The sequence below is a fragment of the Zootoca vivipara genome, chromosome 3 (assembly GCF_965207765.1).
Source record: "Zootoca vivipara chromosome 3, rZooViv2.hap1.1, whole genome shotgun sequence".
In the NCBI taxonomy this organism is placed as follows: Eukaryota; Metazoa; Chordata; class Lepidosauria; order Squamata; family Lacertidae; genus Zootoca; species Zootoca vivipara.
In genome coordinates this window covers 110,647,306-110,719,394 of record NC_142586.1, presented here as the reverse complement: position 1 = coordinate 110,719,394, position 72,089 = coordinate 110,647,306, and positions in this window count along the sequence as shown.

Sequence of the window (72,089 nt, the reverse complement as noted above, 5' to 3'; positions counted from 1 at the left end):
CATTCACCACCTTCTCGGGCTGTATGAGGGAGAAACAACTCTCAGCACCCTTAACAAACGGCAGCTCCCAGAATTCCCTGGGGGGAAGCTGTGACTATTTAAATAGGCATTGTAATGCTTTACATGTGCAGGGCAAGTATGGCCCTAGGAAGATGCTGCAGGATGTGAGCTTGAGCTATATTGAGATGTGAGCTTGAGCTATATCGAGATGTGCTCGGGAGATCATCATTCTCAGGTAAAAGGTAAAAGTCCAGTCAATGGGGTTGCAGTGCTCATCTCGCTTTTAGGACAAGGGAACCGGCGTTTGTCCACAGACAACTTTTCATGTGGCCAGCAGGACTAAACCACTTTTGCCGCAACGGAACAGTGTGACAGAAACCAGAGCACAGGGAAACACTGTTTACCTTCCCGCCACAGTGGGCACTTATTTATCTACTCGCAGTGGCGTGCTTTCGAACTGCTAGGTTGGCAGGAGCTGGGACAGAGCAACGGGAGCTCACCGCGCTGCGGGGATTCAAACTGCCAACCTTCTGATCGGCAAGCCCAATAATCATTCTCAACTACCTCCCTTTAGCAGTGGGAAGGCCATGTTGTTGTTGTTGTTTAGTCGTTTAGTCATGTCCGACTCCTGTCTTGCACTGCCTCCCGTAGTTTGGTCAAACTCATGTTCGTAGCTTCGAGAACACTGTCCAACCATCTTGTCCTCTGTCGTCCCCTTCTCCTAGTGCCCTCAATCTTTCCCAACATCAGGGTCTTTTCCAATGATTCTTCTCTTCTCATGAGGTGGCCAAAGTATTGGAGCCTCAGCTTCACGATCTGTCCTTCCAGGGAGCACTCAGGGCTGATTTCCTTAAGAATGGATAGGTTTGATCTTCTTGCAGTCTATGGGACTCTCAAGAGTCTCCTCCAGCACCATAATTCAAAAGCATCCATTCTTCGGCGATCAGCCTTCTTGATGGTCCAGCTCTCACTTCCATACATCACTACTGGGAAAACCATAGCTTTAACTATACGGACCTTTGTCGGCAAGGTGATGTCTCTGCTTTTTAAGATGCTGTCTAGGTTTGTCATTGCTTTTCTCATGGAAGGCCATGAGTTAAGCCCAACCCTGTCACTAACACCAGGCCACTCTTGCACCTTCTCTCCTCATAAGTGAAGTCCTCATGGCCACTTCACAGATCAAGCCCTCTTCACAGGGAGCTCTGAGAATCATAGCTTTGAGAGAGGAATGGGGTCTCCTGACAACACCTAAGAACGCTAGGATTATTTGGGGGAAGCCCTGACTCTTTAAAGTAGTATCACATTCCTTTACATCTGTGGTGTGAATGTGTCTTGTTTGAAAAATAAAGGAAGCACTACAGCCAATAGTGTGTGCATGTTTGTCTTTGTGCATCTTGAAGGCAAACAAAGATAATATCTCTTTCTGTGATATTGCCCTTTTGAACCTTAGGTAAAGGTAAAGGGACCCCTGACCATTAGGTCCAGTCGTGACCGACTCTGGGGTTGCGCGCTCATCTCGCGTCATTGGCCGAGGGAGCCGGCGTACAGCTTCCAGGTCATGTGGCCAGCATGACAAAGCCGCTTCTGGAGAACCAGAGCAGCGCACAGAAACGCCGTTTACCTTCCCGCTGTAGCGGTACCTATTTATCTACTTGCACTTTGAAGTGCTTTTGAACTGCTAGGTTGGCAGGAGCTGGGACCAAACAACGGGAGCTCACCCCGCCGCGGGGATTCAAACCGCCGACCTTCTGATCGACAAGCCCTAGGCTCAGTGGTTTAACCCACAGCGCCACCCGTGTCCCTTTTGAACCTTAGGTACGCTTAAAAAATGAACAAACAAAAAATCATGAGTCATTGATCATATGACTGATTCATAGGATCCTCCAACTCCCTTGAATGCTATTTTATAAAAAATAAATGGGGAGCTACCGGTAGGCACATGGAGGTGCTTACAGGAAGATCCCAGTTTGCCCAAAGCACCAAGCTGATATTTCTGAGTAGAAAGAGGTTTACATCCTTGCAATGCTATTTAAATGTCTCTAAGGGCATACAGATGACGAGATGGTCTAAGGACGAGATGGTTGGACAGTGTTCTCAAAGCTACCAACATGAGTCTGACCAAACTGCGGGAGGCAGTGCAAGACAGGAGTGCCTAGCGTGCTCTGGTCCATGGGGTCACGAAGAGCCAGACACCACTAAACAACAACAACAACAACAACAACAACAACAACAAGGGCATACAAGACTCTGTGACCTTCCGATAGCTGGCTCCAGATCCCGCAGAGATCTTCCACGCCACGCCCGTCGTATCACACACAAATGAGAAGCAGCCCCAGTGACTGTTAAGGATAAACAGGGACGTTGCTTTGTATGTATGTGGTTGGGGCCTGGGCTGTGTGGTGTGTGTTTTTTTTTTTCATTTAGTGATCAAATGCCTCTGCATCCCTTGAACTGTCAGAACATGAAATGCGGAAGCAGCTCAAAGGGATAGGACAGACCTCTTTGCGCCAAGAACGGCGGGCGCCCCTGGGTGACGCCTGTCAGGAGCGAGTTGAAGGCAGATCCGTCTGTAACCTTGTGAAAGTCTAGCGAGGGGGAGTGACGGTGTTGCTAGTGTAGGTTCCTGGAGAAAAGGGAAAGTGCTGTTCCAGAGACAGACGGAGATGATGTTTTTGCTCCCTCTGGGTCAGGTGGCTCTTCAGAAGAATCCTGCCCTTTGAAAGATTTGAGCCTTTGCAGGCAGACAAACACCTTGCACAATGTAGCAATCTCTCTCTCCATGTGCATATAAATCCCTGCCTCTCACCTTCTGCCTTCCAGCTCCACTGCTCGCCACTGCCTGAAGGTCGCCTTCTCCTTCCAATGACTCCACCCCTGCTCGCTTGCTGGCGTGGCTGCCTAGAACCCAGAACGTCTCCATGAGGCCACCTCTCTTGCTCCACATCCCCTCTCAAAACACATTGTTTCTGAGAATCCTTTGGCACAACCCAAAGTGGAGCTTTCTCCCTCAGGAGGTGGTGGACTCTCCTTCCTTGGAGGTTTTTAAGCAGAGGTTGGATGTCATGGATGCTTTAGCTGAGATTCCTGCATTGCAGGGGGGGTGGACTGGATGACCCGCGGTGACCCTTCCAGCTCTACGATTCTATGATTTTAACCCTTGTCTTCCCATCACCTGCTGCAACCGGTAGCCTCAGATTTAGGGCACTGTGAGAAGTCCCACGCACAGGGTGCCAAGTTGAAGGGGTACCCCAAGACCTACCTATGAAGGAGACATCTTCATGGTCAAAGTTGGTGCAAATCCAGTCGGCCTGGGGCCAATTCACATGCCCATGGGTGCCTCGGGGCTGCAGGGACCCCTAAGTGAGCTTGATCTGCACACTTCTTCTGACCTTGCCTGCCACTAGTATGTGGACCCCAGAAGCTTCTTCACAAGGGAAGGTGGCCCTCAGGCTGACAAGATTTCCCCTGCCTTAGGAGGTCTTTCAAGAGACTGTGTGAAATATTGCAGCTTGTAAAACAGTGGATGGGATGCCCCCCCCCAAAAAAAATACCTCAGGCTTTTGTATACATTATTTACACAGTGAGTCCTGTCTGATTGGATGATTCTGCTTCCCTCCTGGAGCCTGATTGGTCTTTTCCTGCAGTCCAATCAGTTGTTGCATTCTACGATCCTACCAGCCTAATAGGCTGATGAATCATAGAGCTGGAAGAGACCACAAGGGCCATCCAGTCCAACCCCCTGCCAAGCAGGAAACAGGCTTCTTCCTGGAGCCTGATTGGTCTTCTCCTGCAAGCCAATCAATTCTTGCATTCCACGATCCTACTTGCCTATTGTTCTAGGATCCAAGCTTAGTACATAACACTGTGAGATGTCCTTTGTGTGCAAAGACTGGACCTATCAGGGATCCCTGCATGGCACAGTCCTTTCCTCCACACAATCCTAGCTCAGCGTAACAATAGACCAATGTCTTGCAAGCTGGGCTTGACAAACAACCCCTTCAGGCTTCACCATATGCCTGTGAGTAAGTGCCACTGAACCCTGCAAGGCTTCCTCCAGAGTAGACACATTATAGGATCTTCCAGTTCACGAGCCAAAGCCCAATTCATGGAGCTCAATTTATTCATTCCTTTTGCATGTCAAAGGGAAACGTAATGCCGCTTCGCAGCATCGACAACAAAGCATTAGAAGGAGCAGAACTTCCTGAGGTCTTCCTTAAAAGAAATATGACTTCCTGTGACCACATACCACTTTTTATTTAAGGTTCTTTCTTCCTGCCTGTTTTGGCTTCTGAGAATTTCTAATTTCATCCTTCGCCGTCAAATGAGACACTTACCCTTTGAGTGAGAGAGCCAGGAAAAGAGGGAGGGCATGATGGGGAAAGGGGCCAGATTGATGCATTTCTGCTGAAGATAGAGGCATGACTGTGTTTTGGAGGTGTGATGGTGAGGCAAGTCAGCAGGTTTTCTGCTCATACTTTCTGACCAACCAGTGCAGGCCTGTTATAGGCACCATCCTGTGCTTTCCTACACATGCCAATCATCAAACATCTGAAAAAGGTCACTGAGAATGCAATTGCAGAGTCTAATGGTGCAGCTGTACAGCACATTGTGCTCAGATCCTATTTCAGCCTGATCGGCCTTATCCTGTAGAATAGAATAGAATAGATCTTTATTGCCATTGTCCCCTTGCGGGAACCAGCCTTCCCTAGCTTGGGAAGTCCACATGTTTTGGACCGCAACTCCCATCAGGTGCTGCCACTGCGATGCTGCCTAGGACTGATGGGAGCTGTTGTCCAAGATGCCTAGATAGCACCAGGTTGGGGAAGGCGATACCTGCATAGTTCAGTCGCTTAGAGTATGATGATGCTGATGATCCCAAGGCTGCAAGTTTGATCCCTGCATGGGGCAGCTGCATATCCCTGCACCGCAGGGGGTTGGACTAGATGATCCTTAGGTCTGCCTAGCTCAGTATTGTCAACTCTGACCGGCAGCAGTTCTCCAAAGTTTCCAGCAGGAGCTTGCTTCAGCCCCTCCTGAAGGCACCAGAATTTGAACCTAGATCCTTCTGGAGGCCAAGCGATGCTCCACCGCTGAGCTACAGGTCCGACAGGCGAGCATTGTTGTCCTTTACAGGCCGCGCCATTTTCAAAAAGGACTCGAGGCACTAGAAATGCAATCAGAAGCGGTATTGCAGCGACATTGGCAGGCTGAAGAAACCACCTACTGTCTAGTGTTTTGTTCCTGGAGACGGCAGTGGCTTCCCTGAATATAACAGCCGAGCCGGTGAGAACTGCATGCCTAAAATGGAAATGGAGGAGACCTTCGGAGAGGAAGGACGGCGTTGAACTCTGCGAGCGAGTGGCCTCTTCCTTTGAGCCCGATGAAATATGCTCGTATAAAAAGCCGGGCATAAACAAATTTCCGCGTTTAACAATCTCCAGGCCCTTTTAAGCTTTCCCACGGAACTGACCCCTATAACTGTAAGCGGGCGATATGGGTGAATAATACAAACGGCTGGAGAAAAAGGACAGGCTGACCCAGCCATGACCTTCCTGCAGCCAGGTGCAATGGGGGTGGGGGTTTAACTTCAGTCTAGTGCATTCCACCTCAGCGTTGATTTTCACTTCGAGGGCTAATAAAGAGTGGGGGGGGGAGGAAGAGGGAGGGGGAAGGTTTAGGGATGAGATTCTTTGGGGATGCCTGATCGGATTCCAAAAGATAAAGGAACTGCTGTGACTCAGTTATTGAGGAATAACCGATATGGGGGCAGGGTGGGGAGGAATGTGCTTTCTGACCTGAGAGGGTCAGGGAAGAGTGGAAGGGAAGTGGGGGGGTTGCCCACAAGAGGTTCCAAGTTCAGTGCCACCCCCCCAGTATCACCAAGGAAGGCTGGGAGAGAGACCCCTATGTAGACTCAGTGTAGACGATACTGAGCGTGGTGGATCAAACAGTGTGGCTCAGTATCTCCCCAGCTCAGTGGCAGAACATCTGCTCTGAGTGCAGAAGGTCCCAAGTTTAATTCCTGGCATCACCAAGCAGGTCTGGGAGAGACCCCTGCCTGAATCCGCGGGACAGCAACTGGGAGTTAGTGTGGACAATGCTGAGAGACATAGAATCATAGAGTTGGAAGAGACCACAAGGGCCATCCAGTCCAACCCCGTGCCAAGCAGGAAACGCCATCGAAGCATTCTTGACATATGCCTGTCAAGCCTCTGCTTAAAGACCTCCAAAGAAGGAGACTCCACCACACTCCTTGGTAGCAAATTCCACTGCCCAACAGCTCTTACCGTCAGGAAGTTCTTCCTAATGTTTAGGTGGAATCTTCTTTCTTGTAGTTTGAATCCATTCCTCCGTGCCCGCTTCTCTGGAGCAGCAGAAAACAACCTTTCTCCCTCCTCTATATGACATCCTTTTATATATTTGAACATGGCTATCATATCACCCCTTAACCTTCTCGTCTCCAGGCTAAACATACCCAGCTGGACCATCTGACTCGGTATAAGGTGGCTTCTTGTGTTCCTACAGTGAAGGACCTATCTTGGAAGCTGGGAAGGAAAGGAGGCTCAGCGTTGGAAAATGAGGGGGCCAGTTCAGATGTTCAGCCTGAGCAATTTGTATCATAACAGAAGAACACAAAGGAAGAAAGAGTCATAGAATTGGAGACTTGGAACGGAGCATGAGGTCACAGATAAATAACCCCTGACAGATGGCCATCCAACCTCTGCTTAGAAACCTCCAAGGGAAGAGAGTTCACCATCATCCGAGGGAGTCCGCTCCACTGTCAAACAGCTCCTACTGTCAGAAAGCTCTTCCTAATGTGTAGACAAAATCACCAATCTGAATCCATTGGTTGAGGTTCTGTCCTCTGGAACAGGAGAAAACAAGCTTGCTCCATCTTCCATGTGACAGCCCTTCAGATATTTGAATTGAGTCGCTTTTATTAACAAATTGAGAAAAGGGATACCAAATCACCATAAATTTGTCAGTTTTGGTTCCCCCCCCCCAATGCCTCTCCTGATTTCTGGATCAACTTTTCACCCAAGACTAGTTAACACCTAGCTTTGATCGACTTGCTCCACGGCTGGATGGAGGACAGGGAGAATGTGTGTATACCACCTTGATCTACTTGGAGGAAACACGGGATATAAGATGGAGGGAGGGAGAAAGGGAGGGAGGGGATTTGGTGCTGGGGGTAAAGGTAAAGGGTAAAGGGCCCTCTGACCATCAGGTCCAGTCGTGTCCGACTCTGGGGTTGCGGCTCTCATCTCGCTCTATAGACCGAGGGAGCCAGTGTTTGTCCGCAGACAGCTTTTGGGTCATGTGGCCAGCATGACAAAGCTGCTTCTGGCGAACCAGAGCAGCGCACGGAAACGCCGTTTACCTTCCCGCCGGAGCGGTCCCTATTTATCTACTTGCACTTTGATGTGCTTTCGAACTGCTAGGCGGGCAGGAGCTGGGACCGAGCAATGGGAGCTCACCCCGTCGCGGGGATTCGAACCGCTGACCTTCTGATCAGCAAGCCCTAGACTCTGTGGTTTAACCCACAGCGCCACCTGGGTCCCTGGTGCTGGGGGTATGGAGGGGGAATTTAGGTTCTTCTCCATCTCCCATTAAAAAAACCAAGGCAAGCGTGAAGACCAACTGGAAATTTCTGTTTCTGAGCCAGGAAACTTAACTTTCAGAGGCATTGCTAAATATATCCTCTTTGTAAATAGATTAAGACGAGCTTGTCTCTAGCTGAATGCTAAATGCATGCAAACCCCTTCCCCAACTAACTACTAATTTATCTCTATGATTAATAACCCCAGAGTGGATATGGATGGATTGAGGGGGGGCGGCAGGCTCTGAAGCTGAGAGGCAGCCATTGGCATCAAATTTCTGACTGGGTTCAGGGCTGAGGAAAAATGCAAACCAGCAGAGTTCTTCTGACTCACACTGCACTTGACCTTCTCCAAGCCCCTAGTAATGGCGGCGGCGGGGGCTTTTTTGGAACAGTAGAGGCTGGGCCCTACCAGCCTCTGTCAGTCCTCAGCAAACCCCCACCTGCCTACCCTCTTTTTTCAAAAGTCTGCCTGTCGTTGGCTCTCTGGTGCCACCTACTGTTGGACTCCCTGCCTTCTGCCCTGTCAGGTCCAATAGGCACCAGTCACCGCTGCTTTGAAACTGTGTGGATAACTGAGGTAAAAGTGGCCATGTGTGTCAAAATCGAGCCCGGCATCAGCAGGTGGCAACACTGACCTAGGGCCCCTGCTGCTGATACCACTATCCCGGGGCCGCCCTTCGTGCTGCAAAAATGGAGGAATTCTTCTCACAGGGTGCAGATAAACCATGGAATCTGCTCCCGCCAGAAGTAGCGATGGCCACCAACTTGGATGGCTTTGAAAGAGGATTAGGCCAAGTCATGGAGGATAAAGCTATCCGTGGCTACTAGTCTTAGTGGCTATATTCTATCGCCATATGACCCATGTGAGACTGTGGACCTGGTCTAAAGGCTTTTTGGAACACAGCACCCAAAGATGTGTGTTTTGGGGCACTTTGCAAGATTCCCCCCCCCAAAAAAAACCCACTTTATTCAAGGTGAGATCTTGGCCCAAAATCTCTTCCCAAACGGTCACTGTGCTCTCGCAAGGGAAAAAAAAAGGATGCCACATTTTATTTTATTTTTCTGGGGCAGTTGATGGGTATGCTAGTGCCACTGTAGGAGGCAGTGTGTACTGGAATACAAGTTGCTGTCAAGCACTGGGCAGACACCACAACATTACCCACAATGCCCTGCGGCAATAGCACGCGGCTATGAAGCACTACAATGGCCTCTCTCTTTGGAACATTTGAGTGGTTCTGCCTCGTCCTGCACCCACCAGCACTTCATATTGGCCTACTCACAAGAAGTCCACACAACCTTCCCCTATGCATTGAAATAACACGTGAGGTGTGTGCTGCAAGGCCATGTTGCCTAGCCCTGATGGTATACAACAGCAGAAGCGTTCCTGCCCCCACAATTACCCTTCCTCTTCCTCAGAACATGGGCAAAGTTCTTCCATGTGATGGAGGGCATTGAATGGACTGCCGGCAACATACATTTCATGTGTGACGATGCCACTTCAAAAGAGTCACAGCTTCCCCCAAAGAATTTTGAGAGCTGTGGTTTGTTAGTTTGCTAGGATACCTCTATTCCCCTCACAGAGCTCCAGTTCTCAGTGTGCAACTAAACATGTCTCTCCCTCATCGGTCTCTAGACCAGGCATAGGCAAACTCAGCCCTCCAGATGTTTTTGGACTACAACGCCCAGGATCCCTAGCTAGCAGGACCAGTGGTCAGGGATGATGGGAATTGTAGTCCCAAAACTGGTTTGACTGTAATGGTTAATCCCTCTTCCTAGGGAACTCTTACAATTGTAGCTCCAGCAAGGGAACAGCGGCCACCTAGCAACCCTGCAGCCACCTGAACAAACTACAGCTCCCAGAATTCTTTGGGGGAAGCTGTGAAGTGTTTAAAGTGGTATCTCTTTAAATGCATGGTGTGAATGTGGCCTTAGTCTTTCCTTATGTACCATGTGCGCAGTACACATAGAACTCTTTCCCACATGCCTTGAACACACAGGTGGCAGGGGAGCATTTCCGCTTTCCAGATCTAGCTGCCATGGCCCCATAGCCCCCCACATTCTTTCAACATGAGGGGGGTGTGTGCGAACTTGCAACACACTTGGAATGCGTCGATTCTCCGTCACTATTCTTGTTCTTCGGTCCCTGCCATGGAGTGCAGCATCCGAACCTAACCATTTGCACGAGGTGATGGAGAAATACGGCTGAAAGTGTCGAAAGCCCCTCCTTTGCAAAACTTTGCGGTTTCCATCCTGCAAATGAAGCTGCTTCCGTTAATTAGTTGGCCCTCCTAGGCATCCTGAGCAGATGATATATTTGTAATTGGGGGTGGGGGTCGGGGGGTGGGCAGAGAGAGGGATGTGGGCTGAAAAGAAATGGGTGTGTGTGTGTGTGAGTGTGGGCAGACGGGAGATGCTCTGAGCCATTTCAACCAGGGCACCGTTCTGTCTCTTATTCATACTCATTGTCCATCATTGTTGCACCAGACACGTTCAATTCATAGGCGCCCCCCTTCTCCTTTCTACCATGTCATGCTGTGGTCTTGCTCTGTTTGTTGTTAAGAAAGAGCTGCTCAGGGGAAGAAATGTTTCCCAGACGGGAGGTCAGCAGGTCAGTCTGGACCTCTGGACATTTGTGCTTCTTAGCGGCGCAGACATGTCATGTGAAAAACAGTGTGATCCTTTTGAACAGACCCGGGGGGGGGGGTTGTTTGTGGTTATGCCACAAAGCACAACTTAGATCACAAGATTAGCTGTCAGGTCATCTGCTTTTTAAATCCATTATGAAAAACACCCGGAAAACCGATGGTCGGCTTGAAGTCTTTGCGTCGGCGAAAACGGCCAAGAAATTATCTGGGGAGCGTGTTCCCAGTTTTATATAGATGTGCAAGTGTGAGCCCGTGGCATGTATCCAAAAAAACATGTTTTTACCCTAGTACATTTCTGTTACTCAGACTAAATCTGTCAGCAAAACTTCCAGTCCAGATTAGAACGCTCTAAACTCAGCTGTTCGGTGTGTGTGTGTGTGGGGGGGGAATTCATCTTGCAAAAGTTTGCCATGGACTAGAAAAGAGGAGTTAAAAAGTGAAAAGGAGGGGAGAGGCATGGATTGGGGGAAGGGAGATGGAAGTGACCCTCCCCCCACCAACCCCGACCCCCCTCTGCAGATTACAAAACCAGAGTTTTGTATGTAAACACTGCTGCTGACTAAATCAATTGTCCAGGAGAACAGTTCACATTTGCTACATGAATTCAGTTCTTTTCCCTGAGATTAAGAATAACGATAGAAATTACCGCTAGGGAAGGGGAGGGGGAATCATTTAAGCAGCATTGTTGTTGTTTTTAAAAAAGAGAAATGTATGAAAGAACCTTTTAGCATCAGATTGCCAAACAAATCCTTAGCATCACGCAGGAAACTGTCTCTTTTTCAAAGTCGCTGGTTTTCGTTGGGGGGGGGGGGAGAGAAGGCTGTGTTTTGTTGTTATTACATTGCATTTACCCCCCCTGTCAAATTTTGCATAGATTTATGCACGATAATCATGTTTGCATAGCCTATAATTCGAGTGGAAGTATAAAATGCAAACTGCTTAAAGAGAAAAGTGAAGTGTGTGCAAGAGAAGAGGAGAGAGAAGAAAAAAAAACGCAGGAAAATGAACAAAGGTTGTTTGGCTGTTCATATTCATAAGCAAAAACTTAGATCATTCTCTCCACCACCACCCCCCAAAACCGCTACTGCCCTACTGCCTTTTTTTAAAGCAAAACCCTCACCATATTTGAAGCTATGTTATTTGCAAATAATAATCATAAAAGGACACGGACAGTCAAATATGGCAAAAAACATCAGAAATGTACTAAGGGGGAAATTTCATTCGAAATATTTCATTTTCTTTCAGGATACATTACACTCATGGAGTTTATATTTTATCCCCTTCCCACATCATTCCCCCCCCCATTCAACATATTTTACATTGTAACCAGCCTTGAGCCTGATGAACATAAAAGAAGAAAAATCCCCATCAACCCATCAATAAAAATTCAGCCTTTCCATCCAACCTTGTCACCGTTAAGGTAAGACACACATATGCGAGCAGAGAAAGGTGAAAACACCCAAAATATTTTGTTGCCTGTCAAAAGGTATTACTGATTCCGAGCTGGTGAATTTCCTTTCTCTCACCCCCCCCCTCCCCGGCCCCCTTTTACCTTGAAATGTATTTCCGTAACAACAGGCAAATGAATTCATAAAAAAGGCAAGAGTATTATTTGGCACTATTTCATTCTGCGGAAGGTACCCCTGTAGCGTGTGAGCTGAATTTTATTGATTTGATCAGAAGGATGATTAAGGATCTGCTCTTTCCGAAATATAGCCACTTCATTTAGCAGCAAACATCTCTAGGCGGGGGCGCCCGGTTTGGCATTCTCTGCATATGCTCCCCAACATGGCTCGGATTGTGCAAACCATGGACGAACATGTCACTATTGTACTTTGAGGGAAATTTGCATAAAACAATTACCCCCATGGACAGTGGCTTCAGAGTCGTCTAGACAACATCCCTTAGATGGTATCACTGACCCCAGACACACTAGGCTAGCTTTAAATTAGCAATGAGCAAGACTGGAGGGCTGTATTATGGTAGTTATAAACCATAAGAAGGTATTTAAATAGATAGATAAGACACATGCAAATCTGCCCATTGCCATGACAACCATCTTGATATAGGTTTTCCATATGTAGCAAGAAGGCCAGAGCAAAAGGCACCGAGGGGGAAGGAAAAAAAAATAGCATAGAACCTGTAAAGATAATGAACCCTGACAGTGTATTAGGCTAGCTCTTGGTCACTTATTAACTCTTAATAGAATACAAACTTCTATAGTAGTACATTGCTCATTGGGTCAGAGAGCAATTACTTCTAAACCTCTGCCGGTACGGATCTCGGCTATATGGTTGCACCTAATGTACCAATTCTTCACAAATTGATCCGGCTGATTAAAAAACACTTTGCAATTAGATGCAAATTGCTTAGCTGCTCAAAAGCGCTTGGCGGGAGAGGATGGCAAAATGTGTCATTTTCCAGGACGCGTCTATATTTCCTCAAATTTATTTTTGAAATTATTTCCCAGCGCGGCGACGGTTAGGATTGCTCCCAGCAGCCAAACACTGCACATCTCTGAAATTTCTCCAAATGGTTTGCCTCTGCACACAGGGCAACCATGATCAAACTGAGGGGGAACGGTGTACATTTTGAAAAATTCAGATTTTATTTTTTTTAACGCTCCATGATAAATCACTTGTTTTGCAGGGGGTCGCTGGTGGGGGTGGAGAGGTTTGGATGCCACTTTTTTGGGGGGGGGACCAACATGAAACAAAAAAAAACCCCACCCCTTTCTTTGATCATCTTGGTTTGAGTCCTGCAATGGTCCCATTAATGGTCCCTTTAAAGCCCTAAACGACCTCGGTCCAGTATACCTGAAGGAGCGTCTCCTCCCCCATCATTCTACCCGGACACTGAGGTCCAGCACCGAGGGCCTTCTGGCGGTTCCCTCGCTACGAGAAGCCAAGTTACAGGGAACCAGGCAGAGGGCCTTCTCGGTAGTGGCACCCACCCTGTGGAATGCCCTCCCACCAGAGGTCAAAGAGAACAACAACTACCAGACCTTTAGAAGGCATATCAAGGCAGCCCTGTTTGGGGAAGCTTTTAATGTTTGATGGATTTCTGTATTTTAATATTTTGTTGGAAGCCGCCCAGAGTGGCTGGGGGAACCCGGCCAGATGGGCGGGTTATAAATAAATAAATTATTATTATTATTATTATTATTATTATTATTATTATTATTATTATTATTATGTTTCAGCTGTTCCCAAAGTCTCCACTTGGGAGCTGGGGTTGTTTCCTTTGCTAGATATTTCTCAGGTTGAAACTAGACAGTGGGACGAAAGGCTGGGATGTAAGGAGTAAAGTTTCTGGAAAGGCCCCAGGCATTGGGTAGGGGTGACTAGAGCCCTCACCTCTGCTGAGATGCCTCTGCGTCAAAGGAGGCAATGTAGGACTCCAACTCCCATCAGCCCCAACCGGCATGCCCAGCGCTCAGGGCTGATGGGAGTTTTAGTCAGTGGAGGATCATCCATGTCATGGACTGGTTGGATGCAAAGGAATGGTGGGAGGAACCAGTTGGGGAACAACCAAAGGAAGGAGGCTCAGAGCCTGGGGTGTGGTGGTGGGATGATGATTAATGCAGGCCCATCTTAACCACATCGAGCGCCGTGGCGCAAAGGTCCCTCCGCCGCCGCCCCACCGACTCACTGCGGACACAGAGGAGGGACATGACATGGACGGGCCGGGCGCTGAGAGTGGGCCGGGCTCAGGGGCGCCGCAGCGGGTGGGCCGGGCTGCCTGGTTGTCCTCTGGGGCACCAGTGTCACCGCCTCCTGCGTGGAGGCCTCTGTTGGGGTGGTGGTGCCACAAAGCGCCTGGCCTCTTGTCCTCCTCATGCCCCCGACCCGCCAGGCTGAGGCCAGGACTCGAACCTGTGGCGGGCGAGCAGGCGGGAGGCAAGGAGCAGGGCGAGCGGGAGGGCGGCCAGGCTGTCTGGCGGGTGCAGCGTGGCACCCCCTGACGGCCCGGCGCCCTGGCGCATTGCGCCACCCAGCCTTGCCTTAGGGCCGGCCCCGGATTAATGGTCAGAGGGGAAAGAGAGAGAAGAACGGGAAGAAGAGGTATTGGAAGCTGAAGAGGTAACAGGATTTGATGAGCTGGGGGGGGGGTGGAGGTCCTGTGCAGAAAGAAGTCCAGAATCAGAGGCAGAAGGTGAAGCCAGGAAGGAGGGAGGCTAAGATGCAGAGAGGAGTCTGGCTGGCTGGTGAAGACTCATGGGCATTTCTCCTACCTGCTGGGACAACAAGCTCCCCTCATTCTTGGTCTCTCAGAACCAGAAGAGGCATAAAAAGGGTAGAGGAAAGGTTGTTCTGCACGCAGGCACAGTCTCTGGTTGCTTGGAGAATGCCCTGGAGAGGAGGAAAATTAGATGGCTGTGAGGAGTCAGGGACCATGCTTCCCAGAGGCATCTGGTTGGCCTCCGTGAGATCAGGATGCTGGACTAGATGGGCCAGGGGCCTGATCCGGCAGGCTATTCTTGTGTCATTAACCTCTATATTTGCTATGTCATTTCATCTTTGCAGGCTTGTGAAATCTGCTTTGGGTTTGGGGGAAAAGCTTTTTTTTTTTTTAAAGAACTCTGAGGTCCACCAACTGGACCCTGGTCCAAAATAGTGGCTTAAGAGGTTTTTATTATAAGTGGACGGGACACACCTGAGCTGATGCTCAGCCTGGGGATTTGTTTTCAGTACCAGAACTGAGCTCATGGCCCTTTCACACAAAGATCTACTTCCGGTTACCCTCCCCGCAACATTTGACTCTGTTTTTTATGTGTTTAAATTCAGCTCTGTTGCCCCATTGGCTTCTGCTGAGGACTTGCCGTATTTACAGACCCTGGCAACTGCTATGCTAATGTGTGCAAAGTTTTGGGATTTAGCCTAAAGAAGGGTCCCATTATTGGAGTTGGAATTGTAGGAGTTAGAGAGAGTCTGTGGCAAGACTTTAAAATCCCTCTGTCTTTATATACTTGAGGGCTTTCTCAAACGTCACCTCTGCACTGCTTTTGCTACACAATCATTTTCTGCTTCAGAAACGTGGCCGCTTGGATCAATAGCTGCACTAAGCTATCTAGCGACGTGGTCCTCGCAAGACAGTTAAATCGCACGAGATGCGTGTGGCTACCTTCTGATCTAAGCGTTCCAAAACCATTTTGCCAGTCCGACAGCTGGGCAAAAAGTTAACCTGATGAAACAGCCCTTGACCAAACGTTCAAATTCTTACCAAGATAATAGCAGCTCCCTATATAATCAACATTAAGGCAATGCCTTTATGAGGCCAAAATAAGGTTACAAAATAGTATGCAGTGTGCAGACTTCTGGGTTCTCCAAAGCTCTTCATCAGGGTAAACTGTAAACAAAATGAGTAGATGGGTGCTTTACCTGGACTGTGAGAGTTGGCACCTGTCATTCAAATGAGGCTGTATTAGAAATTTTGCAGGATTCAGGCTGCAACTAGCTGAGCTGGACTCAGTGCAACTTACTTCCAAACAAACATGCTCAGGATTGGATGAGAGGCACAGTAATAAATGCTCGTGGTTTCCCCCCTTAATGCTTAATTTAATATAATATTTAATTGTTGAAATTTTTAAAATGTTCTTTTTAAAGTAGCTGTTTTTGTTATTGGAAGTTGCTTTAAGGAATCTGATTGATGAATAAATATGCAACTAAGTACATATAAGCGGACTAAGAAGCGGACACGGAGCAATGGATTCAAACTACAAGAAAGAAGATTCCACCTAAACATTAGAAAGAACTTCCTGACAGTAAGAGCTGTTCGGCAGTGGAATTTGCTACCAAGGAGTGTGGTGGAGTCTCCTTCTTTGGAGGTCTTTAAGCAGAGGCTTGACAGGCATATGTCAAGAATGCTTTGATGGTGTTTCCTTCTTGGCAGGGGGTTGGACTGGATGGCCCTTGTGGTCTCTTCCAACTCTATGATTCTATGATTCTATGATATACTTTCAATGCTTTACCCACTTTCCTCAGAGTAAGCATGACTGAACTCAAAGGGACTTGCCTCTGAGTAAAGCTATGTCTAGGACTGTGTAATCAATAGGAATATTGAATTTGTCAGTTGCCTCATTTCCCCAATCTTAAATTCAGTTCTCCATATTTCCAGATCAGTGTCGATTTTTAAAGCAATCCTCACGAAAAAATTCACCAGAATTTTAATGCGAATTACAGTTTTAAAACTGCAATTTCCCTTGATAGAATGAAATTTGCACATTATTTTCACTAACACATGCACACATTACCTAGCACATGCATTCCTGTACACAGGTACTCAACTGGATAACTGAGTTGCAAAAATTCAGCATAGTGCAAATTTCGACCGACTGTGTCTCGGTGCTTATCGTGTGTCAGGAAATGTGAATTGTGTAGATTCGTGTCGAAATGCAGACTGAACTAAAAGTCTCCCCACTCCCTGGTCTGCAAATTAAAAAAACCCAGCACTTTGAGCCTCTTTTGGATTATTATTATTTGTTTGACTTTCTCACGCTGAGTTCCTTAAAGGGTCAAAACTGCCAAGGAAAAAATGTGCCTTGCAAAAAAGCTGCATACATACATACATACATACATACATACATACATACATACATATTGGGGGGAGAAAATAGGAACAAGGAAAATGATGCCCATAAATTCTTTGGCTGCAATCCTATACCCAGTTCATAGCTGCCAAGTTTTCCCTTTTCTCGCGAGGAAGCCTATTCAGCATAAGGGAAAATCCCTTTAAAAAAGGGATAACTTGGCAGCTATGACCCAGTTAGATGTGCAAAAGGAAAGGCAAACAAGATTTTGAAGTGTACAGGATGGCAGCCCTTTTATCTATAAGCAACACCGACTTATCACAGCTCTTTATTGTATGGCTACCCTTGATCGCAACCTTTATGTCTTTATTGCTTACATACCAGTCCCTTGTTTATATGCCTGATACCAGCCGGTGCCCTTGAACTTGGCCCCTCCGAGCCCTGAGCCCCTTCCTTGGCTCACTCATTCACTCCGGTCACGTCTTCAATCAGCAAATCTGAGACAGGGGCTGGCTGATAGCCGAGCCTTGAGCAGGGCAATTAACACAGGACTAACGTGTCGCTCCTGGCATGGCTAAGAGAATAGCCGTCTGGAGATGACAGTCCTAAGTTTGGCTGTGACATCCAGGCCAGCCCGAGATCAGAGCAAGCAGCTGAGGGGAGGAGGGAGGTGGGAGAAGCCGGGATGTAAAAAAAAAGGCCAGCTCGAGTCTCTTTGAAGACTTGTTTATTTCTATGGGGAGGGTTGCAGCTGGGAGGACAGATGAATAGAGACCCCTCCTGCCCCCCCCCGGGCTCCTTCGAACAGTCTCTGCTGGGAGCTGGGTTGAGGCAGGTGGGAAGGAAGGAAGCTCCCAGGATCTTGGGACCAGACTGCTGCCACCTAAAACCCATGAATTGCAAATAACAATCAAAACCAGAACTTTATTTTGTTTCACTTATTTGGGGATTGCCAACTTGGGAAGGTGGCCCATCTAGGAGGAAGAAAACTCTGTTCCTAAACCTCTGCTGCCTTGTGGGATATCTTTGGGAGAAGAAAAGACTAAGGAGCAGACCCTACACAAATCCTAAGTGGAGTCCCTAGGGCGGTTGGATGGCATTTTGTACGCCTCCTTCTGGCAACTCCTGCAGCCAAGCTGGTGCCAAATGTATTGCTCTGCTTTCCTTTGGACCACATCAGCGAGGCCGAGAGGCAGGGCCGGCTCACCCATTGAATCTAGTGGCACGGGGTGCCAGGGCGCCTGGGTGCTGAGGGGGCGCTGAGCAAGTGGGGGAGCTGCGCGGCGGCCTCCCTTTTCCCTCCGCCAGCCGCGCCGCTCAGGGGAGAGCAGGGAGGTAAGCGAGCAGAGCAGGGGCACTCTGCAGCGCCCACCTTCTGGCGCTTGTTGGTGAAGGGGAGCACCAGCCACGGCATGGCCCGCGTGGCTTCTTGCCAGCACTGCTGATGCTGATCGGCCGACACGAAGACGATCTCCAGGCGCTGCCGCCACTGCTGCTGCTCCGGTGCCGCTCCAGCTCCGGCTTTGCCTCAGGACGGCTGGAAGCACGCGTAGAAGGTGGCCAGGCTAGCGGCCTGCTGTGCGGCTGGCCCAGCTCCGGCTCTGGCTCTGGCTGCGCTGCTGCTGGCGCCACAGTAGAGTCCCACGAGCGAGATGCCCCGTGCCAGCAGCGAGGCCACGGGCACCGCCGAGCCGTCGGGCGCCGCTAGCACCTTGCCCAGCAGCTCGGCCAGCGGCACCGTAGCGGCAGTGCAAGGCGACTAAGACACCCCCGGCGAGCCTCAGGCAGCTCCCTTGCGCTCTGTGCAAGGCCGGGACTGGAAAGGACTGGGACTGGAGAGGTAAGAGCCCAAAGGAAGCTGGAAGGACTGGGGGGGGTCAACTCTGAAAAATGGGGGGGCAGCGCTGGAGGGATCTTCGCACCAGGGCACTGGGTATGCTTAAGACGCCCCTGCCGAGAGGGGAGTCTTGTTGTCTGGGCAGCCCAGGACCTCCATATGCACTGCCCAGATTTGCAGCCCCAGGAGGTCATTTGGGTGTTGTTAACACAGTGGTTTGACTTCACCCCTGGAGGTGCACTCCATTGTTCCTTGAGACAGACAGATGCCGACAACAACAGTCAAAAGGTCATAGCAAGACCCTAAATAAAGGGAGGGTGGCCGGGTGATCCGTTGCACGAGTCACTAAGAGGAAGCTCGACGCAACGTGCAGTGGTATAAATAGGTCCCCTGGCTGCAAATTCTATCAACCCCATTGGCCAGAATTACCCCAGCAACCGAGGGACCCGATCGGTTTGTTGTGGCTATCCAATCGCTCCCACCCACACAAATGGTGAGGTCAGTCTTAGTGGAGTGGGTATTATTTGGGACCTGTAACTGTGCCAGTTTGGCTGGTTAAAGTGGTTGAGAGGGCATATATGGGGTAACAACAACAACAACAACAACAACAACAACAACAACAACAACTGATTATTTGTACCCCACACATCTGGCTGGGTTTCCCCAGCCACTCTGGGCAGCTTCCAACAAAGATTTAAAATACATAAAAATGTCACACATTAAAATATTCCCTGAGCAGGGAACAACAACAACAACAACAACAACAACAACAACAACAACATATCCAGTTTTTTTTAATGTTTAGGGGTACTCTAATTTTGACTCAAGAAAAACATCATTTTATAGTTCAAATCAGGAAACATACCACACATCCACATTCCACAATGCTTCACACATTAAATGCTTGCTTCCGTCTAAGACTCAGGACACACTGTGACCGGAAATGAAGCCATCGGGGCTAGCAATGGAACTGGCGATTTACCACAATAGAGAAGAAACTTAAAACTTTCAATTTTGTAGTTGTATCTCCCGTTAGATTCACAAAATGTTTAGGAGTATGCATCCCCCTGTGTCCCCCCAGAAAAAAAGCACTGATAATAATGATGAAGATGATGATGATGATGAAGAAAGTGGTCAGAGTGGCATTCAGTTCAAAAAAGGAGTATAGGAAGCTACCTTATACAGAGTCAGACTATCGGTCTATCTAAAGCAGGGTTGTCTATAGCAACTGGCAGCATGTCTTTAGGATTTTTGGAGGGTACATTGCTAGCCCTACCCAAGATGTTATTGAGGATTGAACTTGGGGCCTTCTGAATGCAAAAGGCATGCTCTAACACTGACCTGTGGCTCTTCCCCAAAAACATATCCCTCCCTCAGTTATCTGGACAAAGATTTCTTTTAACCGAGCCTAAAAGGACCTCCAGCGAAGGAGAGTCCTCAGAAGGTGGCATCCTCTCCTTCATTGGAGGTTTCTAAACAGAGGCTGGATGGACACCTGTCAGGGATTCTGTGATCCCTGCATCAGAAGCAGGGCTAGACAGAGGTTTGATGAGGCCCTAAGCTACTGAAGGTCATGGGGCCCTTTATATGTCCAGCCGTCCTTTGTCAGTGAAATATACTCAGAGTCCTGCAGTGATTTCATGCTCTTTATTGTAGCTTGTAAAACAGTGATCGAATCCCGCCCCCCAAGCCCCTCCCCTCAGGCTTATATATACATTATTTACACAATGAGTCCCATCTGATTGGCTGATTCTGCTTCCCTCCTGGAACCTGATTGGTCTTCTCCTGCAGATCAATTAGTTGTTGCATTCTACAATCCTACCATCCTAATAGGCTGATTAACTTCCTCCTGGAGCCTGATTGGTCTTCTGCTGCAAGCCAATCAGTCGTTGCATTCTAGGATCCTACCTGCCTATTGTTCTAGGATCCAAGCTTAGTACATAACAGTCAACAACAAATTGTCACTGTTTTTTGTGTTGAATATATGCTATATGGTATATATATGGTATATGGTGCCATATATATGCTATATATGGTATATGGTACCATATAGTGGTTCCTTGACTTACGAATTACTCAACATCCGTAGGTTTCGACTTATGAACAGGACAAATGGCCGCATGCTTACGAATTTTTCTACATCTGAATGGAAACTGTTGGTGGCTTTAAATGCGTTTTTTCGACTTACAAATTTTTCCATGCAGTTTTTTCGACTTACAAATTTTTCCCATTTTTTTTTCCCCTATGGGAAACCACGTTTCGACTTCTGAACTTTTCGACCTACGAATGTGCATTCAGAATGTGCATTCAGAACAGATTAAGTTCACAAGTCGAGGGACCACTGTATATGGTACCATATATATGTTATATGGTAATTTATCGACCTAATTGGAGCCTACACAACACAAAACACTTGCTGTATGTAGGTTTTATTTTATTTGTTTTTTACCTTATATTTTGGAAATATACATCCAGTTTTTTTCTTTAATTTTTTGGGGGGGCCCTAAGAAAGTGGGGCCCTAAGCTATTGCTTGATTATCTTATACGTAAATCTGGCACTGATTGGAAGAGCGTTGGACTAGATGGCCCATGGGGTCCCTTCCAACTCTACAGTTCTAGGATTCTACGAAAACACCTTGCTGCAGTTTTTCAGAGGCTCCTGGCCCTGCTGAATCATTTTGAAGCTGCATGTCCAAGGAAAAAGAATGAGGAAGAGGAGAATTAAGAAAGATGGTCAAAGACCACCAAATCAACATATAGGATTTTTCTTTACCTTCTTGAAGCTGCTAAGAATTAGAAGGTAAGGACACATAGTGAACACACACAGAGAGAGACACAGAGACAGAGACAGAGACAGAGACAGAGACAGAGACAGAGACAGAGACAGAGACAGACAGACAGACAGACAGACAGACAGACAGACAGACACACACACACACACACACACACACACACACACACACAGAGGGGAGTAAAAGACCTTTATGGCTTAGCACATGGTAATCAGTTCCAACTAAATTTCTAAGCGATAAAAAAAATCACGAAACTGGAAATTTAAATTTAATGAGAGAGGATGAAGCAAGGCTGGCTAATGAAAGGGTCTGTATCTAGCAGAGATAAAGTTGAACCCATTCCTAAGTTATGGCTGCTCGGTGTGTACAATTCTCCAGCCTTCTAACTTTCCCTTAATTGTGGTAAGATGCTCGTTGCTTCTCGGTTTTCTCGACCTGCCACCCGTCTGACGAAATTAGCCCTCGGGAAGGACTGAACAGGGTGGGAGACAAAAGGAAAGGAGGAGGAAGGCAGGAGCAGGGAGTGGGAGAGAGATGTAAGGGAAGGGACCTGGGGACATCGAGAGAATGTGTGTACATACATGTGGCATTCATGTATGTGTGCATGCATGTAGGAGAAGTCTGTAATGAAGAAGAAGAAGAATTTGGATTTGATATCCCGCTTTATCACTACCCGAAGGAGTTTCAAAGCGGCTAAAATTCTCCTTTTCCTTCCTCCCCCACAACAAACCCTCTGTGAGGTGAGTGGGGCTGAGAGACTTCAAAGAAGTGTGACTAGCCCAAGGTCACCCAGCAGCTGCATGTGGAGGAGCAGAGACGCGAACCCGGTTCCCCAGATTACAAGTCTACCGCTCTTAACCACTACACCACACTGGCTCCCATGAGGCTCCGATACCAGTTACTGAGGACAGTACAAACAAAGGGTTAGAACAGGGGTCAGAAAACTTTTTCAGCGGGGGGCCAGTCCACTGCCCCTCAGACCTTGTGGGGGGCCAGGCTATATTTTTGGGGGGCGCGGGAATGAACGAATTCCTATGCCCCACAAATAACCCAGAGATACATTTTAAATAAAAGCACACATTCTACTCATGTAAAAGCACGCTGATTCCCGGATCGCCCGCGGGTCGGATTTAGAGGGCGATTGCCCGGATCCGGCCCCCGGGCCTTAGTTTGCCTACTCATGGGTTAGAATAACGCCTTAGTTGCGATGAGTTAGAAAAAATAAATATCAATTCCACTAGGGGATTTTAAATGTGTGTTCAGGTGTAGGATGGTGGTGTTGCCAAGATCTCATTGCCAACCCTAGCTAAGTTCCAGGATCTCTTGCCCCTCTTGAGTCACAGAAGGTAACTTTCTGCAGAGGGGAGCCTATTGTAGCAGTGGAGGCCCCCTATGTTTTTTCCCTGGGATTTTAGGTATGCACTGAGCAAGCTTCGCTACTGCCGAAAGCCACCTCCCACGTTACAGAAAGGGGTGGATGGGAGGAGCAAGTGCAACCATCTCAATTTGCATATGCTGCCCCGCCCACTTTTGCTTCTGGCCCCACCCACTACTGACATGTGGGTCCCTGGAAGGAAATTTCTGACAAACCTTCCTCACGTCTCTTCTAAACACAGTAACAGCAGCAGCAGAAGTAGCAACCATTTTATTTTATAAATAAGTTTATTATCTATACTCTGCCCATCTGGTTTCCCCGGCCACACTGGGTAGCTTCCAACACATAATAAAACATCAAACTTCCTTCCTGAAACGTCAAACATCCCAATACAGGGCTACCTTCAGATATCTTCTAAAAGTTGTGTATTTCTTCACCTGCTTGACTTTTGATGGGAGGGCATTCCACATTCAAACATATGTGCCAGGCTGGTTTCAGGGTCTCCAGGACCAAGAGTGAAATCCCAGGCTGAGAGGCCAGGATGAAGGAAGCAGCTGATTCATCATTTGGCTGGAAAATGTGTTGGGCACCCTCAGAGTGCTTCAGAAGTTGCATGGCCCTATGAGAGTCATCTAATCCGACCCCCTGCGATGCAGGAATCTCAACTAAAGCATCCGTGACAGATGGCCACCCAACCTCATGGGGACTTTTTATTTTTATTTTATTTTTTTGCAAACTGATATTGAAACGTGGAGAACTGAACTTAAGACTGGAACAGGGGGTCCCCAAACTAAGGCCCGGGGGCCGGATGCGTCCCAATCACCTTCTAAATCCAGCCCGTGGATGGTCCGGGAATCAGCAATTTTTTACATGAGTAGAATGTGTGTTTTTATTTAAAATGCATCTCTGGGTTATTTATGGGGACTGCCTGCTGTTTTTACATGAGTAGAATGTGTCCTTTTATTTAAAATGCATCTCTGGGTTATTTGTGGGGCATAGGAATTCATTCATATTTTTTCTCAAAATATAGTCCGGCCCCCCACAAGGTCTGAGGGACAGTGGACCGGCCCTCTGCTGAAAAAGTTTGCTGAAAATGAGAAACACAAAGCAAAATTGATAGATCCATAGACCTTGCAGAAAGATGGCAGTTGTGGCCCACTGCACATGGAAGTTACATTTGGCTCAGCTTAATTCTCTTTCTCTGTGGATGGAACCACAGCGCGTGCTCCACCTACTTTTGCTTCTAGCTCTGCACTCTGCTGGCCTGTGGCCCCTGGAAGGCTCCCTACGACGAAATGTGGCCCCTGGGATTAAAAATAAAGCTTCCCCACACTGATGTAGATGATTCTGATCTGGATGGACCATAGAATCATGGAACTGTTGAGCTGGAAGGGACCCCAATGGTCATCTAGTTCAACCCCCTGAGATGCCGGAATCTCAACCAATGCATTCATGACATCCAATCTCTACTTAAAAACCTCCAGGCAAGGAGCAGCCTGACTCCTTATTGCTCCACTCTTTGGGATAAGGCACAAGGCTCTTTTTGCTTGCACCATGAAAAATAGTTGGAGGAGGTAACAGGAGGCCAGACTGTCAGTTTGCCGGCTGCACCAGTTCCCCTGGCAAAGCACCGGGGCTCGGCTTCCGCCTGTGCGATAGCCAGGCAGCTCCGAGCGGATACTTTATTGCCGTCTGGAAGTGTTTATTTTCTGGACATAAATTCAATGGACAGAGTCAAGGCATGTGTAGATATAAAGCATACCATCATTTGAGCTAAGCTGACAAGGACAATTTACTGTACCGCGCATTCGTTTTGGGCCGGTCAGGAGATGCCGGGGCTATTAACATGCTGAAAATTCCCGCTGTTCCCTCCGTATTGTCCCTTCCCTGAACTTTGGGAATGGCATGTATTAACCCCTCGAGAGCCTTTGAGGCACAGCACACAGCTGGGGAAGAGACACTTGCTCAGAGCCTGGTAGGCATATGCACTATGTCCACAGATTATTGACGGTTCCCGGGTTGCCAGCCTGGGGAAAAAAAGGAAGGGAAAAAGGCATGGCCCCTGAGCATGCTGCCGTGGAGAGGCCCAGCGGAGGGGTTGTGGCATTTCCCCGGAGGAGATTTCGAGTCCAGCATGTACATCGACTCAACTTGTTTCTGTAACCAAGTTCGTCTGTCGTCCTGACCTTGTTTTCCCTCGGAAAAAAAGAAAGAAGAGGCAAAGGTTAGCCTTTTTTCTTAAAAAACCAAAACCTAAAACCAGACAGCACAGGGTGTCTCTGTATTCTTCCATTTTAGATGCCAAGTGGGAGTTGACACAACATTATTTTTTTAAAATCCTGCAAGTAGAAATGGAGAATGTCAGGGAGCTGTACTAACTTTCTGTGTGCAAGGCTCTCTCTCTCTCTCTCTCTCTCTCTCTCTCTCTCTCTCTCTCTCTCTCTCTCTCTCTCCTTTTTTTACAGAGCAAAATTGAATTGTGTGCCCCACACCTGTAGCCTGGAGTGATACAGTCCAGAAAAAGGGCAGTGAGGGCAGAAGTGATAGGGACCACATAGCCAACATGTGTGATGGCAACTAACCTCTTTTCTGTGCCATAATTTTCCTGCCGAAAATGCATGAATATTCTGTCTGTCCCCACAGAGCTTCCTGCTCCAGGAATCTCCAGAGTCAGCCCTCTGGCCCATCTATCTCCTGACTGCCTGCTCTGACTGGCAGAGGCTCTGTAGGCTTCCAGGCCAGATATTTCCCCAGTCCTGCTTCTACTGGCTGCATGGACTGGCAGTGACTCTTGTGTTGTAGGAGGTTGGGCTAGATGACCCTTGAGGTCCCTCCCAATGCTACAATTCTACAAATTCCTCTAAGCAAACACAGGGAGTCCTAACTTTATCGGAAGCGCTGGCTGTTTCAGAGGCCTCAGTTGCCATCCTCTGTTTTCTCTTGGAAATGGCAGGCAGCCAACTCTTTTGAGTCACTATTTACCAATCGCTAAATATAGAGTCTAGATTTCGACGGACAAAACAGATTGGTCTTGTTGCAGAACCATGAATAAGCACTAGCCCAGGCACTGGCCTAATGGTTTATTCTCCCGGAGTATTGCTTAGTGTAAACTGCCCTCTATCTCAGGGAGGGAAATTCGAGATAGTGGAGATATAAACACACAGACACACATTTCCTTTAAGCTGAAAACATACTGGGGGAAAGCTTTTCATTTTGTTGATAAGACAAAGGAAGCGATAAGAAGGAGAGAGCACTATTGCTTCTTGTTTTTCTTCTTCTTCTTTTTTGGCGGGGTGGGGAACAGGGAGCTTCTTCTTTGGCGATCACTCGTAGCCGAGTAAGATTGTCTTCCATAAACACAATTTTAACAATGGGTCCGTAAGTGACTTTGGAGGCCAATTCTGGATCCACACATCCTTCCACAGTGGGGACATTGGTTTCGAGGCGGGAGTTGATCATGGTGTGGATTTGCCAAGCATGCCTTCCTCTTAGTACCGGTACATTTCTCCCTTGCATCCTGAGATCGAGTTTCTTCAAAGCCCATGACACCTTTGGTAAAGGCTGTTCTCCAACTGGAGCGCTCGCAGGCCAGTGTTTCCCAGTTGTCAGTGTTTATACTACATTTTTTTTAAGATTTGCCTTGAGGCAGTCTTTAAACCTCTTTTGTTGACCACCAGCATTACACTTTCCATATTTAAGTTCGGAATAGAGTAGCTGCTTTGGAAGACGATCATCAGGCATCCGCACAACATGACCAGTCCAGTGAAGTTGATGTTGAAGAATCATTGCTTCAACACTGGTGATATTTGCTTCTTCCTGTACACTGATATTAGTTCACCCGTCTTCCCAAGTGATGTGTAAAATTTTTCAGAGACACCGTTGATGGAATCTTTCGAGGAGTTGGAGATGGCATTTATAAGTGGTCCATGTTTCACAAGCATATAGTAAGGTTGGTAGTACAATAGCTTTGTAAACAAGCACTTTCGTTTCCCTGTGAATGTCCCGATCCTCAAACACTCTGCACTTCAATCGGGAGCAAAGAGAACGCCACTGCCTAACTCAGACCAATAACCCCAAATTTCTCAACTTAGATCTGAAATGGCACACACAGTTTGTGGTGTGCTCTAGTGGAGGTGACTTGATTCTCCTGTGAAGCTCTGCCTCATGCAGGAGGGGGTCTCCCACATGAGGATCCAGCAGGGTAGCAGGGTGTGTGGATCTTATAAAGCAGGCATGTCCAACTCCCAAGAGACTGTGATCTACTCCCAGTATAAAAACAAACTGGCAGTGATCTACCCATTGTCACTGGAGGGAGGAGGAGTGTGCATGGGGTGGGTGGATTGCGCAGAATTGTTGAGCATTTTTTTAGGAGGGAAGTGCCCATAGGTGTTGAGTTTTTGAGGGGAGGATTGCACAGAGTTTTAAAGTTTTTTTCCCATATAACTTTTTTGTATATAAGCATTTTATTAGATTTTCCAATTAAAGCACATATAAAACAATAAACAAAACAAACAAACATTGAAAGACAATACAACACATACAACAATTCTTTCCAAATTTCTCCTTCTCAATGCTCTGCCGAGCTTGACTTCCCTCCCTCCCCTCATTTGGTTTTCTATTCAGTTCTTATCTCGCAGTTCCTTTATTCCATCCATTTAAAGTCAATTCGTAGGATTTATTTCAGTCCTGCAAGTGTCTTTAAACTTCTACAATTCTTTTCCATATGGTCCACAAATTTACTCCAGTCTTTTTGGAACCTTGTTTCCCCCTGGTTCCGGATCCTGCTAGTCAGTCTCGCTAATTCCGCATAGTCTATCATTTTTGTCTGCCACTCTTCAATCGTCGGTAAATCTTGAGTTTTCCATTTTTGGGCTAATAAAGTCCTAGCCGCGGTTGTCGCATACAAAAATATTGTATAGTCCTCCTTTGCAATCTCTTGTCCAATAATTCCTAATAAAAATGCCTCTGGTTTTTTGGGAAAAGTATACTTAAGAATCTTTTTCAGTTCATTATATGTCATTTCCCAAAATCGTTTAACTTTTTCGCATTTCCACCACATATGATAAAAATCTCCTTCCTTCTCATTACATTTCCAGCACATTTTGTTAATTTCCCATATAACTTTTTGAACACAATAAGGATCCCGTGATCTACCGGTAGATCACAATCTACGGGTCGGACATCCCTGTTATAAAGCATTAAAAAAAATGCAGCAACAGTAGGTGGTGCCAGAGCGAGCGAATGACAGGTTGAGACAACTACATAAGAACATCAGAAGGAGCCTGCTGGACAGCGTTTAATTAAATATGTTCCAGTGAGCAACCTGCCGCTGAATTCTGCACTAGCCTTCAGAGGCAGCCCTACGTATAATACATTGCAGTAATCTAATGTAGAAGTTACGAGAGCATACGGTAGACAACAGACTATCCGTCCAGACAGGGGTGCAGCTGGGCCACCAGCCAAAGCTGATGGAAGGCACTCATTGTCACTGAGGCCACCTGAGCCTCAGGTGACAGCAAAGGATCCAGAATTTCTCCCAAGCGACATACCTGCTCCTTCGGAAGAAGTGTAGCCCCATCAAGAGCAGGCCACCTCACAGCACTCTGGTCTAGGAAACTGCCCAGTAACAGTGCCTCAGACTTATCTGGATTGAGCTTCAGTTTGTTGGCTCTCATCCAGTCCATTACCAAGGCAAGGCAAGGCTATTCTGAGTTCTTGTCTTGTGCTTTGGTGATCTTTGGCCCCAACCACTTTGGCCTCTGCCCACCATCAGAAGGCAGCTTCCCACCCACCTTGAAAGAGGGTCAGGATAAAATCCAGTACTTAAACTGAGAGTGCTTCTCCACCCCTGAATTTGGGCCAGTGGTTCAAAATTATCTTGCAGCTTCAGCTGATAGCAAATTCTTGTGCAGGTAATAGCAAAAACTTCAAACCATAGCTCACCTCAAGCAACTTCTTCTTCTTCTTCTTCTTCTTCTTCTTCTTCTTCTTCTTCTTCTTCTTCTTCTTCTTCTTCTTCTTCTTCTTCTTCTTCTTCTCCTCCTCCTCCTCCTCCTCCTCCTCCTCCTCCTCCTCCTCCTCCACAGTATGTTGGCTGACCTTTGACATCAAAGCATTAACCATGAGACCACCCAACCTCCTGCACTGTATAATGACTGCCCTGTACTGAAGTTGTTGCTCTTTATGGCATCTGTTTATTTTATATCAAACCTCATGCCAAAAGCATGCCATGATCCATAAAACCAAGCCATTCAAGAAGTCCAGACCAGCACCCACAATTACAAGCAATATCTGGTCATATTTCACATGAATTGGAAGTCCATCTTTAGTCTTCCATCACTCATGAGACATACTACACAGTGCAGGGCAATCTATTATCTCTGCTTGCATTGCACTGGGTATATGGGTGTATCTGTCCATCTCAATCTTTAACAGTCCAGTTCCTGGATATTAGACAAAGCTGAAGCGCATTTCAGACTCAGACCACACCTGTCCCATACTTTTAATGTACTCTTATAACACTTGAAGAGGTCCTGGCTTCCCCCAAAGAATCCTGGGAACTGTAGTTTACTAAGGATGCCAAAATTTGTTAGAAACCCCCTTTCCCCACCACAGAGCTAAAATTCCAAGAGTTTACTGGGAAGAGTGATGATTGCAGGATCCAGGTTGGGTCATATTTGAAGAGGCCATTTATTCTCTTTTTCTGATGTTTCCCTAACTGTTAGTTTCCACATTATATTTGAGCTTTCACGTGACATAAAAGCTACATCTGGATATATTGCAGAATATAAGTTTAGCACTCATTTATGTCATTTGCTTCCTGAAAGAAAGTCCATTTGCCAATAACACAGAAACGAGCCTGAAATGTGCACTAAATTCCACAAAATTTCTGGAAGTGGCCTTTGCATTGTATGAAAGCTCGAGTATGGTGCAGAAATTAACAGTTGGGGAGCATCGGGGAAATGGAAATATATTGCCATGTGAATCCATCTTATGAATCTGGCCCTCCCCCCCCAAAAGAAAGTGTGAATAACTTCAGATGCAACTGGAGAATACTCCCTTCTTCACACCCAATATTCAAGAGGGTTTTTACCAAAAAAAAAGGGGGGGGGAGACGGTTTGATGTCCATATCAGTTAGCTTCTCTTGGAGTGTTCAGAAAGAATAATAGTGTTTGATAGTTTTACCTTGCACTGCCCAGCTACATTAAGATAACAGTAAACCACATTCTTATGGCTGTCATAACATTTAGCTCTGTAGGGGTTGCTGTGTGAGTAATCGATGGAGATATGCAAGGTGCAAAAGAATGGAAGGAGGGAGAGAAAGGAAGGGGGAGAGAAAGGGGGGGGGGACCCAGCTGCCTTTGTGCCTCCGATTCGTGGTGATCAACTGTTAACAACCAGGCACAATTGCTGTTTAGGGTACTGAGCCAGCCGCTTGGTACCGCTTGCTACAGAGGACCGGAGGTGACCCTTGCCAGCTCTGGCCAGTCCATGAGAAATGCCATCCTCCTGCTTGGTTTCCCTTCACCCTCTCGTCCTCCTCCTCCTCTGCCCCCCCCCCCACTCTCGCCAATCCTCCCTCCTACCCCCTTTCCCAGCCTGTCATCAATCTTACTAAAATGACAGCAGACAGATGTTAGCCTTTGCAAAGATCAAATGAAATCTATGGCTTTAGGGCTGTTCACCGAGGAGCAGCCGTGCTTGTACCAGAAGCTGGGCACCGGCAGTCACCCTCCCCTCCTCCGCATCAGCCGGCCTAGAATCAATTTGGCAGCCATTGCCGTCTTCTCTCTGAAGGCAGCGGGGAACCCTGAAAATAGATTCTTACAAACTTTGCATGCTTTTCGCCTCTCTGAAAGGACAGCTTCTGGATGGGACAGGTTTTGTGTTTTTGTTTTTTTAAAAAAAATCTCATTCAGAACTTTGAAGGGGGATCCCGTCTGCCTTTCCCCTGGTCCTCTCTAGGAGGGCTAATTTGTTTTTTGTTTTTTGCTCTTTGGACCTGTGGATGCTTCTAGCAAGAGGGGAGTGGAGGGAGGGAGAAATGACTCCGTAGCATAAATATTCTGCATGTGTCCTTGTCTCATGCAATTTCTTTACATAGATATCTCAGCATATTTATCCCCAGTAGAAATGTTTAACTAATCTGGTAAATGTCAAACCATATGGTACATGTTGTAAGGATTTTGTCAGTCCTTTTTGCTCGCTCCCCACTCTTTTAACCCTTTTCTGAAATCTGCCGGCGCTTTCTTCTCCTGCAGAGCAGGTAAATGCTGCCGAGGGAAATGTGGGTGTGGCCCCACAATGGATGCCATGCGTTCGAACCTGTCCTGATGGCATTATCATTTCTTTCCAATGGATTCTGGGTATTGTAGTCCTGGGAGGGCCCCCTCGCCCATTATGATTCAGCTTTGTGGCTAGGAAAACATGCAATTCAGCCCATCCAAGTTGTGATCGGAAAACTTTTTTCTTTCTAACTTGTTGTCTTGCGAGTGTGTCAGGCATCCCAGACGCAGATTAAACAGAAGCCATGGACTCAAAGTCTTACAGCTTTTGTTGAAGGAATCCCTGCAGAATGTCAAAGGACCATAGCTTGGGAAAGGATAATCGGTCCGTTTCAGTTTCTCTCAGTTTCCTCATTTTTCCCCAACCTTAATTTCTGTATACTATGCCTCGGCATCAATTTGTGAATATTTCTTTTGGAAATGTGCACAAAACATGCATTATTTTTGTGCAGATTTCTGCTAACAAATGCATTTTTTGCATGCAATTTGGCCTCATATTTGCATTTCTGCCAGCGATTTCCCCTAACACAATGCCTGGTGACTGAGATCTTTGGATGAGTCCCGCTTGGCTCAAATGCATGGTTCATCACTACCAGAAGGCATCCCTTCAATACTGTGAGCCCAATTCTGTGAAACTCCCTCCTGATTGCATTTAGAAAGGGCTCCTCATTACTACTATGAGAAGAGAAGACTCCCTGGAAAAGACCCTGATGTTGGGAAAGATGGAGGCCACTAGGAGAAGGGGACGACAGAGGACGAGGTGGTTGGACAGTGTTCTCGAAGCTACAAACATGAGTTCGACCAAACTGCGGGAGGCAGTGCAAGACAGGAGTGCCTAGCGTGCTCTGGTCCATGGGGTCACGAAGAGTCGGACACGACTAAACGACTAAGCAACAACAACCTCATTACTAAACTGAAGGCGCTTTGCAAAGACTTCCTTATTTCAGCAGGCATTTTAAGGTAGTTTCTCACTCTGGTGAATTTTAATTGTTAGGATTGCTCGCTCGCTCGCTCTTTAACCTTATATGCACACCTCTTCGAAATTCTGAATATTAAGTGGTATATGCATACTGGAAATAAATAAATAAATGTCCCATTGATTGATTGATTGATTGATTGCTAAAAGTGTGCCCAGTACTCTATGTGAGGTCTGACCAAAGCAGAATAGACGCTGTGCTTCTGCTGATGCAATTTAGGATTGCATTAGCACTTTTAGCTGCTGCATCACTTGGCTGGCTCGTGTTTAGATTGTGTCTATTAAAACCTCCAGATCTTTTCCCCATGTCCTGCTGTCAAGCCAGGTGCCATGTCTCACCCTGTATTTGTGCATTTGATTATTCCTGCCTTTAGGAAGGACTTTGCATTTATCGTAAAGTTGACGTTTCTTTTTGTTCCTTTTGACACAGTTTTCCGTCCTCTGTCTTGGATCCTCTTTCTGTTGGGTGACACATGCAGCTGTGATGAATATCCCCTCTGCTACTGCGTCCATGTATAAAAATATTAAATAACGCCAGGCTCAAGACAGAACACTGTGGTACCTCATTTGTCACTTCTTCCCAGGTTAACAAGGAACGGCTGACACAGCCACAATAGCAGAAGGCTGGGATGGATTTTATGCAGTAGATCTTGATTATTGGCACCAAAAAGTGGGGCAAATAGCCCCAATGCAGAAGCCGACTCTGAATGTACAAATGCTGTGGGCCAGAGGGGATCCTTTCATTGGAAATATGGTAGAATTTCACTGATAACAGGAAGGGATATGGTCACACTCCAGTAAGAATGGGTGAAATCTGACAATTTCAGTTTCTTCCCGTTTCGCTTTCTAACCAGTCTTAATTTCAGTTCTCCAAATCACAACAACAGTTTGCATTGTTATAAGTTGGTGGGTAGGCTGTATGCCTGAACCCCCTTCTACGGTAATTCCTTGGTCCAGCACAGGTTCAATTCCTGGAACAGCCAAGCTAGCTTCCTGGTGAGGTAATGGCCCTCTAAGTATGGACCGTTAAGGTAACAAAGGAAGTGGCTCTGTGCCAGATCGCAAATGGGTGAGGGGGGGGGGAGACAAAGGCCAGAGTTGAGAGATGTGTTATGTGAGCTAGAAGCTGGGAGCATAGCAGCAGGCTGGGAAGCCAGAGAGAGAGAGCCGTTCCTGATTTCTGCTGTTCCTCATTCCAAAGAAAGCAAACTGTAAGCGCTTGCAACTCCTGGAATATTGCACTGCTCAGAGATTGGGGTGGTGTACAGTTTTATTTATTTATTTTTTTAAAAAGGAGTCGATAACAAAATTCATCACTAAATTTCTCCCCTTCCTCACTCCCAACCACATATTTAATTACCATCTCACTGGAACAAGATGGTTTGAGCATATTACACCAATCCTGGCCTGATGCATTGGCTACCAATTACAGTGGTACCTCACATGACGAATGCCTCGCACAACGAAAAAAGCGTCTTGCGATGTTTTTGGCGCTTCACAAGACGAAGTTTTCTATGGCCACGCTTCGCAAGACGAAGTTTTTTGGCAGTTTTTTTTGGCTGCGGCAAACCGCGGTTCGCAAGACGAAATTATCGCAAGACGAAGCGACTCGCGGAACGAATTACTTTCATCTTGCGAGGCACCACTGTAGTTTATGGGCCCACTTCAAACTTTCGACCTATGAAATCTTAAATGGCTCAGGACTGCAATACCTCAAGGACCAGCCCTCCCCATATGAACTGACCTGGACCCAGAGATCATCACCTGGGGCCCTTCATATGCCACCTCAGTGAGAGGTCCAGATGGTGGCAACATGAGGAGGGCCTTTTCTGCACTGGCTCCCCACCTGTGGAATGTGTTCAAGTGATGAACACGTTTGCAGGTTTATACAAACACCTCGCAAAACGCTTCCCAAAGCATAGCTCTGCAATGTTGACCTCGGCTTGTCACTACGGCACATTTATTTAATTCATCTTGAAAATTTTCTGACTTGCCTTGTTTCCTGAAGGAAGCCAAGGCGGCCTGCAGATCAGCGAAGAGAAGTAAATAGCCATGCCCAGATTAAACCAAACCAAATATTTTTCACCAAGTGAAAATGTTCACCCTAAATTGTGGTGCTCCTTCCGTCTGGCAACTTAATGACACAGTTTTCAGCAGATCCTGAAGATGGCCTTCTTAACACTGGCCTTGGCTATATATATATATATATATATATATATATATATATATATATATAATTGTAATTTTTCCCAACTCTATTTTAATCCCACGCTGGGACCTTAGGGTGATTGATTGAATTTATATACTGCCCTATACCCAGAGGTCTCAGGGAGGATCACAGAATAAAAGCAAAATATAAAATCACAAAATAAAAACAACAACATAATAACCCCCCCCCCCAAATCCACATTTTAAAAGGGCATAGGATATCAATCAAATCAACCAAAGGCCTGGTTTAAAAGGAACGTTTTTGCCTGGAGCCTAAAGGTGTATAATGAAGGCGCCAGACGAATTTCCTTGGGGAGAGCATTCTACAGATGGGGAGCCACTGCAGAGAAGGCCCTGTTCTTGTGTTGCCACCCTCCAGACCCGTGGACCTTGGAGCCTTAGGGTGATGTGCGTGCAAAACACCAAAACATTAAAAAATAAAATAAAATAAAATAAGTGCTGCCCATTTAGGAGTACTCTATGAAAGAACATCTCATTCCTGTTTCCCCAGTTTTAATTCAGCTTTGCAGCACTTAGAACGTTGGGCATGCAGCAATGGACCCATGGACAATTGTGAAACAACAAGACACTGATAAAATACCCTTTGTGATTATGCAGATAAAAATAGAGATGCCCTTGCATACTTGTAAGACCATGAGTTGCATGCAAGGGAGAGGGTCAGTTCTCTGCCCTCTCAAAAAAAGGATTCTCATCCACCTCTTTTATCCATTTACTCTCCCATAAGTCACCCCACTTTGGCTCCCTCTGCAGACTATGGCAACCTTCACGCCATGCATTTAAAGCACTAGGATGGCTTTCCCCAAGGGATTCTGGGAGCTGTAGTTTGTTCAGGATGCTGGGAGCTGTTTGGAGACCCTTATTTCCTTCCCAGAGATACAGTTCTCAGAGCAGTTTAAGACTCAATCCCTCTTCACAGGCAATGCCTGGAATTGTAGCCCTGTGAGGGGAACAGGGCTCTGCTAACAACCTTCAGCACACTTAATGAACTCCATTTCCCAGGATTCTTTGGGGGAAACCATGGAAAGCCATGGCAGTGGAAGTAAGGATGAGTAAACATGGCACCTTCCAGTAACATCATTCACAAGAAGGTGGTGCATTAAGTCTTACATATACTTTGTGAATCTGTGTCTAATCTTACCCCTTTCTAGAAATTAATTTATCGGTGTATGTTTCTCTTTTCGTGAATCTACCGAAGAATAAAAATCAAATCAGGATTAAGTGATTTTCTAAGGACGCTGGAGGGCATGGGTGCTGTGTTCGAAAGCTGTGGACAAACGCCGGCTCCCTTAGTCTGAAGCAAAATGAGTGCCGTACCCCATAGTCGCCTTTGACTGGACTTAACTGTCCAGGGGTCATTTTAGTGGTGGCGGCGCTCCCCCTTCTTCTGATACGAAATGCTCTATGGGGGGGGCAGACAAAAAATGGGGGGCAGACCGAGGAGAGTAAGTTGGGGGGACTGATAAATCTTCCTTTTTTCATCTGGGGAATGTCGAAGGGTATGTGGTTGTGATTCGCTTTGGAACCAACCTTCTATCTATATCTCTCTGCCTGATAAACACTAAATAGTTGAACTAGCACATGCTACCTTCTTGATCCTTGTCAAGATCAATTCTGAGGTAAATTCCCTCCCGTCATAACCCTAAGAATATAGCATCGTGCGCACAGCATTTATATTAATCTGGATACATTTTTGCTGCTTAGGTTTCTGTCAGGGAATGCTCTCCTGATTGAAGGCGTTTTGCTGGGCCCCCTAAAACATACCATTAAGGATTTCATCCTTGAGGACGAGGAATTTATTTTTATTGTGAGGAGTGGAAGAAGAAAGAGGGCACATTTATTCCGGTGACACGGATAAATATGATGTGGCTATTTCTACATTAGCAGAATTTAAATTCCACTTTGTTCGAGGCCCCTCAGCGCACGGGCAGCCTGTGTTGTAAGTGTTACCAAGAGATGTTTACTGCTTTGGGATATAATTAACTTTAAAAGAAGAGGCCTCGGCGAAGAAAACAAACTTAACCTGACAACTCCGATATCGTCACATTCTGCCTTTCTGTATCTGAGAGGTGTGTGGCTGCCTTCATTCCTACCAAGCTGTGTGTCCCCATTTAAGGCCTTTCATCTGGTTTTTATAGCATTTTGCTATTTATATGTCTGAAAGTTACAGTAAACGGGGGCTCGTGTTTCTGGAATATGATAGAAGGGTATAATATTATGCCTTCCCCACTGCATTTTGCTAACCGTATTCAAATACTTATGACATTTCCTGAAAATTTCTCTGATGTTGAAGAGGAATCTCCAAGTTGACTTTGGATTTTGTTAGAGGTAACTTAAGCATTTGCTTATCCGTTAAGTCTTTGCTTAGCCTTTTTGTTTTTCTGGCCCTTATGAAAAAGCCATTGATGTTTCCAGTAAGGAAATGACCACCCCTCCAACTTTAATTTTTCTTGAGGCAAAAATGTTAGGGGTGTCTCTACATTTTCACGTAGGTACCGTAACATCAGGACAGGGTTTAAGGGTGGTTTTTATGCCCAGCATGTTTAGAAAAAAAATATATATGTGGAAATTCCTACAGAAGGCATAATTCAAGATGTGTAATTTTTGACCTAGTTGCTCTCCTGGGAGGACAGGTTGCAGCGTTTGCGACTTTCAGTTGATAGAAGAGGCTAAACATCTTCCTGATGTTTAGTCAAAATAATTGTTTTCTTTGGAATAGTAGACTCAGGCTAGATGTGATAATGGGAGATTAAAGATAAAATAATAATAGGTCAATTGCAGCTGTGGCCGAGAGGACTGATTTCCATAGCTGCCAAGTCTCCCATTTTCCCCGGGAAATCCCCGTTTTCCCAGCTGTTCCTAGCTGAAAAAACAGATTTTTTTGTTTTTTCCTGGTTTATTCTGGTGCGGCGGCCATTTTGGAACTGGGCAAAGCAGTATCAAAAGTCACTTCCGAGCATGCTCCGCCCAGTTCCAAAATGGCGGCAGCGCTACTTCCGGTCTGCTATTTCCGGCCCGGTTCCTTATTTCTCTGACAGCAATTTGGCAGGTATGCTGATTTCCCTTCCCCCTCACAATGTTTTCCTGAAGAAACTCCCACGAGGCAATTCTATGTTTTGCCCTTTGGGGTAAAATACCAGCAGGGGGTGGGGGTGGGGAATGGCATTGTGGGAAAGGACTGGTCTCCACAGTGGAAGGGCCATAAATCACTGAGAAACTGCTTGGCATGTAGAAGGTCCCAGGTTAAATTCCTGGCATCTCAGGTAGGGATGGGGACTACCCGCTGCTAGATAGTGTGGCCAATACCAAGCTGGATGGGCCAGTGGTCTGACTCAGTATATGGCTGCTTCCTACATCCCTGGGTCATGCCCCCAAGCGGATTCTCCCCCATGTGCACTTAAAGGTAAAGGTACCCCTAACCGTTAGGTCCATTCACAGACGACTCTGGGGTTGTGGCGCTCATCTCGCTCTATAGGCCGAGAGAGCCAGCGTTTGTCCGCAGACAGCTTCCGGGTCGTGTGGCCAGCATGACTAAGCTGCTTCTGCTGAACCAGAGCAGCATACGGAAACGCCGTTTACCTTCCCGCCGGAGCGGTCCCTATTTATCTACTTGCACTTTGATGTGCTTTCGAACTGCTAGGTGGGCAGGAGCTGGGACCGAGTAACGGGAGCTCACCCCGTCACGGGGATTCGAACCGCTGACCTTCTGATCGGCAAGCCCTAGGCTCTGTGGTTTTGAGCACAGGGCCCCCCCTCGTCCTTCCATGTGCACTTAGCTGCAGTTAAACTTTTTTTGGGTGGGGGAAAACAATGGCAAGGGACTTATGTGAGATATGTCCATGTCTGGTTGTGCCCTCAGAAATTTTCAGCCATCAGAAGCTGTCAAAGCAGATTCCATTGCATGCCAACTGCCAGAATGCAACCGTGTACTCAATTCTGAGGGGAGAAGCACTTTAAACACGGCAAGGTAACTCGAGTCTATGGGATCGGGCGAGGTAAATTCCACCGGCAGCCGGACAGAGAGATGCGAAGCTTTCTCTCGATTCAGAGGGAATTCAGAATCCTGTCAGTCCCCTTTCCCCCTCCGCTCTTTTGCGTCCTGGTTTCCATTTTACAGGGAACGGCGCTCTCTCCTTTGTCTCTCCAACAAAGTGCCCTTTCGTGCATCTGCTATTGATTCTGCTCCTTCCTCTGTGGTCTGCAGTGTCATGTCGGTGAGGCTCCCGACATCCACTGACCTGGAAATCAGGAGAGCCTCCGTCGCTGCAGCAAGACATCGCCGGGCTCCCACGTGGTCGCAGGGGAAGGAAAGTCGCCTTGAGTCACTTGCTCTGTCCAATTTGCTTAACTCTGTGATGTCACTCACGTCAAGTTACGCCGTGCTTTTGCTACACACTCCGCAACGCCCTGTGGGTTTTGTCTTAGTGGCGAAGCCACAAAGGCTAAAAAGGAGAAAATGCATTCAGGATGATTCAGTCCTAACCTGTGCTTCCAGTTGCCTTTGCAAGGCAGCTGAACCAAACAGACCCGATCTTGTTCAGTTCGGTTCAGCAGAGAAGGTGGGGCAGCTGAGCGGCAAAGCATTGCTTGGCATGTAGAAGGTCTCAGGTTCAATCTGCCTGACATCTCCAGGTAGGACTGGGAGACGTCCCTGCCTGGACCCCTGGAGAGACACTGCCGGTCAGTGCAGGCCGTGCTGAGCTAGATAGGCCAAATGCCTGGCCCAATATCAAATAGTTCTCTGTATGCCTATGCTACTATTTCCAACCTCCAGCTCTCAGCTGAGTTTTTGCAGATAATGCTTTCTTTCAGTTTGTACACTGTCATTGGAGAAACTGAGCCCTGCAGAGTTTTTAAAAGGTTGGTTCTTGAAGTTGATAGGGTTAGGAGGGTGCTAGGGCATGTGCTAAGTTAGGCACCCAGGTTCTCCTTTACACATACCCCCCAAATAAAATATTTGAGGGGATGAGCCCCCCCCCCCATGGGCAAAGCTGACTTTCTTTCTTTTCCACATTTGGACTTTATTCCCAAGAAGCCCTATAAACAAACTTGTAAAAAGGCTGCTGGATGGATGGCAAGAGAGCTGGGATTGGATAAAAACCTCCAACAATGTTTCTTACTGCCCCTGACATGAGAGAGAAAGAGAGAGAGAAACTAATGAAACTCATGAAGCTCAACTTTAGCGCCCCTAAACCCAGAGGGGCCACAGAAGAGATTTTTGTCCATATTGCATACAAATTATTCTTAGAAACATGCATCATGCATGCATATAACATTTCCCTAATTTTTAAAAGCTCTCACTGAAGAAATTTGCAACAATTAAGCTCCACCCCCAAATGACACACCTTACTCTTGAATACAAGCTCTCATTACAACTCTAATGTATTGATTTTTGATGCAGAGCTGAATCAAAAAGGCTACTCTAGAATGAGAACAAAAGGTGGTACAGGTCTTCTCAAACGAAAGGGAGAAAGATGCTCAAAGGAAGGGATATTTATGCTCAAATTTTCCTTTGAAGGAGTCTGTTTCCCCCTGTACTTTCTCAATTATCAAATAAAAGCAGCACTACATTCCACAAAACATCCAGCTACATGAAAGGATTTGCTAGATCCTATAGCAAAAAAACATATTTTGCTACTTCTGCAACAATTTTGATTAAACACATTCTATCAGGAAAGCAAAATAATTTTAGCAGCATCTAATGAAACTACAGCAGATGCAAACAATTGCTTTTTTTAAAAGCGTATCTGCAGAGAAGTATCATAGACATGTTGTCAAAACCGAAATGATACACAAGTGTCTTCACAACTGATCATACCAGAAGCATCCGTGTTAAAAAACACATAAACAAAACTTGTTTAACTAATCTATAAGAGTGGCTTGATTAAGTCAGGGCAGTTCAAGCTTTCCTTTTTCTAATATGGGACATAGGTGTAGTGGTTCAAGACAGAGAATGTGGAGTAGCGATGCACAAGTCTGGTATGCAAGCCTGCAAAGATAGAAAGTTGCCCCCTTTTCACATTTTAATATGTTTAATTGTGCTGCATTGGGGGTAAGGAATATCAGCCAGAGAACCTGATCTAGTGTTTCTGGAAGCAGCCCCAATGTTACAGAAACGGGTTCAGAAGTGGAAATATTTGCCACAGTATTATACACATAATTCTGCATAATTAGTCGGGTTTCTTTCATTTTAAAAACTGCAATGTGCAAGTAGCACAGGTTTACAATGCCAGACAAGGCACTGTACCAGGCCTTGATTTCAGCAAGGCCTTTGACAAGGTGCCCCGTGATATTCTTGTAAAGAAGCTGGTAAAATGCGGGCTAGACAATGCTACCATTCAGTGGATTTGTAACTGGCTGACTGACCGAACCCAAAGGGTGCTCATCAATGGCTCCTCCTCATCCTGGAGAGTAGTGACTAGTGGGGTGCCACAGGGTTCTGTCTTGGGCCCAGTCTTATTCAACATCTTTATCAATAAAAAAATTCCTTCAGTAGCACCTTAAAAAGGTAAAGGTAAAGGGTCCAGTCGTGACCGACTCTGGGGTTGCGCGCTCATCTCGCATTTGGTATGAGCTTTCGTGTGCAAGCACACTTCTTCAGATACACTAGAAACAGAAGTGTCAGACCCTATATATATACAGAGGGTGGTGGGGGTGGGTGGGAATGGGTGGTGGGCTGATGGGAGTGGTAAACCTGTAGGTGGCTGTTAATGGCTGCTGATGGCAAAAGAAATGAAAGGCCCAAATACAGGATGGGTGACACCTGGCTTGAGAGCAGTACATGTGAAAAGGATCTAGGAGTCCTGGTAGACCACAAACTTGACATGAGTCAACAGTGTGATGCAGCAGCTAATAAAGCCAATGCAATTCTGGGCTGCATCAATAGGAGTGTAACATCTAGATCAAGGGAAGTAATAGTACCACTGTATTCTACTCTGGACAGACCTCACCTGGAATATTGTGTCCAGTTCTGGGCACCACAGTTCAAGAAGGATACTGACAAGCTAGAAAGACCTGGAAACAATGCCTTATGGGCCTAGGGAGCTGGGTATGTTTAGCCTGGAGAAGAGAAGGTTAAGGGGTGATATGATAGCCATGTTCAAATATATAAAATGATGCCATATAGAGGAGGGAGAAAGGTTGTTTTCTGCTGCTACAGAGAAGAGGACACGGAGCAATGGATTCAAACTACAAGAAAGAAGATTCCACCTGAACATTAGGAAGAACTTCCTGACAGTAAGAGCTGTTTGGCAGTGGAATTTGCTGCCAAGGAGTGTAGTGGAGTCTCCTTCTTTGGAGGTCTAAGCGGAGGCTTGACAGCCGTCTGTCAGGAATGCTTTGATGGTGTTTCCTGCTTGGCAGGGGGTTGGACTGGATGGCCCTTGTGGTCTCTTCCAACTCTATGATCCTATGATTCTATGATTCTAGGTGTTCTGATGTGGGCAAAGCTCAATCAGGTTGCATCAGCCAAATTCCATATAGAAATCCTGAAGCAGACAAAAGCCTGATTTGCAGTCTGACAAGCTTTTCACAGGTTTCTGAACTCAGCGAGGTGGTTTCAGAGCACAACTCCGGAGTACTCTCACAACACCCACCCCTATTTCAACTTCTGTCACTCCTTAATAAAGGTATGACCAGTCTAAATTGATATGATAAATAAATTTCCCCGAAAAGCTGCTGCTCTTCAGAAATATCCTCTGCTTGAAAAATGCTCAAACTTTCCTGATAATGGTGGCACAAGTCGACACCGGAATGCTTGGGGCTGGGGGCTGGGGCTTTGTCCTATGCATTAGATTGTCTGCACAATTCCACGAAATGTTTTCAGAAATGGTTGAAATAGAAGGAGCCTGGAGGTTTGAAGTAAATGGTAAATGGATGAAGCTCAGCAGGAATGTATTTATTTATTGTGAGAAATAGCAGCAAGCATGGCTTGGGCACTTAAAGTTTTCAAAGCATGACACATGCATTTTCTCAGCAGTCGCAGAATCACAGGAATCTGCCTTATCCTGAGTCAGATCATTGGTCCATCTAAGAACCTGAGAAGAACCTGCTGGATCAGGCCACTGAGGTCCAGCGCCGAGGGCCTTCTGGCGGTTCCCTCGCTGCGAGAAGCCAAGTTATAGGGAACCAGGCAGAGGGCCTTCTCGGTAGTGGCACCTGCCCTGTGGAACGCCCTCCCACCAGATGTCAAAGAGAAAATCAACTATCAGACTTTTAGAAGACATCTGAAGGCAGCCCTGTTTAGGGAAGCTTTTAATGTTTAACAGACTATTATATTTTAATATTTTGTTGTAAGCCGCCCAGAGTAGCTGGGGAAACCCAGCCATATGGGCAGGGTATAAATAAATAAATAAATTATTATTGTTGTTGTTGTTGTTGTTGTTGTTGTTGTTTTCTTTGTCCAGCATTTTGTTCACAGAGTGATCACTCCTGTGGTTTCCAGCAATACCAGCCATGGAGGCAGAGGGCAGATATCATGTCTAGTCAGCATTCACAACCTTATCCTTTCAATATTCAGTGCAGAAAGTGGGGTTAACGCAAGTACAATTGATTTCAATGGGACCAAAATTTGACGAACGTCTGCCGGATCCCACCCACAATTTGCAATTGTATTGTTTAAGGCATGCCCGAGTCATAGGGGTGCCTCCAAGGAAAGTTCTACCAAGAGTAGGAATCAGTGAACCTACCAGTAAGTTAGGAATGTCCACATGGGCGTAGGCAGGGGGGCAATTGCCCCCCTAGAAGCAAAAGGCTGAGGGGAGCAGGCGTGGCAGCCCCAGGCTCCCCCTCCCGGCGCGAAGCTCCAGAGGTGCGCGGGGAGCGTAAGCGGAAGAGCGCTAAGCAGGAGCGGGGAGCGTAAGCGGAGGAGGCAGCCACAGGCTCGCGTTCCCCGCGCACCTCTGGAGCTTCGTGCCGGGAGCGGGAGTCTGGGGCCGCCTCCTCGGAAGAGCTGGGCGGCGCAGGCAACGTAGCCCCGCCCACATTCCCACTGTGCCCCCTCCCCTCCCGCCCCTTGCCCCCCTAATTTTTATCCTAGGTACGCCCCTGAATGTCCATTAATGTCTGTCCTCTGCTCTGGGCTGCTATTGTGGTCCAAGTATCATGTACACATGAAGGGGATGGGTGTTTGGTTGACGACCCTGAGTGAGAAACAGGAAGGAAAGATCTCCCAGGGTAAGAGATTGGGAGAAGAAAGGAAAGCTCTCAGTTGAGATCTGGTCAAGTCTACCACTGTCAGACCCTCCAAGTGTCCCTGTTTTCTAGGGACAGTCAGATGGGTGCAGAATAAATAACAAAACTATTATCACGATGGAATAGGACCGGGGTGGCCAATTCCCAAGAGACTGCGATCTACTCACAGAGTTAAAAACTGGCAGTGATCTATCCCCTTTTTTGGTGTTCAGGTCAAAGTTGTTGAATTTTTTCAGGGAGGAGATAAAACGTTGAGCTTTTATTTAGGGGAGCCACAGTTGTTCAGCTTCTTTGGGGGGAGCCAATGATCTACCAGTGATCTACCGCAGATGTCCAGTGATCTACCTGTTGGACATGCCTGGAGTTGGACATCCCTCTTTTCATCAGAGAAATGTTGGAGGGAATGGTAAAATTACGATTTAAATACATTGTGCGGAAATGGCCCAAGGCTCAGACCCTTTGCCATTGCAGGAGATGTTATCTCACAGCAGAGATTTCCTATACAGTGGCACCTCGGTTTTCGGACGTCTCCATTGGCAAACATTTCGTTCAAACGAACATTACTGCCGTAAAACCAGAAGTAAATGTTTCGGTTTTCGAACACGCCTTGGAAGTCGAACATGCCACACAGCTTCTGCTGAGTGCAAGATCCTGAGGCCTAGCTGTCGGTTGTTGAGTTTCTGGTTTTTGAACATTTTGGAACGGTCTTCTGGAACAGATTACGTTTGAAAACCGAGGTACCACTGTACTGTACTACCAAATTCTGTTCAGAATGGATGGGAGAACCTGTGGCCTTTCAGATGCTGCTGAACGCCACCTCCCATCAGCCCCAGCCAGACTGGCCAATGGTCAGGGGTGATGATGATTATTTATTAAATTTGTATACCGCCCTTCATCTGTACATAGCTGCCAAGTCTCCCATTTTTCGAGGGAAACCCCCGTATTTTAAACCATTTCCTGCTGGCAGCCCAGATTGGAAAAAATCCCGTAAATCCCCCGGATTTCCTACCTGCCAGGGAGGCTCCATTTTGGGTCCTGGCACCGCCCGATTTCCGGCGCCCAGACATGGGTAGCGCGGCACCGGAAGTCACTTCTACGCATGTCCGGACATGCGTAGAAGCGACTTCCGGTGCCGCTCTGCCCATGCCTGGGCACCGGAAATTGGGCAGAGCGGCACTGGAAGTCGCTTCTACGCATGTCCACTTCCGGTGCCGCGCCACCGCTGATCCCACATTTTTCAGCGGAAGACTTGGCAGCTATGCATCTGTAGGTCTCAGGGCGGTTCACAACATCTGGAAGGAAACAGATTCATCTTTCCAGCTGTCCAGTTAGTCCTAAGGGATGGGGAAAACAGCGGATTGTTTCGCTGCCTTTCAAGGCTACTTGCTTCATCCTTTCCCTTAACTTCTCCTTCTTAATTACTTTTATTTATTTCATTTTTGTAACTTTTTTTCCTTTCCCAAAGATGAAAACCTCGCCACCTAAATAGGCGGCAGTTTAGAGCACAAACATGCAGAGATAACAATTAGCGGAATAATTACACTTGTTCTGTCAGCGTGACCCCGTGACCCAGAAAGTATTACAAATCCATTTTAAAACATATTAAATGTTCATATTAATGAAGAGAATGCAGTACAAGTACCGGCAAACTAAATATTGTTAATGATTTTGAGCTATTAAATTCATTACCGTTTCTTTTCATAATAAAGCGGTTACTCGCTAATTAGACCTTTTTAAACTCCCCGTTATTGAATTCATTATACGGCATGCCATTAACTCTTACCGATCTGTCGGGGTACACACACTGCCACAATCAGCACAATAGTCATAATGGTTACGAGACCATATTCGGAGGGATGCAGGACTTGGAATTCCTCCTGTGGTTTTTGACAGTCACTCCATGTTCTTTTTCTCCAAGTACATTTTCTTGACACATAATGCCTAACAGCTTCTGAGCTGTCACAGTAACTTTGACAACACACATTCTAAAAAAAACCACATGCTGTATTCATTTAATTTAATGTTTAAATCCCCCAAGTTTGGCCACTTCTCTCTCTCTCTCTCTCTCTCTCTCTCTCTCTCTCTCTCTCTCTCTCTCTCTCTCCCTCCCTCCCTCCCTCCCTCCCTCCCTCCCTCCCTCCCTCCTTCCTTCCTTCCTTCCTTCCTTCCTTCCTTCCTTCCTTCCTTCCTTCCTTCCTTCTTTTTTCTCCTCTCTCTCAGGTCAGAATATAAATAAGGTGGATTCCTCCCCCCCCAAAAAAAAACCCACAAAATTGTGCACTGGGGATTGAAATGCCCTCTGTGATTCCGTCCCCGCCCCAACTGAGCAAAAGAAACACACTTCCATTTTTTAAAAACCCACAAAATACACTTTCATCGATGAGCATCTAAAGCAGGCATCCCCAAACTTTGACCCTCCATATGTTTTGGACTACAATTCCCATCCCTGACTACTGGTCCTGTTAGCTAGGGATCATGGGAGTTGTAGGCCAAAACATCTGGAGGGCCGCAGTTTGGGGATGCCTGGCATAGAGTTACTCCCAGGAACTTTAGGAAATGAAAAATGGAAGAAGTAGGAAGGGCGAAACAAATGCACCAAATTCCACACATTTTGTTGCATTTAACCAACTAGTTCCACAGACAGGAGCCAGCGCCATGAGTCCTACCACAACAATGGGACTTTCCCTTGTTTTCTGCATCAGTGGCCCCCCAGATTGGCCCGGGGGGGGGGGGGGTTGGAAGAACCCACAAAACAGCACAGATGGGGAGATCATTCCACCTGCTAAGCAGAAATGCTTGCATGATATAATAGCCTGAGGCTGAAATCTACTCTGACTGGTGCCTCCCACCAATCCTCGGCTTCCAGCCAGTCCATAGAATCATAGAGTTGGAAGAGACCACAAGGGCCATCCAGTCCAACCCCCTGCCAAGCAGGAAACACCATCAAAGCATTCTTGACATATGACATCTGCTTAAAGACCTCCAAAGGAGACTCCACCACACTCCTTGGTAGTTTGAGGGGTGTGTGTGCCGTGTCGGAGGCAGTGCGAACAGGAACTGATCAGCAACCATGGATTTCAGAGGGGTTATTTGCCAAGACCTTTTCTGGTCACCTCACGAGGTCCTGGCTGGCCCACAGGTGCTTGCGGGCACCACGTTGGTGACCCCCTTCGGTGCCACTGTGAGATCCATTCCTCAAATGGTTTGCCCTAAGCTGAAATCAGGAAATGCTCCATGCAGCGCCATTCAGTGGGACTGATGACGGATGCCCGGATCGTCCTCCACGCCCTGGGCCTGCCTGCTTTTTTTCTCCTAATGAGGCAGATCTGGCAGATAATAAGAGGTTTGATTTTCTGCGAAGGGGGATAAGATGTTTTGCGGCAGCTGCTAAAGCCTTTGGCAGTTGGGCGGAGCGAGGCTGTCCTCCCCACCCTGCAAACCTGCCTCCTGCAAGCCCCGGGAATATTGCCACGAAATCATCCCCGACAACGAGTAATTTTGCCGGTGAAGGCCAGGTTTATGTGACATCGACTTGACACCCTGAAACTTTGCTGATGGGCAGGCCCTAGAGATATGATTGGTAAATAATAGACGGAAGATGTGTACGTCACACGTGGTTATTTAGAGGCGACAGTGGGGTCTTTAGCAAAATAGGGGCCTCCCCTCCCCTCCTGCCAGTCCGGACGCTGGGATATGCGTTCAGGAGAGAGGATGCCGTGCATTATAACACAGGGCAAATGATATCCTTACGCTCAGCGTCCCTCAAACGATTCCTGCTCCGTGTCACATATAATAACAATAACTCGGTGCATTTGCAGCCTGTGTTTTTATTTAAAAGAGCGTCCCTTTCACCTGCGAGCAGCCAGGACGCAAATGTACCTCAGTGATTGCTCTATTGAATAGTTATGGCGTGCAAGAGCTCTCTTTATCTCTGCTCCTCCTCTATCCTTCATTTATTATTATTTGGAGGGTAGAGCTGTGTGATTATCCATTCTTGCTTTGGGCCTAGTACGCCATCTGGAATGCTTATTAAACCCACAGGCAGATCAAAAGGATATAGCTCTGCCGCGGTACCTGAATGGAAACAGTGCTTCATCAACAGAGCCCTGCCTGGTCCTCTAATGATGTACTAGGTATTTTCAGCAGGTACAGATTACCCATATGGAAGCACAATAGTAGGTTGGTTGGTTTGTTTTCCCTTGGAATAGACGAAGCAATTAATGCCATTTTGCTTCGTTAGTTTGTTAGATTTCATAGTCTGGCCCATAAGTCTCAAATAGTGTATACATGGGGCATTGGCACAGATTAAAAAGCACAACTTTTGGGGTGAGTGTGTGTGTGTGCATGAATAAAATTTGTTCCCAGAATTGCCATTGATTATCACCTATCGCCAGCTCAGATTTATTTGCAGTTGCAACAGATGCGGCAGTTTGGTGGTTCAATGACTCACCCAAGGAAGATAATTCCAGACAGTTTCTAAGAATGCCTTTCTTTCTAGGCATGATGTTGCAACTTGGCAAACGGGCGAGAGACTGTGTTCAGCATTACTCTGCATTGACACTCGGGTTTTCAATGTCTTCAAAGCGCTTCACTTTAAGGATGCCAAAGGTATTTGTGATTGGCAGCGGGATTGAGGATGTGAAAACCTCATAATTTGGAGGTATATGAAAGTGTTACGAATTAAGCTACAACTTTACGGGGGGAAAGGAAAAGAAAGTAGTTGTACTGTTGTACAGTTAAGCCAATTGCACAAACGTGAGATTGTGGTGTGTCCCTGACTCTGGACGGGTTGGTTGCAGAAAAGACAGCAAAGTGTTTTGCGGAGCCTTAAAGATTCAGGCAGTTTGTTCCATTTTCCCGATGTTTCCCTAACTATTAATTCCCACCTTATATTTGAGCTTGCACATGGCATGAAAGCCACTTCTGGAGATCTCGCAGAAATCTAGCAGAATACCACTAATTTTAGCACTCATTTCTGTATAAATTGTTTCCGGGGTGGGGGTGGGGGTGGAATCCCTGGGCCACCCTGTTAAACCGAAAAATTGCAGGAATAAAGTGTCAAAATTTGAAGTCGTATGCTGGCAGTGGTATTCCTGATGTTTTCGTGAGGGAACATCATGAGTGGTGATGTCGTCCAATGACATACATCATTGAGTCACCGGTGTGAATGAAATTTAGCATGACATGCCAGTGTATCGGTCACAAAGCCAGAGTTCCATTACGCAACAGGTACTGCAGTGCGAAAGAAATGTTAGAAAATGGGACATTATAAACAGGAAAATGAATGCAATGTTTCCCGCATCTGAATGCAACATAGGGATTTTGATACGATATGAGCATTTATGGTTCAAGCTCTGGATCCTTTATGCAGCAGCAAACTTCCAAGGAGTACTTGCCCATTGTTGGGAAACTCTTAGATGGGGAAAACTATACATGCCTGAAGGCTCAGATGTGTGTGAATGATGGGGGGGAGAGAGATCAGCACTAGGAAATCAGTGAATTCACAGATACAGTAGAATGATTGGTACAGTGGTGCCTCGCAAGACAAATTTAATTCGTTCTGTGTGTCAATTCATTTTGTGAAAAATTCGTCTTGCGAATGCCATAGGAATGCATTGATTTTTATTTTTATTTTGCCCAAAGCAACACATTAATTGAATTTCAATGCATTCCTATGAAGAACCGTGATTCACTAGATGAATTTTTCACAAAATGAATTCGTCTTGCGAGGCAACCTCCAATCGCAAAACCCATTCGTCTAGCGAAAAATTCGTCTAGCAGGGCATTCGTCTAGCGAGGTACCACCGTACTGCTCTAGAAATTCCTGATATCTTCCCACTGAGGAGGAAGTATAAGCAAAGAATCTGTCAACCAGAAGCAGGATCTGAATGAAATAATGGTCCTCTTCCCACTTGTGATTCCCAGCAAGTGGTAAAATAGCAAGGCGAAAGATTGGGGTAGCGATGGCTGAGGGATCAGAGCTTGCGGGATATTTTGGCATCACAGATTAGCTGCGGGAGAGAACGTTTTGCTCCTGAATTTACTGAGTTCTAAATAAAGCTCTCCTCAAAGGCATTCACACCCCATATTGCACATGCAGCCGATGACAGTTTAGCTTTGGAGAAAATGTGTTTAACGTCTTGCAATTTCGGAGAAGCAGATTTCTTTTTTAATGAAGAATCTTTATTTAGGGATCTAATCATGAACTGTTTTTATTTAATCAGATCACACCTGACATTTGCTTTCACATCTACTCTGTAAGGCCGTTGGAGGCAATCTCAGGGATGAATGCTATCAAAGCAATGCTTTTTCGTGATGGCGTTCGCGAACACCATCACACACACTCTTTCTTTTTGCTGCCCGTGGCAGCCATTTTATCAAGATATGAGTAATGGCACCTCTCTGTTTTTTAACCAAAAAGAAGCACTGTATCAGGAATTCTGGGACATGAACTTCAAGCTCAAAGCCTCAGGTAAATTCGCACATACATTTCAAGCACCACAACACCACCTTCTGGGAGCTGTGGTTTTTTAAGGGTGCCGAGAGTTGTCGGGAGACCCCTCTTCCCCTCACAGTGCTACAAGAGTGATTTAACAATCAGCCCCTCTTCCTCAGAAACACTGGGAATTGTAACTCAGTGGGTGGGAAAAGCCCCCCCCCCCCAGAACTCTCAGCACCCTTAACAAATTCTGGCTCCCACAATTCTTTGGGAGAAGCCGTGTTGGTTTAAAATGGCGACATAGTGCTTTGAATGTAGGGTGTGAAAGTGGCCTCTGTTGGTTGAAACCCAATCACTGAATGCATTTTTTTTTTTGCGGGGGGGATATATAGGGGTTTTTTTGGGGGGGGGGTTCAGGGATGATCAGTAGTACTTCTGACCATGTTTTTTTTATGGCTGAATGATTTAATTAGCATCAAGTCTGCCATGGGAACCGGACTCCCTGGCCTTCTCACTCCTCCTCTTCCCATTGAGGCCAATTCCCTATGGATGGCATGCCCTCTGCAGGCCACCTTCGACCTCCTTAACTTTGGCACTGTGACTCTACAGAGATACATAAAAGCTCAACAACTCTTGCTCAGCAAGCTCTCTGTGGCCTAAAGCAGCTTGAGCATTTTAGATCCCCAGTATTGCCTCTCATCAACTAATCTAATCTGCTGAGAGAAAGTTCTTCCTCCTCCTCTTCTTTTTTTACCGTCTCCAAGTCCTTATGAAAACATTCGGAGCTAATTGAGACATTCCCAAACAATTAAGATAACCAGATGTGTCTGTTATTTGTAATTACCTGAACATGTATTCTTTTCTTCAGCAACAGTTCCAATTTTTTTCCTTCCCGGAGCTTTTTGAACTACTCCAGATAATGGCTATAGGAAGATTAACTTGTCGCAAAAGTAATCTCTCGTATGTGCCTACTGTGTCTCGTTTGGATGTGAAATCGCCTCCTTTCTGAATTAAGCCACAAAGCTGCAAACATTAGGTAGAGAGGATTCTGTAATTTGAAGCGTGTGTGTGATTTTGGTTTTGTTTAGAGCTGAGCGGAAATGGGCTGTGCTTTTGCAAACAGTTTAGCCCCCTTTGAAATACACATCCCTGCAGTGATGCCCGAGGGCGGCAAAAATGTATGAAGTCCAGCTCCCTCCCAGAACCACACCGAATGAGAATTGCATTTCCTTCTCTTGCTCCGAATTTGCTTTCTGGCTGAATCACATACCCAAGTCTGATTGGCTATAGCATAGCAATCAGCTCTGATTTCATCAGACTGAGTATAGGATCCCTGGTTGGCTAGGATGCTTTAACAATTAAGAAGAAGGAATGATCCTGTGGGTGTGGTAGCCAATCAGGGCTGCAAGCAGATTGGAAGAAGCAGTGAAATGAGAGTTTGGCCGAATGGGCTAAACTTTCACAGCAAAACGAACGAACAAACAAACAAACTTTGCTTACTCTTCTTGGTGTTAAATCACAACAGTGGAGGGTTTTCTCGAAAAGTTAACAGCTCAGTTTAAGTTGTCCTTTTGATCTTATGTTGCTCTCCTTCAGCAACAAAACCCCAAGCCCAGAGCTATTCTGAACTCTGCAGGCAGCAGTACAGACAGTTTCATGGTGCAAGGCTTATCAGAGGATTACAATGTGTATTGGAGGAGTCAAACCAGCCACCAGATCAAAGTGAAGATAGCACCGAACAGCTCAAGAACATGTTGCAGTTGTTTTTTTTAAATGCACAGAAACTGAAACAATGTGAATTGTAGGACCTGTGTAACAACCCCCCCCCCCCCCGTTAGAGCTGGCAAATAGGAAGTGTCATTCTGCCTGAGAGAGTGCGTTCTCCTATCAGAGAGAGCGAGAGTTGTGGCCGGGCCAAAAGATATTCCTCTGGTTGGGGGGAGGTTCTAGTGTATGAAAGAGCATGAGTGATTGGGGCCTTTGGGTTGCTGGGGTAAAAAGTATGTTGCCGTTTTTGATTGACAAGAGGTGCCCATTATATTCCCAGCGTCTTGCAATCCAGTTTCACTTTTGCAAAGTGTTTGAATCTCCCTCCCGCCCGCCGCTTTTTCTGAAGGTTTAGCCTGACATTGCTTTGCCTCTCATGGGGTCGCCCAGTAGGAATTTTGCCATTTGGCTGATTGGCTGTTGCCATTTGGTTTTTGCCTACTGCTTAGCAAATCGTCACAACTTGTTAGGTTGGCGGTTAGTCATTGGTTAATAATTCCTGGTTGGTGGAAGGGTATGGTATGGAGATACCTACCCCTCAATAAAATGCTCCTCATAGAAGTATTCCGTTAAAGGAATCCTGGGGCTACGGCTCTAGTCCGTACACCTCCGCAACGGTGCGGGGACACCTTCCTGTTTTTTTTATTGTGAGAGCATGGGGGCCATTGGGGTTGCCCCTATCTCACAAAATCTCCCGGTAAGGTTCCCTGCTCCCCAAAGTGTGCTTTTGGGGCACAAGGTCACAGCCCCAAAAATGTGTGTGTGTGTGTGTGTGTGTGTGTGTGTTGTTTTTTTCTGGGAGAAATTGCACTGTGACATTGTGTTTTGTCATGACAACCAAGATGGCCGCCATTTTCTCACGATAAAAAGGCAGGATGCCCTTGTTTTCCCACAACACCTGCAGGGCATGTTCCTGGTATTCAGAAGTGTTGCTGCCTCCAACCTTCTTTCACACTCCTTCTTTCCCCTCTTTCACTTCCTCCTGCAATGTATCCATCTTCCCAGAGGTCTGAACTCATTGCTTGCAGAGGGCTTTTGAAATTAGGCCAAGGCCTACCTAACATTAGGCCAAGGGGCTCTTTCTCATATGGGCTGTGTTGCTCCTCTTGGGAAATGCTTGGTGTGTGTGTGTGTGTGTGTGTTGTTTTTCTACCAGCCCAGAAATAAACAGAGCTTTTTTCTTGATGTATTGGGAAATAGCTCTGCCTATTTCCAGGCCTGGGTGGGCATTCTACCTATCTCTACCCCTCACAGATACTTTGTCTCGGCCAAGCCATGTCTTGAAAATTCAAATACTCCCAGTAATTTATGTCTTTCCAGTATCCCTTTCTCCCTCCCCCCCCCGCCATACATTCATACCTGAAAAATACTGTACATGAATTTTAATGGCCCGATTCCCATGCTAATATGTAAGACCTTCACCGGTCCCTGAAATTGCACACCCCAGCATTGCGTTGCACATGGGCAAACACTGAAAAAAAAGAATGACTTTGCAACGGAGGGGAAAATTGGAAAGTCTTTAATTTTAACACCAAGAACTACCATTTTGCCAACAATAGGAACTGTGCGCTGGCATTATGTGCGCAAATGGCGCTGTGCTTGGAAAATAACGTGAAGTGTAGCTAAATATCAAAATGAGAGTTATTACCATGTTCAGTTTAATACCCGCTTTCACCTATCGATTAGCAAAACAGAAGGAAACAGTACTTCTCCCTAGCCCGGCTTTTGGAGTAATTGGATTCAAATTCACATCTGGAGCTACTAAAACCAATGTTTTCAACCTTCCTTCTTCTCTCTGCTCCACTCCAACCCCCAGTTGTTTTAAGTTCCCGATTCCAGCTTGGGCGCAAACGCTGAGCCTTTATTTGCCGAATATTCCGATAAGCACTTTGCCTCCAACGATATTGTTCCGGCGCTGGCATCATTGTTATAGCTGTAATTGTTACTATCAAGACACAGTTCTTTGTAATTAGAAAGTCAAGATGGTATTCAGCGGTATGGCAGCCCAGATCCTCATTTGTTAGGCTATTAGGGGATAAAAAAAAAATGTTTACAGAGAAAACAGTGTCATTGTTTAGTGCTCTTAATTGACCATCTGCCTGGCGAAGAAATGCCCAAAGAAGGATAAATAAGACGGAGGCACTTTTTTACTTATTTATTTTCCGTTGTGAATGTCGGGGTAAATGAAGAAGAGCGAAGGAGGGAAGTGTGCCAAGCAATATGGTGCTTAAGCAGGCCTGAGAGGAGAAGGTACCTACCACTTATATGAACATTTATATCTTTGGATGGAAAGATAAGGAGTTGCTTCCTCTTCAGTCTTTCTTGGGGTAGGGGGGAACACAAAGTCCGGCATCTCAGTAGCCATAATAAGAACAAAAAAAATAGCCTTGTCGGATCAGATCAGAAGCCCAGACTCTCCAAGTGTCCCTATTTTCCAGGGACTGCCCTGGATTTACAGAAGACCTCCTGGTTTCTGATTTGATCCTGGAATGTCCCGCTGTAAAGGTGGTTTTCCTCCTTCGCAGTAACACCCCGGCACAGTCAGCTTGGTATTTACAGTCATACCTCGGTTTAAGTACGCCTCGGTTTGAGTATTTTCAGTTTAAGTACTCCGCGGACCCGTCTCGAACAGATTAATCCACTTTCCATTACTTTCAATGGGAAAGTTCACTTCAGGTTAAGTACGCTTCAGTTTAAGTACTCCACTTTCCATTACAGTGGTACCTCTACTTACGAATTTAATGCGTTCCGAATGCACATTTGTAAGTCGAAAAAATTGTAAGTCGAATCCCATAGGAATGCATTGGGAGAAAAAAATCGTAAGTCAAAGCAATCCTATCTAAAAAATTGTAAGTAGAAAAAATCCTATCTAAACCACATCCAAGATGGCGGGCGGAGCTCCGTTCGTAAGTAGAAACATTCGTAAGTAGAGTTATTCGTAAGTAGAGGTACCACTGTACTTTCAATGGGAAAGTTCGCTTCAGGTTAAGCACAGACTTCCGGAACAAATTGTGTTTGTAAACCGAGGTACCACTGTACAGTCTTTATTACATATATACAAGAAACAGCTACAGTTCATAATTACGCGTCCGAACCCGTTGAGTCAGATTCGGGGGGTGGCTTCCTACGATTGCCGCACCAACAAAGTATGTGTGCGAATCGCGCGAGACGTCTTTGATTCTTATGCTTCATTTCCCTCCTTGTCTGTGCTGATTTGAAAGCCCCCTCCCTTCCAGAGTCTGAGCTTCCTTCCGGAGCCTCTAGTTGGTTGCAGGGCTCCCCAGCATCCCTGAGCCCCTGCTCTCCCTGGCTACTCTCCACTCCCTCTTCCGCTTCCTCTGTCCTGGGCGGTTGTGGGGCTCTTCAGCATCCCTGAGCCCCTGTTCCGCCTCCTCTGTCCATTGCTCCTCTGAATCCTCCCTGACACCTGCTTTTCTCAATTTTCACCAGAGAAATGTTGGAGGGTATGGAGTTATGCAGCCTCCGGGCCAAGGAAATAAGTAACTATGCAACCTATGCTTTTAGTGGTTCTTGATTTCATCTCGAGTCCCGACAAGGGAAAAGGTGGGGGTACAACAACAACAACAAATTAGAGGCTTCTAGCAGGAATAGGGTTGAATGCTTTAGTTCAGTGCAGTCTTCCCCAGCCAAGTGTCCAGAAGTTTTGGACTCCAACTACCATAGCTGCCAAGTTATCCCTTTTTTAAAGGGATTTTCCCTTATGCTGAATAGGCTTCCTCGCGAGAAAAGGGAAAACTTGGCAGCTATGCCAACTACTGTCACTCTCGACTGTAGGCCATGATGCTTGGGGAGTTGGAGTCTAGAGCATCTGATGGGCACCAGGTTGGGAAGACTGTAATAAAGCATTTAGGAAGTCTCCTGCTTGAGCAGAAGATTATTGCATGAGATGAATGAAAGGCCTTCTGTCTAAATATGGCCCAATTAGAGTGATGATTCACATTGAAAAGTCTGCATTTCCCCTCTGGGAGTCTTGAATCACCTACGAGTGCAAGGGGAAGGAATAATTATGGGATCAGATTTAGGATTATAGCTGCGATGAACATCGTTCCCTTCAAACATGTTGGTTTCCGGGGTTGACTCAGCAAATCTGAATCCCAAACCCCAGTGCCCTCCTCCGCTCGTTCATATTTACACAAGATTCCATTTAGACTTGATTTCAATTCACCTGATTAGTTCTGACTCCGGCCCTGATTAGTTCCAGTTTGCCTTTGATTCGTTCAGCTAATTTGCTTAAAATTGGCCAAATCTAACTAACTCACGTCAGGATAATTGAAACAATGGAAGATGAGGTCAAAACCTACATGGTGGGTGACGCTCACATGCAATGTGGGCCAAACTGGCATGTGTGCTTCTGTGTGGCCCAAAATCAGTGGGGAGCTGAGTTTGGCATGAACACCACACATGCCAACTGGTGTTGCGTGTCAGAATCAGACTCCCCCCACCTTTAATTTTTGTCACTTCATGGGTAACTACCCTGGTGTATTTTGAAAGCTGAAAGCTAGTGGTAACAAAGCTAGGGCTTGCCGATCAGAAGGTCGGCGGTTCGAATCCCCACGACGGGGTGAGCTCCCGTTGCTCAGTCCCAGCTCCTGCCAACCTAGCAGTACGAAAGCACGCCAGTGCCAGTAGATACATAGGTACCACTGCAGCGGGAAGGTAAACGGCGTTTCCGTCACGGTGCCTGTTGTGCCAGAAGCGGTTTAGTCATGCTGGCCACATGACCCGGAAAGCTGTTTGTGGACAAACGCCAGCTCCCTTGGCCTGAAAGCGAGATGAGCGCCACAACCCCCTAGTCGCCTTTGACTGGAAGTAACCGTCCAGGGGTCCTTTACCTTTTTTATCTTATTGTCGCAGCTATGATGGGAACAGAGAAACCTGCCCTATGTTGAGTCCATCTAGCTCACTGTTAGTTCCCCAGGGTTTCAGATAGGGTGTCTTCTAACCCGACATGGAAATTCCAGGGTTTGAGGTATGTTCAGCGTAACTTGGTCTGCAGACTGTCTCTGAGAGTGGAGGCAGAATGTAGCCATTGCTGGCATTCACAACATACATGTAAAGCACTATGATATAACATTAAACAACCACCGCACCCCCCACAAATAATTATAATCATAGAGTTGGAAGAGACCACAAGGGCCATCCAGTCCAACCCCCTGCCAAGCAGGAAACACCATCAAAGCATTCTTGACATATGCCTGTCAAGCCTCTGCTTAAAGACCTCCAACGAAGGAAACTCCACCACACTCCTTGGTAGGAAATTTCACTGCCGAACAGCACAATCCAAACAGCATTTTTTCCAGGCCTTTGACCATTTTGGTTGCCCTCTTCTGGACATGTTCCAGCTTGTCAGTATCCTTCTTGAACCGTGGTGCCCAGAACTGGACACAGTACTCCAGGTGAGTCTGACCAGAGCAGAATACAGTGGTACTATTACTTCCCTTGATCTAGATGCTATACTCCTATTGATGCAGCCCAGAATTGCATTGGCTTTTTTAGCTGCTACATCACACGGTTGACTCATGTCAAGTTTGTGGTCTACCAAGACTCCTAGATCCTTTTCACATGTACTGCTCTCAAGCCAGGTGTCTCCCATCCTGTATTTGTGCCTTTCATATTTTTTTTGCCCAATTGTAGTACTTTACATTTCTCCCTTTTTGAATTATGGTGCTGGAGGTGCTGGAGGAGACTCTTGAGAGTCCCATGGACTGCAAGAAGATCAAACCTATCCATTCTTAAGGAAATCAGCCCTGAGTGCTCCCTGGAAGGACAGATTGTGAAGCTGAGGCTCCAATACTTTGGCCACCTCATGAGAAGAGAAGAATCCTTGGAAAAGACCCTGATGTTGGGAAAGATTGAGGGCACTAGGAGAAGGGGACGTCAGAGGACAAGGTGGTTGGACAGTGTTCTCGAAGCTACGAACATGAGTTTGACCAAACTGCGGGAGGCAGTGCAAGACAGGAGTGCCTGGCGTGCTATGGTCCATGGGGTCACGAAGAGTCGGACACGACTAAACGACTAAACAACAACAACAACATTTCTCCCTGTTAAAATTCATCTTGTTTGCTTTGGCCCAGTTGTCTAATCTGTTAATTTGGTGTCATCTGCAAACTTGCTCAGGATGCCCTCAAGCCCATCATCCAAGTCATTGATAAAGATGTTGAATAAGACTGGGCCCAAGACAGAACCCTGTGGCACCCCACTAGTTACTACTCTCCAGGATGAAGAGGAGCCATTGATGAGCACCCTTTGGGTTCGGTCAGTAAGCCAGCTACAAATCCACTGAATGGTAGCATTGTCTAGCCCACATTTTACCAGCTTCTTTACAAGAATATCATGGGGCACCTTGTCAAAGGCCTTGCTGAAATCAAGATAGGCTACATCCACAGCGTTCCCTTCATCTACCAGGCTTGTAATTCTGTCAAAAAATGAGATCAGATTAGTCTCCAATCTGGGAGTTTGTTAATGTTGCTAGAAGACCCCTTTTCATATCACAGAGCTACAGCAGACCCGCCAAGTGTCCCTATTTTCCAGGGACATCCCAGATTTACAGAAGCCATTCCAGTTTTTGATTTGATCCCAGAATGTCCCACTTTTCCTTAGGACTTCCCTATTTCCATTGGAAAAATGTTGGAGAGTATGTGACAGTCGAGCCAAGGAGTTAAGTAACTTTAGGACTCAGCTACACTGTTTGGTTTATGCATTCAAACACTGCTGGCGCTGTGGAGTCCCGCTTTTGCCAGCCCAATTTCTCATGCAAAGTTTACAGCGCGTTTAACCGAAATGCTTCTTTGTTGTGTCAAGATCAGGCATCCCCAAAGTTTGGCCCTCCAGATGTTTTGGACTACAGTTCCCATCTTCCCCAACCACTGGTCCTGTTAGCTAGGGATCATGGGAGTTGTAGGCCAAAACATCTGGAGGGCCGCAGTTTGGGGGTGCCTGGTCTAGATCCACCCTATGTGGCCATTAGAAGACCTCAGAAGGCAGCCCTTAGAGTTTTCATATGTGTTGGAAGCCATGCAGAGTGGCTGGGGCAAGCCAGTCATACAGGTGGGGAAAAACAACAACAACAACAACATGTGACGTCCCTATTTCCATTAGAGAAATGTTGGAGGGTATGGCTACAGTTTCTAGAGCCGTGTAACGATTCATCCCGCTTCACAAAAAACTCTGAGAATTGTAGCTCTGTGAGGGGAAACTCGGTGGGGAATAGAGGTTCCAAACACCACTCTGTAGCTTTAACAAACACCCAGAATTCTTTAGGGGAAATCAAGACTCTATAATAGGCTATCCTAGTGTTGTGAATGCAAGGATGGGAACATGGCTAAGCAATCCAATAGGTTACAAACGATACCTTTTTTTTTATAAAAGGATGGATAATAGTATATTAATATACTTCAACATGAAGAAAGAGTCTTCTCTCTCTCTCTCTCTCTCTCTCTCTCTCTCTCTCTCTCTCTCTCTCTCTCTCTCTCTGTGTGTGTGTGTGTGTGTGTGTGTATTTGCTATCTAACTGATTTAATTTCCACAAATCTTCCCTTTTCTACTAACGGATCAAGTTTCAATTGCACCTGGCCATTTATTGTGGATGACAACCTAATAAAATGAAGTCCCTTCAATAAACACTGTATCGGAATATCCCATCTTTTTATGTGGCAGTGTAAATTTCCACTCCTGAAAGAAACATTTAACATTCCCGCTATTTTAATACTTTTAATAAATATTTACAATTCCTGTGATAAGGCAGGGGGGAAAAATGCATCGGCTCCCAAATTTATGTGGCTGCTGGCAGGTGGCCATTTTCCAATTTTCTGTCTCACTAATACACATTTATTATGTATTTCCAAATGCCCCCGTTCCCTATTTGGCTTGTCATTAAAATGCCATTCCCTTTGCGAGAGACAAAGGGAAGGAACTCTCACAAAGGAATCTTGACTGGCCTCGTCCTTCGGATGGAGAATAGAAACCAGGGGGGAGAAAGCAGAAGTTGTCAGATCGGTCTCTTTGCTGAAAGACATAATACATCTGGATCTGAGATTCCATTTCCAAATGAGTAGCATGAAAAACTCCTGATTTTTAGCATCTCCTCCCCCCTGGAGTATATATGCTGCTTTGTCACATACCAGGCATAGCATGACATGAAAGTGGCAAGAATATAATGTTCGTCCCAGACTTCAAGCAAGGGGCCGATTCTTCAGCATGGCAACTTTGGAACTCCCCTCCCATTGATACTGGACAGACACCTTTGCTGTACTGCTTCTGGTCCCTGCTAAAAAAACTTCCTTGCTTAGAGAAGCCTCCCCAAAACATCTAAATCTGATGTGTATTTTAATATATAGTTTTATTTTACAATGTTTTGAAAAAAAAATGTAAAAAGAGACTGGCAATTTTATGTTTACCTTGCTTAAAACTACTTTGTTTTTCGTATCCGTTTCTTCCCTAGTAATCTTGATGTATATTAAATTTTTCAGTTCAGCTGCTAGCTGGTGCTTGGCCACACACTTTTCTCTCTGCCTGGTTCAATTTTGACAGGGCATGTGACACCATCATGACATCAGGTGATTGACATGTAGACCACACCCACCTGTCAAACTTGGCCCCACAATGTGTGTGAAGATAAGGATCTGGCCTGCAGGTGGGGGGGGGCCTGATCTAAAAAAACAATCCCCCCAAAGACAGTACGAATTCCCCCTCCCCCCCCAAAAAAACCACCACAACTGCAAAGTCTGTGGGAGAAAAATGCACATCACCTCTCAATTTCCCAAAGTCACTCAGCAGCACATATTTAATTCCAGTGATACCTCTGATTAAGAATTTAATTCATTCCGGAGGCCTGTTCTTAACCTGAAACTGTTCTTAACCTGAGGTACCACTTTAGCTAATGGGGTGTCCTGCTGCCGCTGTGCCGCCGGAGCACAATTTCTGTTCTCATCCTGAAGCAAAGTTCTTAACCTGAGGTAATATTTCAGGGTTAGTGGAGTTTGTAACCTGAAGCATTTGTAAGCTGTAGTGTTTGTAACCCAAGGTACCACTGGAATTCAAAATAAGCCATTTCTTCTCCATTGTTACCCCAATTTCAGTATGGACATCCTCAAAACACACCCTTAACAAACGGTGATACAGTGGTGCCTCGACTTACGAATTTAATCCGTTCCGAAGGCACCTTCGTAAGTCGAAAAATTCGTAAGTCGAAGAATGCCATTGGAAATGCGATTTCCCATAGGAATGCATTGGAAATGGAAAAATTTGTAAGTCGAAGCAACCCTATCTAAAAATTCGTAAGTCAAAAAATCCCTATCTAAAACCACTGCGGTTTTGTTCCGGATGTTGAGACATTCATAAGCATGCGGCCATTACCCCCATTCGTAAGTCGAAAAATTCGGTTTTCAAGTCGTTTGTAAGTCGAGGTATCACTGTATAATTTACTCCACAGTCACAACATACATTTAAAGCCATGTCATTCCACTTTAAAAAGCCAGTGCTTCTCCCAAAGGATTATGGGAGCTGTAGTCGGTTAAGGGTGCTGAGAGTTGTTAGGAGACCCCCATTCCCCTCCCAAGACTACAGTTCCCAGACTGGTTGAACAATCAACCCCTCTTCACAGGGAACTGGGTATTCTCGGTAGTGGCACCCGCCCTGTGGAATGCCCTCCCAGCAGATGTCAAGGCAATAAGTAACTATTTTACTTTTAGAAGACAACTGAAGGCAGCCCTGTTTAGGGAAGTTTTTAATGTTGTTTTTAATATTGTTTTTAGTATTGTTTTTAATATTCGGTTGGAAGCCGCCCAGAGTGGCTGGGGAAACCCAGCCAGATAGGCGGGGTATAAATAATAAATTATTATTATTATTATTATTATTATTATTATTATTATTATTATTAGGAACTACTGATGCTCTGAAGGAGGAGCAGAGTGTTTAATGCTCAAATAGCATAGGAAGCTATGTTGGACTCCCAGTACGTTTCCGAGCACAATTCAAAGTGTTGGTCCAGTATACCTGAAGGAGCGTCTCCACCACCATCGTTCTGCCTGGACACTGAGGTCCAGCGCCAAGGGCCTTCTGGCGGTTCCCTCACTGTGAGAAGCAAAGCTACAGGGAACCAGGCAGAGGGCCTTCTCAGTAGTGGCACCCGCCCTGTGGAACCTCCTCCCACCAGATGTCAAAGAGAAAAAAACTACCAGACTTTTACAAGACATCTGAAGACAGCCCTGTTTAGGGGAGCTTTTAATGTTTAATAGATTATTGTATTTTAATATTCTGTTTGGAAGCGGCACAGAGTGGCTGGGGAAACCCAGCCAGATGGGCGGGGTATAAATAATAATAATAATAATAATAATAATAATAATAATAATAATAATAATAATTCTGTTGGTCTATCTAGCTAAGTGTTGTCCACACCGATTTCCGAAGGTGGCCTTCCAAGATATCAGGCAGAGTCTCTCCCAGCCCTACCGGGAGATGACAAGTACCTCAGATTTTTGATATTCAAAGCCAGTGCTCCACCACTGAGCTAAGGTCGTTGCTCAAGAAGGGGAAACACCATACCTAATACAGCTTCCAGGCATGGAAGGCTATTCATGGAGGTGTGATCAGATCAGCATTATTTCCATCCTTCCTGCTAGACTAATGTATGGCCACATCGCCATTACCTGCCTGCAATTCCGCTGAGAGGTCCTGATAAACATAACAAATGACGAGAGGGGAGCCAGAGCCATTTATATGTGTTATCAGCTCCTTGGGTCCCAGCCCACCTGGCTGAATTATGCTCTCCGTAATGGCCGGTGGCCCATGAACTTTTATTTATGGTGTCAGCTATGCTAATAAATATAGCCATGAATAGACCACGGTGCAGAAAAGGTGACCTATGGGCCTCGTTTGCTGAGATGATGGACAGGGCTGTGTGTGTACACTAAATATGTCCATCGCCAAGAGTCTGAAAACATTCCTACTCTCTTGCACACAGGCAAAGTGGGCTATCTGCAAGGCGATGACTCTGTGGGGAGGGTGGGATAATCAGTGGGGCAAGCATCCTGGATTTGGTCTGGCCAGGCTGCTTCCATGTAGGCATTTCTAAAAGTTTGTCAAAGGAAGGGCAGTAGTTCAGCACGTCAAGCAGAAGGTCGCAGGTTAAATCCCTGGCTTCTCCAAATAGCACTGGGAGAAAGCTGAGGTCCTGGATAGACAATATTGACCTAGATGGACCAATGGTCTGACTTGGTGTAAGGCTGTTTCCTGCTGTATCCTAAAAGGCACCCTCTGCTTAAAAATCTCCAATGAAGGAGAGTCTACCACCTCCTGAGGGAGGCTGTTTCACTGTTGAACAGCTCTTACTGTCAAAAAGTTCTTCCTGATGGAATTTCCTTTCTTGTAACTTGAAGCCATTGGTTCGAGTCCTACCCTCCAGAGCAGGAGAAAACAAGCTTGCTCCCTCTTCCATGTGACAACCCTTGAGATATTTGAAAATGGCTATCATATCTCTTCTCAGTCTCCTCTTTTCCTGGCTAAACTTACCCAGCTCATCCAACCACTCCTCATAAGGCTTGGTTTCCAGAGCCTTGATCATATTGGTTTCCTGCCTCTGCCCACATTTCAGCTTGTCAACATCCTTATTAAATTGTGGTGCTCCAAACTGGGCACAATATTCCAGGTGTGGTCTGACCAAGGCAGAATAGAGTGGTCCTATTACTTTCCTTGATCTGGACACTATATTCCTCTTGATGCAGCCTAGAGTAGCATTAGCTTATTTTTGCTGCTGCCTCACACTGTTGACTTATGTTATGCTTGTTAAGCATATTAAGACCCCAATATCCTTTTCATTATTTTCATTACCATGATCCTACACTTTGTCGAAGGGAAACTCCCCACCGGAGTAGAAATCACATATCAAACAGATGGAAAGCTCTTCAATCTGAGCAGGCTGAAAGCAAAGAGCAAGGTTACTGTAACTTCCATCATAGAGCTTCAGTATGCTGATGACAACGTAGTGTGTGCACGCTCAGAGGATGACCTCCAAACCATCCTAAATATCCTTGCAGAAGCTTACAAAAAGCTTGGCCTATCACTCAACAGCCAAAAAACCAAAGTGCTACACCAACAAGTACAAAATAACCCCTCTGCAGCACCACAAATCCAACTCAATGGTGTAATGTTGGAAACTGCTGATCACTTCTCCTACCTAGGCAGTTATCTTTCCACAAGGGTCAACATTGATGCTCAAATCCTGCATTGCCTGAGCTCTGCGAGTGCGGCTTTCTCCCGATTGAAGTGCAGAGTGTTTGAGGGACATTCACAGGGAAACCAAAATGCTTGTTTACAAAGCTATTGTACTACCAACCTTACTATATGCTTGTGAAACATGGACCACTTATAAACGCCATCTCCAGCTCCTTGAAAGATTCCATCAACAGTGTCTCCGAAAAATTCTACATATCACTTGGGAAGACAGGCGAACTAATACCAGTGTACTGGAAGAAGCAAAGATCACCAGTGTGAAAGCAATGATTCTTCAATATCAACTTCGTTGGACTGGTCATGTTGTGCGGATGCCTGATGATCGTCTTCCAAAGCAACTACTCTATTCTGAACTTAAAAATGGAAAGCGTAATGCTGGTGGTCAACAAAAGAGGTTTAAAGACTCTCTCCAGGAAAATCTTAAAAACAAAAAAAGTAGTATAAACACTGACAACTGGAAAACACTGACCTGTGAGCGCTCTAGTTGGAGTACAGCCTTTACCAAAGGTGTCATGGGCTTTGAAGACCCTCAAACTCAGGACGCAAGGGAGAGAAATATGCTAGGAGGAAGTCAAGCTTGGCAAATCCACACCGTGATCAACTCCCACCCAGAAACCTATGTCCCCACAGTGGAAGGACGTGTGGATCCAGAATTGGCCTCCACAGTCACTTACGGACTCATTGTTAAAACCGTGTTTATGGAAGACAATCTTACTTGGCTACGAGTGATCACCAAAGAAGAAGAAGAAGATCCTTTTCACATGTACTACTGTCAAGCCAAGTGTCCCCTGCTTTCTCTTGAGTAAGAGGTAGGATAGGGGCCCTGACTGCATTCTGAGAAAGTGTGATATTTCTGGAGCAAAGAAATAAAGAAATGTTTCACCAAAGGCCATTGACTCCCCCCCACACACATCCCAAGGGTTTGTTGCGACCCTCAGAACCCACTCAAAGTTTGAAAGAAACACAGTTTATGGAGAAGAGAAATTTATAAGAATGCAAAAGTTAATTGCAGTCCTAACGACCCAGGTGACAGTACATACTTTTTTTGTTCCCTTTATTTTTAACACTCCAGATACGTAATTTAATGTAGGCCTAATGACAGACTCAAACATCCTGCTTTAATCGATTTTTTTTCTTCAAACTGTACACTCCAAAGAGAAGCTTGCAGGCCACCGCTGAGGCTGCCCATTTCCTCAGCATCGATAAGCAGGAAAAAAGAGGGGAAGAGAGAGGGTGAGAGAGGGAGAGAGAAAAGAGAATGGGGGAGAAGAAATTTGAACTTACATTGCTATTGATGTGTAATATACAATAAAAACAGTTAAATTTCAATTACCCACAGGTAATTATAATTTTATTGTTTGACAGTGCTGTGGGGATTTTTATAATTCCCAAGACTAATAATTTTCTATAATTTTACAGGTTGTCAAATAAACTATTAGAGATTATCTTTGAAAAGGGTTTTGAAATTGTAAGGACGTATCACACTGTTCATGTACATTATTAGTAATTAGAGATCTCTAGATAGTGAAATATCCACTGGTGTTCTAACGGCAGGATACCATATTTTCTCACAGGCTTCTATAATCTTGAACCGAAGCATTGAAACTTCTCCGAAGCGGACTGAATCACGTCTAAACTTTTATTAGCGTTCCTTCAGCTCTCATTAAGCCATTGTGAAGTGTTTGATAAGTGAAATCTGGACTTCCTGATGGGCTAAAAGCAAAGACAGGCTGCACTCCTCTCTCCTCGAGTGAGGGAGAATTTCGTACACACACACACACACACACACACACACACACACACACACACACTTGGGCCTCACGAACTCTGCAGACAACATTGAAGGTACTTCTATAATCTATAACAATAGATAGCTGATATCTGCTTTACATATCCCAATTAGTCAGAATATGTGGCATGCATTGATCCTCCCCCCCCCCCTTTAAATTTTATTTTTGCTTCATCAAATTAATAGGAAAAGATACTGCATTCTAAAATTATGAAAGGGGTGACAAAATGTGGGTGGAATTCTCTCCAAGGTAAAGGTAAAGGGACCCCTGACAGTTAGGTTCAGTCGCGGACGACTCTGGGGTTGTGGCGCTCATCTTGCTTTATTGGCTGAGGGAGCCGGCGTACAGCTTCCAGGTCATGTGGCCAGCATGAAAAAGCCGCTTCTGGTGAACCAGAGCAGTGCACAGAAACGCTGTTTACCTTCCCGCCAGAGCGGTACCTATTTATCTAGTTGCACTTTGACGTGCTTTCGATCTGCTAGGTTGGCAGGAGCAGGGACCAAGCAATGGGAGCTCACCCCGTTGCGGGGATTCAAACCACCGACCTTCCAATCAGCAAGCCCTAGGCTCAGTGGTTTAACCCACAGCGCCACTCGCATCTCTCCAAACTGGGCAGTAAAACAGCAAATACAGGGCAATGTAAGCAAGTGCAGAATGATGTACATTGGGGCAATCTCCTTCTCTGTATGTATGTATGTATGTATGTACAGTGGTACCTCGACTTACGAAGACGATCTGTTCCGCGACCATCTCCGTAAGTCGAGGTTTTCGTTTGTCGAAGCGTGCTGTCGGCACATGAGCGAAGTGCAATTTCGCGCTTCTGCACAGGTGCAGAACGCACACGCCGCGCGCGGGCGGCGAAAAGACTTCCGGGGTTGTCGACTCCGGAAGTCGAAACCTTCAAGGCGAAGCGTTCGGTTGTCGAGGTATGACTGTATGCATGTATGTACAGTATATATCATATAGATTCATGGGGGGTCTGAACTGGCGTCGACTCACCATGAATGAGATGTTGGGAGTCATAGTGAACACATATCCTCATTTCTCCAGTGAAAACAGAGACATCCATCATCACCATCATTTTATTATTAATACCATGCCCATCTGACTGGGTTGCCCCAGCCACTCTGGGTGGCTTCCAACATATATAAGAACATAATAATACTTTAAACTTTCAAAACTTCCCTCTGCAGGGCTGCCTTCAGAGGTTCTAAAGGTTGTAATTTCCTTATCTTCTTGGCTCGGGGTGTGTGTGTGTGTGTCACACATAACTCCTTACCCTCCAACATTTCTCTGCTGGAAATAGGGACTTCCTAAGGAAAAGCGGGACATTCTGGAATCAAATCGGAAACCAGGACGGCTTCTGTAATCATCATCATCATCATCATCATCATCATCATCTGGGAGTGTCCCTGGAAAATAGGGACACGTGGAGGGTCTGATGAACAACTGATGTTGGCCCGCTGTGAAAAAGATTATTAGGAGAGGAATGAAAAAAAAAACTGCTGATATCGTAATGATGTAAAACAAATCTGTGGTGTCCAACTGCACTTGGGATGGTACTACTTCTCTTCTTCTTCTTCTTCTTCTTCTTCTTCTTCTTCTTCTTCTTCTTCTTCGATCACTCGTAGCCGAGTAAGATTGTCTTCCATAAACACAGTTTTAAAGTGAGTCTATAAGTGACTGTGGAGGCCAATTCTGGATCCACACGTCCTTCCACAGTGGGGACATTGGTTTCCAGGCGGGAGTTGATCACGGTGTGGATTTGCCAAGCGTGCCTTCCTCCTAGCACATTTCTCCCTTGCGTCCTGAGATTGAGTTTCTTCAAAGCCCATGACACCTTTGGTAAAGGCTGTTCTCCAACTGGAGCGCTCGCAGGCACATGGGTGGCAACCCTACCTGGAGTTGCCAGGAATTGAACTCGGGACTGGGTTACAGCCCTTTCCCAGAGGGCATGTAAACAATGGTAGTGGCCGCTACTGCTCCACCAAGACTGGTCTGGTCTGAACAGGGTGGGGGACTCAGCAGAGAGGGAGAGGGCAGTAAAGGGGGTACAAATGACACCCTGAAGCTCTGGGGTATTGTCTAGGAAACAGCGAGATTCCTGTTGGGATGCTGGCCTTTGAAGATGACAATAATCAATGCCAATATCTGCCTCCTTTCCAGCCCAATAGTATGTTCGGTGATGTTCTGTTTCCAGCCCACCTGGAATTGGTGAAATTTGTCCCTCATCAGGACAAAAAGCTGCTGTTTATCAGGGCTTTTTTTAAGTGCAAGGCAAGTGACCTTGGTGTCGCCTTCAGCTTTAGGGCACTGCTCTCTTATCAGACTCAGTTATCTTGAAGCAAACACAGCATCTTTCGCTATTATCTCATCCGATTGAACTTTCGAAAAGGGACAACGCCTCTTGCAAGGACAAAGAGACAGAAAGCCCAAGTTCCTGATGTCACATACATAGGGTTGTGCTCGGCTCACTCCTACTCCCAAGTAGACCCGATGAACTTAATTGCCATTAACTTCAATGGGTCTACCCTGAATATGATGTCAGGCAAGGAATTTCCATTTATTTATTTATTTATTTATTATCCTCACAACAACCCTGCCATGCAGGTTAGGCCGAGAGACTGGCCTAAGGTCACCCGTTGAGTTTCAAGGTTGAGTGGGGATTTGAACCCTGGTCTCCCAGGCCCTAGCCCAACACTCTAACCCAGACTTCCTCAACCTCGGATGTTTTGAGACTACAATTCCCATCATCCCTGACCACTGGTCCTGCTAGCTAGGGGTCATGGGAGTTGTAGGCCAAAAACATCTGGAGGGCCGAGGTTGAGGAAGCCTGCTCTAACCACTACACTATGCTGACCCCCTTGCGCAATGGAACTTCCCCTCCCTCTCCTTCCACTGCGTGCCCCCTAACCTGTTCTAGGTTTTACCCAAAACCCTCTGGAGCAGATTTGAATGTGTAAACCATTCCAAGCACCCGCTTCTTCCTTGGTGTGAAGATTTGCTCATGATCTCCTTTGGGGCTGAAATGCCTGATCCATTTGAGACCTTCTCAAACCTAACTAGGACTTCAGGAGAAAAGAATGATAGGAAGAGATAGCGCTGGTCTGTTCTATGTCTGGGCACCCCTGTGGCAAAGGGCAAAAGTCCCCGGCTAATTGAAGTGGGTGAAGTGAGTGGCAGCGCATATTGGATTTGCAAATCCTTCCCCGCAGGTCCCAGGGTTCAAATGTTTGGAGGTTGCCTTGTCATTCCATGTTTAAATCTTGGCAGGATTAAAGTGAATCAAGGCTGGCATAGAGATTCCTTTCCTCCGGATATACTCTGCCTCGAATTTTGATACGCATGTGTTCTTGTTTTCAGGAATCACTGCAATATGAGCTGTTGCTGGAGCATTGTGGTCATGAGATGTCAAAGTGTGCTGTGGCCGTGTCCTCGTTTTGGTTGCGGTGGACTGTGGTGGTCACTTTTGGGTGTGGATAAATCCTATACAAGTTAACAATGGTGGATTGTGTCCATGTTGGCTCCAGGTTTTGGAGGGGCATTACATTGAAGCAAATGATTTTTGATTTTTAATCTTTTGTTGGTAGCTGCCCAGAGTTGCTGGGGAAACCCAGCCAGATGGGTGGGGTATAAATTACTATTACTATTACTATTATTATTTGCAAAAATGCATGTAATGGACAAAATTATGTACAAAATTGTGTACTAAGGAACTGTGCGCTAAAAGCAGTGTTTTTTCCTGGGGGACTCAATGTATTCCAGGCACCTTTCTTCCCCAAATGTTCAAAGTGTGGCACTTACTGTAACAACTTTATGGTGAGTACTGGCACCATTTTTTTTCCTAGAAGAAAAGCACTGACTAAAATTCTTACAAATTGCCATGCAAACTTTTTTTAAAAAAATGTTAGCTGATGCAGAATTGGATGCAAACTGCAGTTAAGATTGAGAAGAGAACCGGAGAATCTGAAAGTGACTGATTCACCCATCCCTAACTTAGTTATTCTCCCACACTAACCAGTCCATGCACTAAGACAGGGGTGAGAAAACTTTTACAGACCAAGGGCTGCACACCCTTGTTGACAACTTTCTGGGGGCCACATGCTAGTGGTGGCTGCGGCCAGAAGCACAAATGGGGTGTGTGTGGGGGAATGAATGCACACTTTTGCCTTTATGCAGCAGGCTGGTTTCTACACACCCTCAACCCACCCTGTCAATCATCCATCCAAACAAGAGGCATGTTTGGAGTTCAAGGACCCATTTCAGCCAGGCAACACACTCAAGGAGTGTTTAAGTTGAAAGAGCCTGGGGCCCTTGAGATGTGTTGTCTTCAAGTTGCCACAGTGCTTGAAGGCTGATGGGAGTTGTAGTGCAAAACATGAGTACGGCACCTGGATGGGATGTACACTGACCTGGAAAACACTTTTTTTTTTTAAAAAAAACACTATAGAAAATAGCTCCCAATGCAATTTCTCATTGGTGAAAGATCATTGCTCTACAGCGCCCTCTGGTGTCACATTTTAGTGCATTTTTAATGTTATAACTCACCAGTGTAGATTAGTCCCTGGTTAGTGAATCCCATTTTACAGAAAACTTTGGCTCTCACATCAAGTGCACAGGCAATCCAATTGCTTGGGGGTGTCAATATTTTTGGTGCACTAGTTGAGCACTTTGTGGGCCAAGATATGTGCCCTGGGGGTCCTGGGAAGGTCACCACAAACTACACAGGAACACAGGAATCTGCCTTGTACCAAGTCAGAGCATTGGCCAATCTCGCTCACTTCTGTCTACACTGGCTGGCAGGGGTTCTCTGGGGTTTCAGGCAGGACATAGCCCTACCTGGAGATGACAGGGATCGAACCTGCAGACTTTCCAAGTGTCCCTATTCTCCAGGGACAGTCCCAGATTTCCAGAAGTTGTCCTGGTTTCTGATTTGATCCCAGAATGTCCTGTCTTTCCTTGTTGTTTAGTCATTTAGTCATGTTCGACTCTTCGTGACCCCATGGACCATAGGACGCCAGGCACTCCTGTCTGCCTCCCGCAGTTTGGTCAGACTCATGTTGGTAGCTTCAAGAACACTGTCCAACCATCTTGTCCACTGTTGTTCCCTTCTTCTTGTGCCCTCCATCTTTCCCAACATCAGGGTCTTTTCCAGAGAGTCTTCTCTTCTCATGAGGTGGCCAAAGTATTAGAGCGTCAGCTTCAGGATCTGTCCTTCCAGTGAGAACTCGGGATTGATTTCCTTCAGAATGGATAGCTTTGATCTTCTTGCAGTCCATGGGACATCTTTCCTTAGGATGTCCTTAATTCCATCAGAGTAATGTTAGAGGGTGTGGTAGGACATCCCTGTTTTCGGATGATATGGAGTTAAGTAACCCCCGAGCGAAGCAGGTAAGCAACTATACAACCTTTAGAAGACATCTGAAGGCATCCGTGTATAGGGAAGTTTAATGTTTAATGTTTTATTATGTTTTTATATACAGTGGTACCTCAGTTTTTGAACCTAATCCGTTCCGGAAGACTGTTCGACTCCTGAAACGTTTGAAAACCGAGGCGCAAAGGGTGGCCTGCAAATTCAATAGAGAAAATTGGGGCGGGGGACAACACACAGCAGAAACTGTTTGACTTCCAAGGCACGTTCGAAAATGGAAGCATTTACTTCTTGGTTTTCGGCGTTCAGGTTCTGAAATGTTTGTCAACGGAGACGTCCGAAACCCGAGGTACCACTGTATGTTGCTGCCCAGAGTGACTGGGACAACCCAGTCAGATGGGCAAGGTATAAATAATAATAATAAAAACATCCTAATTATGATGGAATGAGAGGTCCCTATTTTCATCAGAGAAATGTTGGAGGGTATGAACCTGAGACCTTCTGCATGCAAAGCAGCAGTTCCATCACTGAACTACAGCCCTTGCAGAGTGTCCTGGGGTTCTGGAAGCAGAATTTGGAGGCTGCACACAGAGTGCCATCTAATGGTAGCATATCAACGCCATCTGCAGAGGGGTTGCTGCACAATGCGGCGGCAGAGCTCTGCAGAACCAGGTAGCTAACTGACTCAACTGGCTACTCACAGTGCATTTGGGTTAGAAGCAGTCCACAAATCTCCCTCTCTTTTAACTGCAAAGCTCTTGAGAAGATGTTGAGTGATTGGACCGCAAAGCCATCCAGCAAGCAAAACAGTCTTATTGACCTCGTCATTGAAAGACCTCCTAACATTACGTGGAGTCAACCGTTTTACTTTGATTGCAGCTTCTTCTTCTTCTTCTTTTTACTTAACCACGAGAAAAGGGCAAGCAATGTACAGTGCAAACTCTCCGAGTGGTTTTACTTTACTGCTCTCATCTGCAATAAATCTGCTGCACCGCAAGAGCCTCGGTTTTCA